The 69948-nt window shown below is 36.9% G+C and overlaps 1 protein-coding gene across 11 annotated transcripts; it reads left to right on the top strand.

Annotated features, from left to right (window-relative positions):
• Positions 1-526: 526 nt before the first annotated feature.
• Positions 527-45104, top strand: UBE2D1 (ubiquitin conjugating enzyme E2 D1). Of its 11 annotated transcripts, XM_064594660.1 has the most exons (10): positions 527-973; positions 28486-29998; positions 30234-30294; positions 30430-30493; positions 30804-30835; positions 30955-31098; positions 33511-33588; positions 34651-34756; positions 37634-37727; positions 38464-45104. In XM_064594660.1, the coding sequence occupies exons 6-10, from the start codon at positions 31030-31032 to the stop codon at positions 38507-38509; spliced, it is 393 nt and encodes a 130-aa protein (XP_064450730.1). In that variant the 5' UTR covers positions 527-973; positions 28486-29998; positions 30234-30294; positions 30430-30493; positions 30804-30835; positions 30955-31029; the 3' UTR covers positions 38510-45104. The 11 variants fall into 11 exon arrangements, 9 of the variants coding, with proteins under 9 accessions (XP_064450730.1, XP_064450727.1, XP_064450726.1 ...); XM_064594657.1 differs by lacking the exons at positions 30234-30294; positions 30955-31098 and having other exon boundaries at positions 28486-28717; positions 29922-29998; XR_010412441.1 differs by lacking the exons at positions 28486-29998; positions 30234-30294; positions 30955-31098 and adding an exon at positions 35427-35484.
• The last annotated feature ends 24844 nt before the right edge of the window (positions 45105-69948 follow it).

Raw genomic sequence — 69948 nt, forward strand, 5'->3', positions numbered from 1 at the left:
AGTGAGGAGTGGGAGTAGATTGTATTGAGTAGGTACTGTGAAAGGAAGGGAAGGAGCCAATAGTGATGGTGAATCTCAAAATTTGGAGTTCCAAGGAGAAGCAGACATGAGGGATTATCAGCGGATAGAGGTGCCTTTTGAAACAGGAACTAAGGAGGTAAGTAGTCATAATGGGTATGTCTGTGCATGTGTGAGAAATTTAGTCAATTTATATGTTTGAGAAGAGCGATCACTCTACAAAAGTAAAAATAACAGGATCTCTGTATTGGAAATTCTATTGGAAATTCCTGTAAGTGCTTTCCGAGCTAATTTGTTATCCCTATTTTACCGATTGGGAACTTCAGTTCATAAGTCGATCAAAATCAAATTGCAGAGACCAACTCATGACTGCGCAGTTCTAAGTCCAGGCTTGGGTTGAAGTCAGCAGTGAGTAACCCGACGTTGCCCGGGGCCAACGGCAGAGGACAGGGCTGGAACTACACTTCCCAGTGTGCCAGGCGGGGCGGGGCGCGGGCGGGGAGGGCGCAGGCTCCTTCCCAGAAGCAAAAGCGGAAACAAAAGAGTCTCGCCGGCGTCCTCGCCCGCACACTCGCGCACACCCGCGCTCCGGCGCACACGGAACAGGCACCGGCGCCCGGAGCGAGCCAGCGAGCCGCGAGCAGCGAGCCGGGGACCCCCGGCTGAGCCAGCAGAGCAGCCAGCGAGTCGAGCCCGCGACGACCCTACGCCCCCGCGCCCCGTAGCTGCCCCCAGCCGGCCGGTGTCCCCGCCGCCCTCCCTGACCCATGGCGCTGAAGAGGATTCAGAAAGTGAGTGCCCGGGCCAGGCCTGGGGCGACGGGGCGCGCTTCGGCTCCCTGCCCACACTGACCCCGGCGATGGTCCCGAAAGACGCGCCGGGAGGGCACGGGATGGGAGGGTGCGCGGGGATCAGGGGGCCGGAGATGCCGGCGGGGCCAGCGGGCACTGGACAGGTGAGGTGGGAGCAGGGGCAGGTCCCGGGTGGCTTGGAGGCGGGGGCCCCCTGCGCGCTCGCGCCGGAGCTGCGCCGGGAGTCCCTGGGTGGAGATCCTTCTCGGGCTCCAGACCTTCCCCAAATCTGTGCTTTACCGTCACGGCTGGATTTTGCCCTACACTGGTCTAGTTTTGGCTCCTGTCATGCTGTGTTTTCTCCACGCCCGTTCTTTTATGTTCTTGCTTCCCCGGGCTCCCGGAGAGGGCAAGGAAGGTGTGGTGGGCCTGCGGTCTTTCTCCTCGGTGCTGTGGGTTTGTTCTTTTTCTCCTCTGTGGTTGGCTCCTGCTTAGATCCCTGAACGGGCTGGAAAAGCCCATTTGGGGCCCAGAAGCCAGGAGAAGCCTCTTGCCTCTTCTATTTTGGTGCCTCTTCTGCTGCCACTTCAGGTCACATAGCTGTAGTGAAAACATAGTTGCTGATACACAACAAGATGACCTCCTGGCTGTGATTCATCGTGAGTCAAGCCAAACAGGTTTTTTCCCCCCTCATGGTAAACTTACATGTAAAGTTCGAGACACAACAGAAACTGCCACAGTATAAGTTGTTTGATGCTTTGACACATGAGAATAGAATGAAGAAGAAATGTATATATTCATTCAACACATATTTATCCATCCCAAATCTGTAAGGAATTGCCTTCTCTTGCATAATACTGTATTTATTGCTACTCTTTCAGATGTGAACATCTTACAGAATTGGGGTTGGGGCATTTTTTTTTTTTTTCTGTTCACTTTTATTTCTTGTTGAGTTATGGGTCTGTTCACTGACAGGTTTTTAAAAGGTTTACAGTTATATGGAGAACACTGAGAATTTATTTTTAAACGGGGAGTGTTTCAGTAAGTTAAGCCAACAACAGACAGCATGTCTGGTAAATAATTTTAGAAGAAATCAATGCTACAGAAAAATTCTATTAACTTTTTAAGGCATGAAGTGATGGAGATATGTACATTGTGTTCTCAGTCATAACTGGTGGCATCTTCTGGTACAGAGGACAGCAACTTTCAGGTCCACCCTCTTTTGTTGTTGCTGTTCAAACACTGAATCCATAGAATACTGTTTTTGTGTGTGTGTGCCATTTGAGGGTCTTCTCTCTATAAAACATAAAGCTAACAATCCGCATTTATTGATTCATGTTTTCTGATTTGAAGGTAATGCAGTTACACATTCAAAATTACTCTAATTTCAAAGCCCTTATCAGCATCTTTGTCATGACTTGTATGCTTATTAATAATATGTAATATTGGCTTACATTTGAATTAAACAATACACCTATTCCAATGGGGCACCTGGATGGCTCAGTCATTAAGCATCTGCCTTCGGCTTGGGTCATGATCCCAGGATCCTGGGACCCTGCTCAGCGGGAAGCTGGCTTCTCCCTCTCCCATTCCCCCTGCTTGTATTCCCTCTCTCGCTGTGTCTCTCTCTCTGTCAAATAAATAAATAAAATCTTAAAAAAACAAAACAAAACAATACACTTATTCCAAGGAAGTTTTAAAATTCTATTTCCTTCTTTCCTACTTGTGAGAATTCTTCACAAGACTTTGCATATACAATAAATTTTAAATAATGTAGAATTTATCCACAGGCAGTAAACATTCAAAGAAAATGGACACTATTTGTAAATACTTTACTGGGCAATTGTCAGTCACCAGGCCGAATATTTATAATATGGAATATACCCAAATCATATTTTTATTAACTATTAGTTATTATTAGTTTATAACAGAATTGTTTGGTTAAAAAAAAATCACATAGAATTGATGTTAGGCCTGTAACAAATTGATATTTTGGAGAATAAATTGGGGATCACATAACATCCCATCTCTGTGTGCCAGTCTTTGGCTTCCCTTTCCTGTTATCAGAAAAGTTGACTTGCACAAATCTTCTTTCCACTAATCACATATCGCATGTTCATATCATTCCCTCATACTTTAAGGGGTGTTATTTTGTTTGATTCTCCGCTTTTCCTACTGTTTACGCCTCCTTGATTAGAAGCCAGTTCCAAGTGGCTCAGTCGTTGGGCGTCTGCCTTTGGCTCGTGTGGTGATCCTGGGGTTCTGGGATCAAGTCCCGCATCGGGCTCCCTGCTCAGCAGGGAGCCTCCTTCTCCCTCTGCCCCTGCTTGTGTCTCCTCTCTCGCTGTGTCTCTCTCTGTCAAATAAATAAAAATCTTAAAAAAAAAAAAAAAGAAAACAAGCCAGTTCCAAGTAAGGTATATGCTTTTTGCCTTATGAACAGTTACAAAGCCTTCTTTGATATCATCAGTATATAAATTCTTACTTGAATCTTGCATGTTCCAACAAAAGAAGATACATATTAACTTTTGGCCTTTCTTTTTAAGTGTATTGGAATAACACTATCAGATACCTTCTAGGTCATTGGGTTGTACTTTTCCTGTACCGAAAGTGGCAGGCCTTAAAGCTGTGCAGAACCTCAGAGAACTGCACTTTGGAGTTGAGTGGAGGGCAGGGGCTGGAGCCAGCGTCTAGGGTAGTGTATCGGAAATATTTGTGGGACATTTTCAGACCGTCCCCACTGCTGTAAATGAAAGATGTGGAATCCCCCAGATGGGCTGGGGTGGAAAGAAGGTTGAGAACCACTGATGTTCTAGTCTGTTATTCAAAGAAGGAATCTGAGGCGTGGAGTGAAGGAGCACTTTGTCCAAGTTAATCTCTGAAGAAGTGACTTGCATATTTGAGAATGTTAAAAAAAAGTTCATTACTTCACATTTTTTCCACTTTATATGAAATGATTAAAGATGGTTAAATTAAAATTGTATATGCAAAGCATGTAGATATCAATGCTTAAAATACATTTTTATACTAGAGTATGCTAAATGATTTCATGCTCTTTAGACATCCAGTGCCAGTTTTGCATTTCAGCTCATAAATTTACACACCCATGCCCTATTTTTTGGTTACAGTGGAAGATGTTATCACAGTCACCTAAATCACTAAAGGGAAAAAGTTTGAACAAAGTCTGAGGAAAGACACAAAATAGGTTTGAAAAAAAAACGATAGTTTTTCAGCTGGGCATCTGTTATTTTCTAGAATTATTTCTAAGTGTTTCTTTTATCAATGCTATTTTTAATACTTGATAAACTTTTTTGGAAATCACTTTAAAATTACGAATGTTATAATACTGAATGTTTTAAAACCAAGAAAAGAAAGATCCTAATTTGGTTATTATTATCATCTTAGTATATTTCTTTCCAGACTTTTTAAATTTGATAAATTGAAGTAATGATCATCATAGTAACATGATATGATGGGCTTTATTGCCTTTTTGGTCTTTTGAAAAGTGAAGCGAAAGAGTTTTGTTTTACAAATATAGCAACACAGATAACTACTCCTCAGTGTACAGTTCTGTCCTCAAAATGGAATATTTGCTTTTTTAATAAGCAATTTAACTTAAAATGTATATATAAACAGATTACAACTTTATAAATGTTTTGTGCTGAATTTTTTGATTTGTACAATTCCACATTAAACTCTACATCCGTCTAGAAAACCTTTAGGATACTTACAAAAACAACCCAGCCCTTTGTGGATAGAGCATCAAAGAGAAGAAGATCTGGTTTTTATTTCTGGCTCTGTGATTTACTAGCTTGTTTCCCTATCCATGCAATGGTACTATGCTAAATACAACCAGCAAATATAATATATAATGGTTACTCTGTGATAGATGCTCTGCTGCGCGTTTGACATAGATTAATTGATTTAGTCCTTAGTGGCCCAAGAGGTAGAAATGATTGTTATCCCCATCTTATAGATGATGAAACTGAGGCACAGAAATGTTGGGTAATGTACCAGAATTACGTATCTAGTAAGTGGCAGTGCTAGGATTTGAAACCAGATAGATGGCTTCAGATTCCATGCTCTTAACCATTTTAGGACATGGCTTTTTCTTATCCAAATGGACTCATATCTGTTGTATTTAAATTGATAGACGCATAGAGTTAAATGAGTTTATGGGTGTAAGTGCTTTGCAAACTGGACTGTTCTATGCACATGTAAAGTGGCATTATAATTAAGACTTTGGCATATTTAATCATGCATCACTCAGTGTATTGATTGTGCTTTGTAAACCTCTGCTCTGAAGTAATGTACACTAGATCACTGAACATGGTAAATGAATAATATAACTTTATTTTTGTTCCATCACTTAAAATTTTTCTCCTCCAAAGGGATTTAGAAAAATTGTAATTTATAAATGTTCTGTCAAAAGTATCATTTCATTGTGAAGTTTTCATTTGAGAAAACTATTTATGAACTGATTTAGCTATTTAGTTCCTCTAGTGGCTTTGAATAGCAGTCGACTGTTCAGATTGCACAAATACGTTAGGAAGACTTGAAGATTGCAAAATTAAATCTAAGATTCCAGATTCTTTCAGAAAAAAGGATATAGGTTCAACAAATTTTTTAAAGGAAGAACATAGTATTTATGCTTCACGGTAGATAAAGTGGTTTGCCTTGAGATGAAAGGAAGAAAGTGTTTTTTTCTAAAAAGCCATCATATGAATTTTTCTGCTTTTAAATCTTTGTAATTAAGCTCAATCTTCTTTTGCCCTGGGTATCATGTATTTTTCCTTCTTCATCACAACAGAGGTGTTAAAAAAAGAACAGTTCTGAGGTTCCTTCTCTGTGGAAATAAATAGCATAGATCTAAATAAGGCTGTTTATGCCTATTTTAGGAAGCCAAACACATTATAAAAACCAACTTAACAGGATGTGGGATTGCCCCCAGTAAAGCAGGGTAGCATCCTTACTTGTTTTAGTTCCCTGAAATACACATTGAAAACATATTTAATGAGTGCCACTAATCAAAATAATAAGCCTGATACTCTCCACTAAACTGAATTAATGGTTGTCTGTAATGTATTAGCTCTCTTCCCTTCCCCAGTTCTTTTTAACAGTGGATGAACTGATACTATGTTTAATTAAAAACAGGTATTGAGATACTTGTCCTCTCTCCTCTTAACCCTATGATGCTGGAATAAAAGATGCTGTAGTATATAATCCAGATTTTTAGGGGATTGGAAGGATCCTCAGACCACCTCAGAACATCTGTCTGAAGGCAAAACAGGTTCTATTTCTAGCCTGTCTTGGTCAAGATGGTCTCTGAAAAGCTGAGGTTTTTCTGCATTTAACTGGTTCTGGGATGAATCTGTGAAGGTTCAATTACACGCATTAGACAGTATTAGAGGCTACTATGTTTCAGGAGTTGTTCTTAGTATCGGGAGGAAGCTACCATTCTAAAGTTTACAGTTTAGTGCTCCCATCCTCTTTCTGGATGTTTCCTCCACTTCTCTCTATTCATATTATTCTGGGTTTTTTTTGTGTGGCTCTTCTCCGGTGTTACCACATTGCTTATTAGATGCCTAGTCTCCTTTCAGATTTATGAAAACCTTTCCAGCAGGGATGAGGTTGCGATATTGCTTCCTTCACCTCAGACTTCCTTAGTAGTATCTGATGATTCTCAGTCCAGGTGACCACCCTTCTTATGTGAGCAGAATTTGGATTTCTTTAGAGGGAACAGACCTGATGGCCTGGGCTCATTGTTCTTCTCTAAACCAGTAAAACTCTGGCCTGTGTTTATGCTTCCCCCAAATTTTGATGTGTTTATTTTCATTTAGTTAAAAATATTTCCTAATTTCCCTTTTGATTCTTCTTCAACCCTTGAGTTATTTAGAAGATTTTATTTATTCTCCCAATATTTTGATTTACAGATAGCTTTCTCTTATTGATTTCTAAGTTAATTCCATTGTGAATGAAGAACTTGTTATTTGACTCCTTTTAAATTTTGGGGACTTGTTTTATGGCCCAAAATATGGTCTGTATTTTTTACTTACATAATAATGGTGCCATTCAGGTGCTCAACGTAGCTTTTCAATGGAAATGTTTAATAATTTCTAGCCTTCAATTTGCCAGTTTCTGGTTGGTGTCCATAAAGCCTAGGTTATTTCTAAGGAATGAATGCCAAACTAAGGCTTACACCTTCCCAGTGTCTTCTTGTACGTGTATGAGTTTCCAGAACAGGGGTGATGAAACAAGTTTAGTGGGTCACAAACAGCATTTTAAAAAAATGGAATATAAAATATTAATGCTTTAGGTGTAGTAAGGGTGATAATTGTTTCATGAAACTTTTAATTATATATTTGTGTCCCTGTGCCTGTGGATGTTACTAGTTGTGATATATATATCATGTTTTTCTTTTGAATTGCTGTAAGGAAAGTTTGAAAATCATAGCATAAGATCCTTAGATAAAATCAATATTATCAAAAATACATGCCACAGGGCGCCTGGGTGGCTCAGATGGTTAAGCGTCTGCCTTCGGCTCAGGTCATGAGCTCAGGGTCCTGGGATCGAGTCCCGCATCGGGTTCCCTGCTCAGTGCAGAGCCTGCTTCTCCCTCTCCCTCTGCCACTCCCTCTGCTTGTGCTCTTCTGTCTATCTCTCTGTCAAATAAATAAAATCTTTAAAAAAAAAAAATACATGCCACACATTCATATGTATACACATACATGTGTGTATGTATATATAGAGAAAGCAAATGAACATATATACACATACAAACACACATACACGTATATACACACACTCACACACAATGTCAAATGTTGTAGTCTCAGAAACAGTTCTGTTTGTTATAATCTTCAATGCTCATTGTTTTCTGCTAAAAGTTGTAGCATTTTATAGTCACTGAAGTACAACCACAATATTCAAGAATAGTGCTGGGTGATACAAAGATGAATTGATTTATTATGCAGAAACTTATTAAGTGCCTTCTATATACCAGTTATTTGGGATAGACGTGTAAGAAGTGATATTTAATAACAGATATTTGGTTGAATCACAGACCTGTACCTCTGAAACAAATAATACATTATATATTAAAAAAAAAAAAAAAAGAAGATAGTAAGAAGGGAAAAATGAAGGGGGGGAAATCGGAGGGGGAGACGAACCATGACAGACTATGGACACTGAGAAACAAACTGAGGGTTCTAGAGGGGAGGGGGTGGGGGGATGGGTTAGCCCAGTGATGGGTATTAAAGAGGGCACGTTCTGCATGGAGCACTGGGTGTTATATGCAAACAATGAATCATGGAACACTACATCAAAAACTAATGATGTAATGTATGGGGATTAACATAACATAATAAAATTAAAAAAAAAATAAAAGTAGAAAAATAAAGCTTGCCAAACCAAGCTTTTTAGGTGCCTCCCCCCCAAAATTTGGTAAATATTGAAAGGTATGTTTATCTTTTAAGTAGGTTTTAAGAAACAGGCTGCTAGCTTTTATCATTTCATTTTGTCTTTCTTTTTCCTGAAGCATCATCTTTCTTGATTAGAAAATGCTCTGTGTTGTATGTTCCGTTATGTGTCAAAATTCTGTTAGGTATTTTGAAAAGTTGTATGTAATTTCCTATCATGTTTTTCTTAACCTCTCAGTGTCTTTGAACACAAACACTCCTCTTCAAAGCTTATGGAGTAGTGTTTATTTCTAACCTTTTATAAAATATAAGCTCTTGGGAAAAGATAAAAAGAACCTTTTTCATTCCCTCACATTTCACACTTTTGTTTTTCTTGAGCACGGCTGAAACTGTGCAAATGGCCTGAATTCGAGTACTGGAGCATTGTTGGCTCCAGTGTTGATTGAGGATAATGGGCTCTAGTTACTACAGCCTTGAGGTGAGTATTGTTTTGGGTGAGGAGAGTGCTGGAGTGGAAGGCAGATGGTATGAGCCTTTGTTCTAGCTTTGGCTTCATGACCTTGGTCAAGAAACTCATAGTTTTTATTTTCTTTATCTAGAATGTTATGCATGGAACTAGATAATTTCTATGGTCCTTTCTGATTTATAATTTTAGGCACACCTAAATAATGTTATTTGCTGTTTGTTTTGTTCAACTAACAGTAAAAACGATCACAGAAACAAATATTGAGTATGGCACAGTGCTCTGCTGCTGTATGAAACTTGAGTTAAAATCCTATTTACTTTGAGAAGTCAGAATTGAAATAAATGTTGGCATCTTAATGTATAAGATTAATGAGTCTTTTAAGATGTCTTTGATTAAAAAGCATATTTGTGATACAAATAAGATATATTTCTGTTTTTGTACCAGTATCATAACAAGCTTTTCTAATTCCATTTAGCTTCCATCTGATTCACAGGTATCTTTATACTTTAAAGATTGTTTTATCCACATATTTAGAAAACTGCCTTATACAGCTACCTTACATGTAGTAGATTTTTTTGGATTCTAGTTAATACGTTTATGGAGCACCTTCTGTATGTAAGGTATATAGAAAATGAAATAAGGAGAAATATGGAAAAGTGACATATAACCAGCATTATCTAAGAAATTTAAAATTATTAAGGGTAAGAAAAGTACCATTAAAGATTAGGTAGACTTAGGAAAGTACCGTAAGAAAAATATAACATACTTGAACAGAAAGAGAGTCAAAAGTAGGAGAGGTCAAATTTATTTAGGGGAGATCAGGAAAAATTCTATGGAGGAGATGGAATTGGATATAGGTTTGGAAGAATGGGTAGCATTTTCAAAGACAGGGTTCATAAAGGAACCTGCAGAAATGAAAGCATCAGAAAGTACTTGTCCTGTTCAGGAAGGAACAGATAATCCTGCTTTTGGGAAGCATTTGGGGAATAGTAGACATAAAAGTTCATACTGTGGAGGGCCTTGAAGACCCATGATGAGAAATGTGTCCTTAATGCAGAAGTTTGGGGAAGCCATTGAAGTTTTTTGAGTAAGGAAGTAACATTCTTTTTTTTTTTTTTTTTTAAGATTTTATTTATTTGACAGTGAGAGAGGGAACACAAGCAAGGGGAGTGTGAGAGGGAGAAGCAGGCTTACCGCTGAGGGAGTCCAATGTGGGGCTCCATCCCAGCACCCTGGGATCATGACCTGAGCCGAAGGCAGACAGGCAGACGCTTAATGGTTGAGCCACCCAGGCACCCCAGGAAGTAACATTCTTAATCATATTCTTAGGTATGCATTCTTGCCCTCACAGAATAAAAGATTGTTTACCATTTGTAATTACAAATCTGATGAATGTCATGAAAAGGGGAGTATAAAGTACTATGGGAATATAGCAGGAACCCTTTGAAGGGTTCAAGGAAAACCTTAAGGAAATGTTTAAGATGAGACATAAAGGTAAAAGTAAAGTAGATAAAACAAATGAGTGTGTGTTGGGGGGATGAGGGAGGTGCTTAGGAGTCTTCTATCTAAAAGGAAACTAGGGACAAGATAGCATTGGGGGACTTTAATAACTGTTACAGAGAATATTGGAGGAAAATGGTTGAAGGTATAAGGCAAGAGAGAAGGAGTCAGATGATGGAAGGCCTGGTAAGCCATTTTAAGGATTTATAAATTTTATGTTAAGGCTAATAAAAAATACTGAAAGCGTTCGACATGGTACTTTGAAAAGATGATTTTGAATACAGTGTCTTGGTAGAGAAATAGGACAAGTCAGTGAAGACATTGCACTTGTTCAAGTGAGATCTAAAGAGGGTCTGAGCTAAGATGGTGGCAGAGGACATTTGGGAAGAGGGTTATGTGAGAAATATTATAGGGTGTTTGTACCACCTGGCCTTTTTGAGTTGGGTCTGACCCACCCATGCCTACTTCTAATTGGCCTTTCAAATCAGCTCTCTAAGGCGCAGTGGTCGAGGCAGTCTCTTCAGACTCCTACTACCCAGTCTGTTCTCAGATACTTTAATAGTGTCTCCCTGGTTTGAAACTTTGGCTTCTGGAAATGTCTCTTTTTGCTCCTCTCAGACGTTTTTGCCCTTTGGACCTCAGTTTTTCTATATCCTGGAATCCTTCCAGTGGGAGGGATTTGGACAGTCTGAACAACTTGGTACTGATTAATGTGAGGAGGTGGGAGGGGTTGGGGTGGATGGGACATGAAGGGAAGAAGGAATCAGACTGTGATTCTAAGGTTTAGAGTTTGAATTACTGGAAAAAGTATATTTTTATCATAATACTTCATAAAGTAGACTGAAATACAGTTGTTACTGGATTGTCTTGGATTGTCTAAGATACATTTTTATTTATGTACTTCCTATTATGGAAATATTATATAAAGGTGACTGGGAGTCTTCTCTTTAAGAGGAAGCCGTGTTTTAAACTAGAGGCAAGATAGTATTTTGGGAAATTGAGTCATTATGGCTGCTGTTGAAATCACTGGGGAAAAGTGGTTGCAGATCTGAGACATTGGGTAGATAACGCCCCTAATCTTGACCTCAGATATTTATTCTGAATTGTGCTCTTTATAGCTCTGATTCAATAAATACTACTTTGATGCAGCAAAATCAGTAGCATCATTGCTTTCTTCATCTTCTTCCTTTTGTGTGGAATTTGGCTGCATTATTATTATTATTATTTTTATTATTATTGCCTTTACTAGAGATACCTGATCCAAGGAGGAGCAGCTAGGACCAGTTTGTTGAAGTGAGTTTTGTTCCTATAACTAAATTAATTGGATAGTGTCAGCATTTTGAAGTCTTCCAGGAAGAATCTACATGGTTAAAAATAAAGCTGTTCTTTAATTCAGAGGCTTAAAGAGGTTCTGTATTTGGAGACCTTTCTGACAATTGTTCGATATCTCTCTATTGAAATAGCTCTAGTCAACTGGATAAGGAGATCAGAGCCTAAACTGTAAGCCCATGAAATGTTTATTTACAGATAAACCAAATATAGCTCATATATCCTTTTAGAGACAATATAAAAAATGCAGTCTGGTAAGAATCACTGTCTGTTTTAGGAGTTTTGAGGTAAAGATGGTTGTGTCCATGAATTACCTGTTGAGCCAGGATTTTTGTTTTTGTGGGTTTTTTAAAAAAATTTTATTTTAAAGATTTTTATTTATTATTTGACAGGGAGAGAGAGAGACACTGAGAAAGGGAACACAAACAGGGGGGAGTGGGAGAGGGAGAAGCAAGGCTTCCCGCCGAGCAGGGAGCCCGATGTGGGGCTTGATTCCAGGACCCCGGGATCACGACCCCAGCCGAAGGCAGACGCACAACGACTGAGCCGCCCAGGCGCCCCGAGCCAGGATTTTTGAAATAATGTTTTCGTGTGCTTTGGATTCAGTAATTTAGATTTTTGACTGTAAATCAGTCCCTATGCACAGGCTATTTAATGTCCTTTACACACATCCAGTGGGATATATATTCTATTACAGAGATTTAGACTTTCTGAATGTTGAAGCTAGAGTACAACAAAGCTTTTTCAGTCTGGTCAGCATAATTTTTTAGAGAATATTTATTGCATAGTGTCATATTAGGTTTGATGGTAAATAAGGCAACTCTGACTTGTTCATTCTCTACTGTTCAGATTGGACTTTTACCCTTCTGGGAGCTGAGAGATTAATTCAGGCTTCTCTTTTCTTACATTCCCTTCTTTGTTTCTTTTTGTTTGTTTACTTTCTTTGAATTAGGCTGCCTCATCTACTTTTAGATTTTAAGTTCCCTAGAGGCAGGGACTGTGTCTAGGTTGGTTTTATGGAGAACACTCAGCATATTGTGGGGTGTTATAAACATACCATCTGTGACAATTTAAAATTCAGTTTCAGACCTCTTAGTACTTTGCTTTGTGTCTATTTGGTTACAGAAATCTGAACTAGAATAGAGGTACTTAGCCATGTAAGGCTATATAAATCCATTAAGTCCACATTTTTGTGGACTTATAATGCTTCTATAGTTCCAGTCAAAATATAGGGACAGTATCTTGTAATCTGCCTTTCATTACTATATCTTATATTTTTATTTTGAAATTTAGATACCCTAATTAGTTTTTTTTTTTTTTTTTTTATTTGAGTGTTAAGCACATTGGAATAGAAAATTGTTTCACTGACACAGACTACTTTTGTCTGGGGCATACTTTACCAGTTTGATGATATTTATTGCCTGATCTGTGTTTAGGTATAGTGTTAGGTTGTTTTAAGCTTACTTTGTCTCGAAGGAGGAGAAGGATATTGGATCAACTATATATTTCAGTTTTAGCTTTTAAAAGTCACTGGAAATGAAATTATACATACACACATAAACACATATACACAGTGTGTTTACTATAATGAGTTCTTTCCATATATGGATTTATACCTAGTCTCATTGTTTGATAGGCATCTGTTACATTATCGGTTTTCTACATATTTTTGTTAGGTATATTCCTGGCAGTAAACTTGCTGGGTCATTGAGTATTCCAGTGTTCACCTTTGGTAGTGAATGTCAAACGTTCCCTCATCCACCAGCAGCATGAGCGTTCCAGTTGCCTCACACCTTTGCGAACCTTGATGCTTTTTTCTGGCTTTTTCATTTTAACCATTCTGTTGGGTTTGTAGTGGTATAGGATTTTGGTTTTAATTGCATTTCCTTGATGTCTAATGAAGCCAAGCCACTTCTCATATGTATATTGGCCATTTGGATAGTTTCTTTCTTTCTTTCTTTCTTTCTTTCTTTCTTTCTTTCTTTCTTTCTTTCTTTCTTTCTTTTCTTTCTTTTTTCGATAGCCTCTTTTATAAAATGCTTATTCAAGTCTGCCTTTTAAAAATTGATCTGTAGATAAAGTTTTTACATATTCTGGATGTGGGTCTTTTGTCAGATATATGTACTGTAAATATTTTCCCCTATTTGATGGCTTGCTTGCCTTTTAACACTTTTAAGTGTGTCTTTCAATGAACATATGTTCTTGATTTTAGCCAAGTCCAAATTTTTCATTTTTTTCTCTTATGGATAGTGCTCTTTTTGTCCTGTTTAAGAAATTTCTGCCTCCTTCAAGTCATGAAGACGTTTTATGTTTTCTTTTAAAAACATTCTTGGGCCACCTGGCTGGCACAGTTAGTGAACCATGGGACTCTTGGTCTCAGGGTTTGGGTTCAAGCCCCATGTTGGGTGTAGAGATTACTTAAAAATAAAATCTTTTAAAAAAATACATAGGAGTGGTATTTTATCTTTCATATTTAAACTTATGATCTATTTAGAATTGATTTTTTAATAAGATTTGAGGTAGGGGAGGCCAAGGTTTATTTTTTTTCCCATATGGATACCCAGATGACCATCTGTTGAGAAAATTTTTCTTTTTCTCCATTAGAATGTCACTGACTTCACTTTTAATTTTTGAATGCTAAGTTTGCCATTGTTTTCTTTCCATTTGCAATGCATTGATAAAGTAAGTTCTCATGGTCCTACTCAGATGTCAAACACCATCACTTTTGCTTCTACATCAAAATTGCTATTTGTTTATCAAAAACAGTGATAATATCCTAAGTTGGGTTTAAAGGATATGTTGTCCATTTCTTTCAAGTGCAACTGTCTGCAGTGAAGCTTTGTAGAGCCCTAAGGAGGTATCACCGCATTGAAGTGTGTGAAAGACGCCCCCTGGATTTGGCTCATGTCCTGTGTGGCAAAATGCAGCGGGCCTGACTGCTACTTGTAATAACTAGCACGTAGAAAAGAAAAAAGAAACAACAACAGCAACAAAACCATTAACTTTTCTGTGCTCCACTTTTTTTTGCAAATAAGGGTTTATATAGTTAAGTACAGTATTGTAGGTGCCAGGTTTAAAGGGGTGGAGTAGGAAGTAATCTCTGAGGCAATATATGTGGTTTTTTAGAATTTACCAGCTCTTACAACCTTATTTATTATTATTTCATATGTTTTTTTTTTTTTTTGAATTTAGAAGGTAGTTTGTGTCAGTCAAGATATTTTATACCAGTTCCTTACTAGATCACACTTCTGTCTTAGGAGAAATTCTCTAGAACTCTTTAGAGCATTCTAAACTTGAATAAATACATTCAGAAGGTGACCCTTAAAGTGTATAGCTACTCTTACATGTATTTTCTTGGAGATACAACTACTTTTAAGTTTCTGAGAATCCAGAGGACCTCTTTCCTATACCTTTTAAACTATATCTTAAGAAGTTATTTTTTTCCACAAACCAGTTCTCCTTGAATTTCATGCGTCAGTATAATCATCAACAAATATGTTGGACCAGTGATTTAGGAGATTATAAGCATCATAATCTGATTCCAGTAAGTTAAGTCTTTAAAACATCGGGAGGATAGAGTTGGGATGAGAGTATAAAAATAGAGTCATGGTGCACCTGGGTGGCTCAGTCGGTTAAGTGTTTGCCTTCAGCTCAGTTCATGATCTTAGGGTCCTGGGATCGAGCCCTGCTTCGGGCTCCCTGCTCAGTGGGGAGTCTGTTTCTCCCTTTACCCTTCACCCTGCTCATGCTCTCTCTCTCAAATAAAATCTTTAAAAAAAATAAAACAGAGTCATGATCCGTATTAGACAGGATATGGAAACATTTAATAAACTTCTGCTATAATTAGTCCACTGGTTAAATTGATCATGGGACAGAAAGACAAAAGTAAAAAATTGTCCGTGCCACCAACTGCAGCCCTGTTTCTGGGCAGCTCTGTTACCAAGGATTGCCAGTGGTTGGAAGACAACTTTACTTTGAGACTGGTCAACTCAGCACTTGGAACTCAGCTCTTGGAAAGGCAACCAAAAGCTATATATCCTGACAGTAGGTCAGCAGCATCCTAAATAAGCTATAAGGGTGGAATATTTAGAGTTTTGAGGTCTTCTAAACCAGAAAAACCAAAACCAAAATTTGTAACAAGAATTTTGTGTGGCTTTGGCTACTTTGGTAGAAATCATACATTCTGTAAATTGAAAATAGTTATGGCAGTAGCATGAGTTTTTAATATTTTAATGATTAATATTCTTTTGAGATTCATTTCTGGGTAAGATTATATATTACTTAAAAGGCCACCCTAGGGGCGCCTGGGTGGTTCAGTCAGTTGAGCATCTGCCTTCGGCTTGGGTTGTGATCCCAGGGTCCTGGGATCAAGCCCCGCATTGGGCCCTGCTCAGCGGGGAGTCTGCTTCTCCCTCTCCCTCAGCTGCTCCCCCCGCTTGCTCTCTCTCTGTCAAATAAATAAAATCTTAAAAAAAAAAAGGCACCCCAGTGTTTTTAAGTAAACTGCATTATTCTCTCTTAACATCTGTTGTTATGATACTCTTTTTATTAAATACAATCTGCATTGATTCTGATTCTGTTGTCAAATCTAATCATATGTATTTATAAAAAGATTGAAATTTGAGGGCGCCTGGGTGGCTCAGTTGGTTAAGCGACTGCCTTTGGCTCAGGTCATGATCCTGGAGTCCCTGGATCGAGTCCCACATCGGGCTCCCTGCTCGGCAGGGAGCCTGCTTCTGCCTCTGACCCTCCCCCCTCTCATGTGCTCTCTCTCTCTCATTCTCTCTGTCTCAAAAAAAAAAAAAAAAAAAAAAGATTGAAATTTGAGATGTCTATTCGCTGCTGATCATGTTATTCCTTAAATTTTATTGGTTAACTCAACTATCACACACCTTATATAAAAGGCATTGTGCTAAGTATTGTGGAGGAATCCATGAATAAAATGCATTAAAGTTCTGGTTTTAAAAAAATATTCTGGTAGAAGAGGAAAGGGAAGGAAGAAATTTAGTATTTATTAAGCATCTTATACATGCCAGGTATTAAGCTAGGTACGTCTGTTTTTTGTTTTTTTTTTTTTTAAGATTTATTTTATTTATTTTTTAGAGAGTGAACAAGTGAGTGGGGGGAGGGGCAAAGGGAGAGGATCTGCCAAGCAGACTCTACACTGAGCATGGATCCCATAGCAGGACTCTATCTCAGACCCTGAGATCATGACCTGAGTCCAACACTTAACTGACTGAGCCACCCAGGTGCCCCGGTACTTTTGTGTTTTCATTCAGTGGTCAGTATAGTTCTTCAGGATTACCAGTGATGTCCCCAGATGAGGTACTTGAGACTCAAAGAGGTTAAGTTGCCCATAGTCACACAGCTAGTAAGGGTTAGTGCAAGGCCAGATTTGATATAAGTCTGACTCCAAAACTCATGTTTTTAAAGTGGCTGTTGAGAAGATGACCACTGTTAAGGAGAATGGGTATAACTTGGGCATAGGGAACTAGAAGGAAGGTTATTTTAGGAGAAAGAAAGTTACTAAGGCCAGAAAACTTAGCCATGTAAAATCCAGGTAATCAGTCGAAACCTGACTGTATGGTTCTCAAACTTTTGGTTCTTAGGACCTCCTTGTATTAAAAATATTGAGAGGGGTGCTTAGGTGGCTCAGTCCATTAGGTATCTGACTCTTGATTTTGGCTTAGGTTGTGGTCTTGGGTTCATGGGGTGGAGCCCTGCTTTGGGAGTGGAGCCTGCTTGGGATTCTCTCTCTCTCCCTCTGCCCTTCCCCCTGCTTGTGTGTTCTTTCTTTCAAAAACAAACAAACAAACTGCTGAGGGCCTCAAAGAGCTTTTTTGTTTGTATGGTTATGTCTATTAATATTCCATATGAGAATCTAAAACAAATTTAGAAATAGTAATTTAGAAATAACAAACCATTACATATTAACATAAATAACATTTTTATTAAAAATAATTTTTCCAAAACAAAAAAGTGGCATTGTTTTATACATGTTCAGATCTCATTATAGTCAGGCTTATAGATAATAGTTGAATTTTCACATTTGCTGAGGAATTCAATCTGTTACAATATCACATGTCCTATAACTGGAAAACTCCACTGTATACTCATGAGATATTGAGAGTGAAAAAGGCAAAAACATCGTAGTTTTATTGTGAAATTAATGTTGACCTCATAGACCTCTTGAAAGTGTTTTAGAAAATGCAAGGGAGTTCTTTGGAATATTACTGGGTGAGTTTGTGAATGGGAACCCAATTGAGTGTGTAGGGTTGGGACTAGATAATGAAAAGCCTTCATTGGTTGAGTTTGATTGATTTTAATAAGCAGTGGGGAGCCACTGAAATTCTCTAAGGGAAGATTGAAATAGAGCTGTGCTTTTAGAAGATTATTCTACAAATAATGCATAGAGTTTTGGGAAGCAATTCAAGTTGTACTATAACTGGTTTTTGAGGTAACTGTAGGAAGCAGTATAACAAGTATTGAGAGTATGTTGTATTTTCTTCTGACTGTAGATGAAGGAAAAGAGAGAGAAAAGAGTCAAAACAATGAGGAAATTTTGAGCCTGGTGACTGGGAGACTAATATTCTATTAACAGGTGTAGGAAACACAGGAAAAGAAGCAAGCTTGAGAAAGAAAGCAGATTAGGTTTTGGAATAAAAAAAAATTTTTACAGTATTATTTATGTTGAAATTAATTTAATCTTATAGAAAAGTTACAAAAAATAATAAAGTTCACCTGTATCCTTCACGTAATTTCCCCAGTATTTACAACTTACATAACCAAAATGAAGAAGGCAACATAATGAACTAAACTACAGACCTAATTCAGATTTTACCAGTTTTTCTACTGTCTTTTTCTTGTTTGAGGATCCAGTCTGGGATCCTACATTGAATTTAATTGGTAGGTCTTCTTAGTATATGTATTCTTTAATCTGTGACATTTCCTCAGTCTTTCCTTGTCTTATAAAAATTATTTAGTGAAAAGAGAAGATGCTTATTATAAGTGTAGTGGAAAGTACCAATGTCATTTCATTTTTAAAAAATGCCTAAGAACCTGAGTAAAAAAATCACTATCTTTTATTTAAAAAGTTACAGAACTATTATTAAAAAGTTGAAACAAAGGCTCAGTTAAGCGGCTGCCTTTGGCTCAGGTCATGATCCAAGGGTCCTGGGATTGAGTCCCGCATTGAGCTCCTTGCTGAGTGGGGAGCCTGCTTCTCCCTCTCCCTCTGCTGCTTCCCCTGCTTGTGCTCTCTCTCTCTCTCCCTCAAATAAATAAAATCTTAAAAAAAAAAGTTGAAACAATATAGAAGACATAAATGAAAAGTGACAACCCATTCCCAGAAATAACTACAGCTACTAGTTTGGTGTGTATTCTTTTATTTATTTTCTATGCATGTATGTGTATATGTTATGGGATCTAATGGGCATACCCTTCTGTAACTTGTATTTTCCACTCAAAAACTGTATTATAAGCACACAGCATCTTTTAATGTAGCATTTACAGATCTAGCTCATTCTTTTTAATGGCTGCACAGTGTTTCATAATGTGGCTGTATCATGAAACCATTCTCTTATTGATGGACTTTTAGGTTATTGGTTTTTTTGTAGTTATACAGAATGCCTCACTGGACATCTTGATATATGTATCTTTGGGTATTTGGACAATTATTACTACGGGATGAAATTACTGGTCAGAGACCATATGCATTTTCCACTTTCACAGTTATTACCAAATTACCCTTCAAAAGGATGTGTCTTAACTTAATCCCTCCAACAGTGAATGACATGTTTATTTTCCACCAAAGTTATAGATGAAGTATTTTAATAGGTCAACAGTGGTTTGGTTTCGGTAATGGTCTTATGGGTGTTTGACTATGCATTGCTCTGTTTTTTTCTTTACAAAGCACTACTTTGCTTTGTTTTGCTTTTGTAACACAAACACACACTCACATATACCTCCTAATTCAAAATAAATGGTTTTAAGTGCTTTGTCTTTGGAATTTTTTACTTTTAATCAGCATGAAGAGGCCTAGGTGAGGAGCTAATGAAACAGTTATTGGGAGGCTACATATAGAGTGCATCCTAGATTTCAAGGGAGTTGGTGGAGTAGGAAGAAGTGTTCAAGGAGTGAAAGCCAGGGTCAGGTTGTAAACTGTACTTTAGAGGGGCTTCCATGAGCAGTGAGAAATGTGGAGTTAAGCTTTGGCTCTTACATATCTTACAGACTTGAGCAGTTTGTATAATTCAGTATTGATTCTTACAGAGGCAGTGGAGAGAAGAGCAAAGGAAGAGATTACTAATCCTAGAATTTCCTTTTGAAATAACATAGGAATCACTAAATTATTTGTAATACTCCATATGTGGCTATGATGATAAAAATAGGTAAATAAGAATGCCAGTTAAAACAGAAACCATGAAGCAGGTTATAAGACTGTTTCTTAGAAACTTGGAGTAAACTAAGTTGGAATTTAATTAGTATAAGTAGTTCTTGGTTTCTTGTGTCTTATCTAAATGTATACTGGCTGGGGGGGCAAGATGGCAGCAGAGTAGGGGACCTCGTTTCATCTGGTCCCTCGAATTTAGCTGGATATCTATCAAACCATTCTGAACACACACGAATTCAACCTGAGATGTAAGAAGATTTATATGGATCTCTACAAGCAGAAAAATGACTACTTTTTGCAAGGTAGGAGGTGTGGAACCTTGAATCTTCAGGGGAAATATCAGAAGATAAACGGAGGGGGGAGGGGACCTCCAAAAGCTGGCCACTGGAAAGTGATATAACACCTGAGCAAGAAATCTGGACCTTTGGAAATCTGCTCTAGTGAGAAACACCCCTTTCTGAGAGACACAGGGGATGAACAGGGCAGAATTCTAGGTGGATCATTGTGGTCTCTGGATTCCAGGAGACTCAGAAAGAATGGGGGAGCCTGAACCGATAGAATGCCCAAGCAGTGGAGCAGGGAGACTGGTTATGGTCAGTGAGCCCAGAAGGGACTCTCAGCTCCGGTCACCATAAACCTTGAGCCGAGCCTGTAGGGAGACCGCTGTCTGCCTGACCACCCTGAAAAGGACTAGAAGGTGCGGGCTGTTTAACATTCTAGGGGAGATATAAAACGGCTTGTGCCCAGGACAGGGCAACAAATCTCAGGGCCGCGTGGCCCATGAAAGGACACTGGTGCAGCACCTAGCATGACCTGGGAGCTGCTCAAGAGGGTGCACATACGAGCCCATGGCTGCTAACAATTGCAAAATCACAAAGCGCAGCGATGCTTGTGGGTACCCATAACTCCACCAGGAAAGGGGCAGTGGGCGGGAGCCGTGGGATTCAGCAGTTTGGCCCAAAAAGAGTTTGCATCCATGACTGGGAAACAGCTCTCAGGGTGACCACCGAAGGGACACTGGGGCAGCACTCAGCGTGACCTGGGAACTGCAGAAGAGGGTACACGTGTGAGACTGTGGCCGCTAGCAGTTGCAAAGTCACAAAGCACAGAGAGGCTAGGGGTTCCCTGTAACTCCCTCGGGAAAGATGTAGCGGGCATGAATAGGGCGAGTCTGTGGAGTTTGGTACACAAAAAAGTGGAGATGGTTTGACCTGGAGGATTTATTGAAGAAAGGGGACTGTGACCTTGTGGCTCTGGGCCAGAGATTTCTGCATGGCCATATTTGCTCTAATCCTCTAAAGAGAAGCAGAAAGCCACCAGGGAACAAAAGCCACACAGCCGATCAGCTCACATTAAGCCCGTCTCCCTAACAAGGGGTGGGACAACTACCCCCAGGCAGAGACTCCTGAGAAGCTGAGGAGCAGGCCCCTCCTCCGGAAGACAGACTGGAAGAACAGGTGAATCATAAGCTTATTTCCCACAGGACTGTCAAACTCCAGTGCTAGGGGAAAATAATATAGGGAGCTCCAGGTGTTCCCTCACGACTCGTTGTATACTTCAGGCTAAAATTTTACGTTTCTTATTCTTCCTGTTCTTTTTTTTTTTTTACCCTGTTCCCATTTCAAATAGATTCTTATTTCCCAACTTGTTTTTAGTCGCTTTTTAACTTTTATTTTTTTCACATCTACGTTTTATAAGATTTATGCCCCATACTAGCCTGTTTTCACTCTATTCAACTTTATCTTGATATATATATATAAGTTCTGATTTCTTTGTAATATACTGTCTTCTAACAAGGAGACCAAAAATCAGTCAGGAACAGGAAGATCACCCTGTTTTGGTCATCCTGAGAGATTATAATCTCTCACCCCGCCCCGCCCCCCCTTTTTTATTGTTTTGGATCATCTTGACTTTGGTCGCATATCTGTGGTAGCTTTCCACCACTTCGGATTTTTTCTTGGGGGCATTCTGTGTGGGTCGTGGTTGATATTTTGGACTCTGTTCATTCATTCAACCATCTCTCAATAGAATTACTAGGAGGAGGAACTCTCAATAAAGAAAAGAACCAGAGACAATGTCCTCTGCCATAGAACTAATGGATATGGATATAAGCAAGATGTCAGAGATAGAATTCAGAATAGCAATCATGAAGTCAATAGCTAGGCTTGAAAAAAGCATTAGTGACACAATAGAATCTCTAAGGGCAAAAGTGAGATCTAATCAGGCTTAACATAAAAATGCTATGAATGAGATGCAGTCTAAACTGTATACTCTAACAGCCATGGTAAATGAGGCAGAATTGTGAATCAGTGATCTAGAAGATAAGCTGATAGGAAGGAAGCTGATAGGGATAGGCAGCTAGTAGCCCATGAAAACAGACTTAGATCAATGATGCCTTGAAACATTGCAATGTCAAAATTATTGGGATCCCGGAGGGAGTGGAGAGAGAGACAGGACAAGAAGGTATAGGAAATCATAGCTGAGAACTTACCTAATCTGGGAAAGGAAACAAACACTTGTGTCCAAGAGGCAGGACCCCTCCCAAAATAAATAAATAGATCAACACCCCAAAGTATAATAGTGAAACTTGCAAATCTTAGAGCCAAGGAAGCTATCCTGAGAGCAGGTAGGGGAAAGAGATTTCTTATGTACAAAGGGAGGAACATCAGAATAACATCAGACCTATCCACAGAAACCTGGCAGGTCAGAACGGGCTGGCAAGACATATTCAGGGTACAAAATGAGAAGAACATGCAGCCAAGACTACTTTATCCAGCAAGGCTGTCATTCAGAATGGATGGAGAGATACGGAGCTTCTAAAACAGACAGAAACTGAAAGAATATGTGACCACCAAGCCAGCCCTGCAAGAAATATTAAGGGGGATACTGTAAATGAAGAAAGACCCCCGAGAGTAATAGAGACTAGAAATTAACAGAGACAATCTATAGAAACAGGGACTTTACAGGCAATACAATGGCACTAAATTGATATCTTTCAATAGTTACTCTCGATGTAAATGGGCTAAATGCTCTCATCAAAAGACACAGGGTTTCAGATAAAAAAGCCAGACCCATTCCTATGCTGTCTACAAGAGACTCCTTTTACCCATTCCTATGCTGTCTACAAGAGACTCCTTTTGAACCTAAAGACACCTCAAGATTGAAGGTGAGGGGATGGAGAACCATTTGTCATGCTAGTGGGCCTGAAAAGAAAGCTGGGGTAGCAATCCTCATATCAGGCAAATTAGATTTTAAACCTCAGACTGTGGTAAGAGATGTAGAGGGACACTATATCTTATTTAAAGGGTCTACCAATGAGAAAAATCTAACAATTGTAAATATCTATGCCCCCAACATGGGAGCAGATTACATAAACCAACTAATAACCAAAATAAAGAAACATGGATAATAATACATTAACAGTCGGAGACCTAAACACTGTACTCACAGCAATAGACAGATCATCAACAAAGAAACAAGGGCTTTGAATGACACACGGGACCAGATGGACTTCGTAGATATATACAGAACACTCCATCCTAAAACAACAGAATACTCATTCTTCTCGAGTGCACATGGAACTTTCTCCAGGATAGATCACATACTGGGTCACAAATAAGGTCTCAACTGATAACATAAGATTTGGGTATCTTATTTTCAGACCACAAGCTTTGAAACGAACTCAACCACAGGAAAAATTTGGAAGGAACTCAAACACTTGGAGGTTAAAGAGCATCCTACTGAAGAATGAATGGGTCGACCAGGAAATAAAAGAAGTACTTAAACAATTCATGCAAGCCAATGAAAATGAAAACACATTGGTTAAAAACCTATGGGATACTGCAAAGGCAGTCCTTAGAGGGAAGTACATAGCAGTCCAAGCTGCCCTCAGAAAATTAGAAAAATCCCAAATGCACAAGCTAGCCTTATACCTAAAGGACCCAGAGAAAGAACATCAAATATAGCCTAAAGCAAGCAGCAGAAGAGAAATAATAAAGATTAGAGCAGGAATCAATGAAATAGAAACTAGAAGAAAGTAGAACAGATCAACGAAACTAGAAGCTGGTTCTTTGAAAGAATTAATAAGATCGATAAACCTCTACCAGACCTATCCAAAAAAAAGAGAAAGGACCCAAATTAATAAAATCATGGTGAAAGGGGAGAAATCACAACTAATGCCAAGGAAATAGAGACAGTTATTAGAACTTATTTCCAGCAGCTATATGCCAAGAAACTAGGCAGTCTGGAAGAAATGGATGTATTCCAGGATACTTATAAACTACCAAGACGGAAACAGGAAGAAATAGACAATCTGAACAGACCAATAACCAGCAAGGAAATTGAAGCAGTCATCAAAAACCTGCCAAAAAACAAGAGTCCAGGGCCAGATGGCTTCCCAGGGGAATTTTAAAGAAGAAATCATCCCTATTTTCCTGAAGGTGTTCCAATAAATAGAAATAGAAGGAAAACTTCCAAACTTGTTCTGTGAGGCCAGCATTACTCTGAGGTCCCAAACCAAAGACCCCATCAAAAAGTAGAATTACAGACCAATATCCCTGATGAACATGGATGCCAAAATACTCAACAAGAGCCTAGCCAGTAGGATCCAACAGTACATTAAAAGGATTATTCACCATGACCAGGTGGGATTTATTCCTGGGATGCAAGGGTGGTTCAACATTCACAAATCAATCAATGAGATACAGCACATTAACAAAAGAAGAGACAAGAACCATATGATCTCAATTGATGCAGGAAAAGCATTTGACAAAATACAGCATCCTTTCCTGATTAAAACTCTTCAAAATGTAGGGATAGAGGGAACATACCTCAATATCATAACAGCCATCTATGAGAAGCCCACAGCAAATATCATTCAGTGGGGAAAAACAGAACTTTTCCCCTAAAGTCAGGAACACGACAGGAATGCCCACTCTCACCACTTCTGTTCAACATAGTACTAGAAGTCCTAGCCTCCACAATCAAACAACAAAAAGAAATAAAAGGCATTCAAATCAGCAAAGAAGTCAAACTCTCTTCGCAGATGACATGATACTTTATGTGGAAAACCAAAAGACTCCCCCTCCCATAATTGCTTAACTCATACAGCAATTCAGCAACATGGCAGAAAACAAAATCACTGCACAGAAACCAGTTGCTTTTCTATACACTAACAATGTGACTGAAGAAAGAGAAATTAAGGAATTGATCCCATTTACAGTAGCACCAAAACCCATAAGATACCGAGGAATAAACCTAACCAAGGAGGTAAAGGATCTATACTCTAGAAACTACAGAACAGTTACGAAAGAAATTGAGGAAGACACAAAGAGCTGGAAAAGCATCCCATGCTCATGGATTGGAAGAATAAACATTGTTAAAATGTCTGTGCTGCGCAGAGCAATCTACACATTCAGTGCAATTCCTATCAAAATACCATCAGCAGTTTTCACAGAGCTGGAACAAACAATCCTAAAATTTGTATGGAAGTAAAAAAGATCCCGAATCGCCAGGGGAATATTGAAAAAGAAAACCAAAACTGGGGGCATCAGAATGCATCAGTTCAAGCTATATTACAAAGCTGTGATCATCAAGCAGCATTATATTGGCACAAAAACAGGCACATAGATCAATGGAACACGATAGAGAGCCCAGAAATGGACCCTCAACTCTATGGTCAACTAATCCTCAACAAAGCAGGAAAGAATGTCCAATGGAAAAAAGACAGCCTCTTCAACAACTGGTGTTGGGAAAATTGGACAGCCACATGCAGAAGAATGAAACTGGACCATTCTCTTACACCACACACAAAGATAAACTCAAAATGGATGAAAGACTTAAATGTGAGACAGGAATCCATCAAAATCCTAGAGGAGAACATAGGCAATAACCTCTTTGATGTTGGCCACAGTGACTTCTTTCCTTTTTTTTTTTTTTTTAATTTATTTATTTGTCAGAGAGAGAGAGAGCACAAGCAGGGAGAGCAGCAGGCAGAGGAGGCAGAGGGAGAAGCAGGCTCCTTGCTAAGCAAGGAGCCTGATGTGGGACTCGATTCCAGGACCCTAGGTTCATGATCTGAGCTGAAGGCAGATGCTTAGCCAACTGAGCCACCCAGGTATCCCCACAGCAACTTCTTTCAAGACACATCTCCAAAAGCATGGGAAACAAAAGCAAAAATGAACTTTTGGGACTTCATCAGGATAAAAAGCTTCTGCACAGAAAAGCAAACAGTCAATAAAACAAAGAGGCAACCCACGGAATGGGAGAAGATATTTGCAAATGACATTACAGATAAAGGGCTGGTATCCAAGATCTATAAAGAATTCTCAAACTCAACCCCCCAAAAACAAATAATCCAGTCAAGAAATGGGCAGAAGACATGAACAGACACTTCTCCAAAGAAGACATCCAAGTGGTCAACAGACACATGAAAAACTGCTCCACATCACTTGCCATCAGGGAAATACAAATCAAAACCACAATGAGATACCTACCACCTTACACCAGTTAGAATGGCCAAAATTAACAAGACAGGGAACAACAAATGTTGGCAAGGATCTGGAGAAAGGGGAACCCTCTTACACTGTTGGTGGGAATGCAAGCTAGTACAGCCACTCTGGAAAACAATATGGAGGTTCCTCAAGATGTTAAAAATAGAGCTACCCAATGACTGAACAATTGCACTACTACATATTTACCCCAAAGATACAGATGTAGTGAAAAGAAGGGGCACCTGCACCCAATGTTCAAAGCAGCAGTGTCCACAATAGCCAAATAGTGGAAGGATCCAAGATGTCCTTCAACGGATGAATGGATAAAGAAGATGTGGTATGTATGTACAATGGAATATTACTCAGCCATCAGAAAGGATGAATACCCACCATTTACATCGGCATTGATGTATTTCGCATGTAGTGAAATAAGTCAAGCAGAGAAGAACATATCATTTGGTTTCACTCATATGTGGAACATAAGGAATAGCACAGAGGACCACAGGGGAAGGGAGGGAAAACTGAATGGAACGAAATCAGAGGGAGACAAACCATGAGAGACTTTGGACTCCGTGAAACAAACTGAGGGTTGCAGAAGGGAGGGGAGTCGGCAATGGGGTAACTGGGTGATCGGTATTAAGCAGGGCATGTGTGGTGATGAACACTGGGTGTTATATGCAATTGATGAATCGTTGAACACTACGTCAAAATCTAATGGTGTACTAAATGTTGGCTAAGCGAACATAATAAAATGCAATTCAAATGAAAAATAAGTATACTGGCTTCTGAGTATGCGAAGAATAAAAGAGTGGGATTTTGGTTTGTTTGGTTGTATTTTTGTTGTTATATATTTTTACCCTTTTAGCACATCTCAGAATTCCTCATTTTTCTTTTTTCAAATTTAAGGTCTGTATTTTTGTGGGTGAGGGAGGGTGTATTTTGATCCTTTTGTTTTCTGTTGGTCAGTCTTTCTGCACTCATGTACCATAGTTTCGGTTACATATTTCCAAATATAGCAGGGTTTGAGAAATGGATAGAATATTAGACATTTAGACCCCTAAAGAGTCTAGGATGTGTAAGTCTCTTCACCTAAGTATTGGTGTCATTATGTTTGATGTACTGTCAGCTGCCTCTTTCCCATAATAAGTGAGCTTTAAATAGACAACTTAAGGACCTGACCTTTGCAGTTCAGTTGTGAGATTTTTCTCTTTCTTGTCCTGAGCTCTAACTGCTCCTAACAGAGGAGGTAGAATCAGGGCACAAAAATATAAGAACAAGATAACCTTGACTTTTCTATATTATTTTAAAGGGGATTTGAAAGCAGTTTAACATTTGAAATTTGAACATGATTCAATGCTATTACAAATAAAGTATAATTTTGGGTTGTCAGTATACACAAATAAATGTGTGTATTTATGAATAGGTATGACTTATTCACATATACAGTATCTCTGTAAAATATATACATGCAAATACCTTCCAGTTTTTTAACTACAGAAACTTATTTTCAGAATAACTAGTTTTCTAGTTAAAATAAGGGCAAAGTAGTCCCATTTACCCACTTACACTAATGTTTAGAAAACTCGACATGATTAATATTTTCGGAAGCAATCTCCTAAAAGCCCAGTTTAGAAAACTATTAAATAAAGCACAGTCATCTCAAATGGGTCTGTGACTTGGGAACTCCTCCCCCAACCATTTAAACTTGTTAAATAATTGCATTCTGCTACTAGAGAATTGGATGGTTATTATCCATTCCATATTAACATTTACTTGAATGCTTACTATATGCCAGAGATTGCTGTACATTTCACATGTATCATTTCTCTTGTTTGTTACAGAAACTATGGATAAAATAGTAGTGCCACTTTACATTAAACTAAGGTTTGGAGAGGTAAAAAAAAAAAAAGTTTTGCCCAAGATCATGTGGCAAATGAGTAATGGCACCTGAATTTGAAGTTCAAAGTCTGCTTTTTAATTTAACCATTATCACTAAGTCGAGGACTGAAATCTTCCTCTTTATTGTTTAACTGTACCTGGACCAAAGAAGCTGCTAACTCTGTTAGTTAATTCTTATCAGGAAGAAGAGTACAGCACCAGCTGTGAAGATAACAGCAACAAAAACAAATGAAAGGACCAAGATATACTGGAGAAGACTTGGAAGAAGGAGACCAGAGTTTGCACTTGACTCCGTTTTTAGCTTATATATCACTTTCTTAGGAAAGCCTTTCCCTACCACATCCTATTCCTTATTCGTCTGTGTTAGAACACTGAACTCATTGTTGTAATTACCATATTGCAATGATTCGAAGGTGCACATATTTTTCATTTTAACATTTCTAAAGTTTGGATGCATCTTATAATTGATATCTTAAAATTAGTTGGTAGCATTTCTCAATTATTAGTACAAAAATAAGGATGTGATTTATGGTTGATGGCATCTTAGATTTGATGAAATACAATATTTACATGTGTTCCCATGAAAAGGTTTATGTCATTCCAACAGTTTTAAATACCAGGTATACACAGTATTTTCCAATTTCTAGTCTAGTCCTCTTTTAAGCTCCAGACTTGCATGTTGAACTAAATTTTCCTTTGATACCCCAGGGATCACCAATTCAATATGTCTACTTTCCGAAAAAACTTGTCTTTTAGCATTCCCCCAATCTCAGTAAATGGAATCTACGTTCGTACATTCATGAAGCTAAAAAGCTACCAGTTTGACTGCCAGGGTGTGAATCCCACTTCCACCCTATACTAGTTATATAAGCACATGGAGATGTGTGTTGCCTTTATTCTTCATCTGTAAAATGGGGAGCATAATAACACCTATCTCTGAGAGATTTTAGGAGATTAAAACAAGGAGTAAATGTTAGCTGCCACTAATCTTCATGATACATATCTGTGACCTCTCTCCTTAACTCTGTACATGTAATTCATCTTCAGATCCTGTGAGAGGTGGGCCCTTCAAAATATTTCTGTCCACTTGTATCTCATTGCTGCTTCTCCACTCCAAGCCCTCATTTTTCTCACCTATAGTAACTAATAGCTTCTACTCTTTCTCATCTCTAATCTATTCAATACAAAGATCAGTCAACCATCTTTTAAATCAGATCATACAGCTTCTTAAAACCCACAATTCTTAATATGGTGTGTATTGTTCTCAGTTGTCTGCCTAGCCTCTGCTTGCTTTTTCAGCCTCATCTTAGGCCGCTCTACCTCACAGTGTCACTCATTTCTCCCAAATGAACTCCCACTCATCCTTTACTTTTCGTCTTAGCTGCCACTGCCTCAAAGACATGTTCTGATCTTCCAAACTAAAGTAGGTACTTCAGCCCTAATGTGTGATCTTTTGTATTGAATTTATACCTTTCATATTTGGGGTGAAGATAAGGAAGTTGAGTGATTTCCCCAAGGCTTGCAATGCTAATTATGGTAGAACTAGAATACCAGCCCAGGACTGGCCAACTCTAAACTCTTATTTCCATGGTCCTTCCTTTGCTTCCTTGAGAGCAGAAGATAGCATATGAATCAATGTGCCAGGCTTCCACATGCGGCCTGACTTCTCTCCTCTCTTTCCATTTAACCTTCAGGTAGGTTGTTCTTTCAATATCCATTTCTTTGTGAGCCATCTCTCCTAAATTAGATTGTAAACCTTTGAAGTTGTTCTTCATCTATTTTTATGATATAGTATAACATTTTTATAGTAGTTCTTATATATACCTAGCACATATAAATTACCTTGCACACAGTAGATACTGATTAAATATTTTTGTCTTAGGGATATTAGAGAAAAATAATATTTTAATCCATTTAATTTTTTTCAAGGTTTGGAGATATCTCATGAAGGAATTTAGTACCTGCCATACTCGTCTACCAATCAGTAACAGTACATTTTCTGTTTTTATATTTTGAATAGAACTACCTAAAATTATTTTAAAGTAAACAGTTTTTGTCTTCAGAGATTATTATGATTGTTTCACTAGAAAAACAATTAACCTTAAGTATTTTTGCTTTGCTTCAGGAATTAAGTGATCTACAACGCGACCCACCTGCTCATTGTTCAGCTGGACCCGTGGGAGATGACTGTAAGCTTTGCTTTCCTGCTAGGATTTTGCTACCATTAATAATATAGGTTTGGGGGCACCTGGGTGGCTCAGTCGTTAAGTGTCTGCCTTCGGCTCAGGTCATGATCCCAGGGTTCTGGGATCGAGTCCCACATCGGGCTCCCTGCTCGGCGGGAAGCCTGCTTCTCTCTCTCCCACTCCCCCTGCTTGTGTTCCCTCTCTCACTGTGTCTCTCTGTCAAATAAATAAATAAAATCTTTAAAAAAAAAAAAAATAATAATATAGGTTTGAACATTTGTTAATGACTCCAAAACTCCTTTGTTTGTTTCAGTGTTCCACTGGCAAGCAACTATTATGGGACCTGTAAGTATGATTCATATATGTGAAATTAATTCCCTCAGCCATACTTCATTTTTGCCATTTCACCTTTGATGAGATGTGTGCGGCTAAGGTTGAGTTTCCTTGTACTCTGAATCACTCAGGAAGCAAAATACAATTAAAGGATTTTTGATGATTTTCTGGAGCACTGGTGGCAAATACTTGTTAGGATCACTGTGATGTTTTCCTTTGCCAATTCCTTGATCATTACACATAGTCATGGATCACCCACAATTTGCAACCAGGCTGTAAGTTATACATTTGCTTTATCTGCTTTTAAACACAAAAGTCATTTGTTCAGAACTAAGCATAATTATTCTCACATCAACAATTTTAGTGGAAAAAAACAATTTTAGTAGGTTAGAAATGAGTCTAATTAACTCAGTAATGGAATACCTGCAAGTTAACAAGCACCAGTTTGCAAAAACTGTCTTCTCCGTTCCTATGTGTGAGAGAGAACTGGTGAGATAATTGCAACAAATCTATATTTGCCAACTCGTGAATTTGTTGTTTTTAGTTTTGTTGTATTGTACTGAACTCAAAATTACCTGCTATTTTATGACTGGCTTTACTTAACACTTACTACCCTTGTTAAGATTATTTCTTTCTATACCTAAGGCAGTTATGACTTGAAACAGACTTTTCTTTCTGTGCACAAAATCTGATTGCATAAGAATGGGCATTGACTACTTTCTGGGTGAGAATATATATACTAGTAACCTGCTTCCATGAACATCATTCTCTCCTCCCTCCCCTGAAAGAATTTTATGTAGTAAGACATAGAGGTTTTAATCATATTGCCTTGTGTTTCACTTTTAAGAACAACAATTACTGAATTTTCAGAGCAGGAGTCCTGGGCAAATGTCTCAAATTACTAAACTGTTATATTAAGTTAGTTTTTTTAAGGGTAAAATGCAATATATTTATTTAAATAACAACTTTAAGAATGTAGTTATTTGTTTTTCATTGCTTACTAAGAACCTTCAGAATACTATTACTTAAAGGCCCACCCTTACCATTTGATTTATAACCCTTCACAGATATTTCTTAGGTGAATCACAGTAGCAAATGGTTACAATTATGTTACTCATACCTCCTTTATTTTAGTAATGCAAACATGTCACTCTATAATATCATTTGAATTTACTTATATTTTCTACATTCCTTATGAGTTTTGATGAACTAGAATTAAACTATATATAGTAAGAGTAATTATACAGTACAGTCCTCTAATGTATATGCAGAAACTTGAGGAAGTAATGATAGTCTTGCTATTATTACCAAAGTGGTAATATAACATGATAAATTTAATTAAATATTAAGGAGGGGCACCTGGTGGCTCAGTCAGTTAAGTGTCTAACTTTGGCTTAGGTCATGATCTCAGGGTCCTGGGATTGAGCCCTATGTCCGGCTCCCCGCTCAAGTGGGGAGTCTGCTTGTCCCTCTGCCCCTCCCCCTGTTCATGCTCTCTTTCTCAAATACATAAATAAATAAATTATATATATATACATATATATAGGAATATATATGTGTGTATATATATAAAGGAATGAAAATAGAATTTTAGGTATTTTGCTACCTTTTTTCTTTATCATTTTTTCTTGCTTGTAACATTAAATATATTTTCTAACTGCCGTAAAGAAACATGGCCAAATTTCAGGGCGCCTGGGTGGTTCAGTCATTAAGCAACTGCTTTCAGCTCAGGTCATGATCCCAGGATGCTAGGATTGAGCCCCGCATGGGGCTCCCTTCTCAGCGGGAAGCCTGCTTCTCCCTCTCCCACTCTCCCTGCATGTGTTCCCTTTCTCACTGTGTCTCTGTCAGATAAATAAAATCTTAAAAAAAAAAATAGAAACCTGGCCAAATTTAAATTCCTTTTGTAAAGTTTGTTCCTAATTTGGTTCAATGAATATTGAATTTATCTAGTTTTATTTTGAACTTTTTTGCATTTTCCACATTATATTATAAACTGTTTTTAAGTGAAGATTGGAGGTCTGAATTGTGTGTCACATAGCCTTTCCTTTTTATAACTTGGTCTTTTTAGTTCATCTCTATTCTTGCCCCATAAGGACCATCAGGGCGCCTGGGTGGCTCAGTCGGTTAAGCGTGGGACTCCTGATTTCAGCTCAGGTCCTGATCTCAGGGTCATAGGATCAAGCCCCATGTCAGTTTCCCCGCTCAGTGGGGAGTCTGCTCAGGATTCTCTTTCCCCCTCTGCCCTTACCCCTGCTTGTACTCTCTCTTAAAATAAATAAATCTTAAAAAAAAAAAAAGACCATCAGATCTTAAGTTTTATAAATAAGGTAAATAGATACTAGCCCGAACCCTTTTCCCCATACTGATTACTGCTGCAGAAAATTCTTCTTTTCTCAAAGCAATCTTGTGTGTATACCAGTCTATAAAACTCTAGACTCATAAAAAGATCTGTTTGTGTAAGTCACACCACTGTGTGTGTCCTATTTTTGTGTTTAACTTTGATGTCGTCATGATTGTTGGAGACTCTTCCTTCATACCTGCAAAGGGAAACCTGTTTTCAAGGTAAATGATTTGAACTTAGGACAGAATGATGGCATTTTTTTTTTTTTCAAATCTATTTGGGGGAAAATCATCTTAGGTTATTAAATACAGTAATCACTGATGTAAAATATTTGTAATTTCAGCCTGATAGCGCCTATCAAGGTGGAGTCTTCTTTCTCACTGTACATTTTCCGACAGACTATCCTTTTAAGCCACCAAAGGTATTTTCATTTTTATGATTGATGTGACTCTTCGTCAGGGATTTTACTCTCTACCCCAAGATATGTACATGACATCAAAGACTGTGGGTAGATTAGCATCTTCAAACTATTCTGTAAAATCACTGAATTTAAAATATGCTTTCTTACTCAAATATTGGACTGTATCTGTAACACAAAAGGCAGTATCTGTTATACTATATATTAGCTTCCTTACCTTTTTCCCCTCTCCTCATTAGATATATGTAGTTTGGGAAATTTTTTATGGTCAAGAATCAGACTTTTCTATTCAGGGGATTGATTATCTTTGAAAGTTGACCCTATTTCTCAGTTCTTAAGTTGTTATTCAACAAAAATTTATTGAGCACCTCCAGTGTTCTGTTACATTGGGGAATACAAAAATAAATATGACCCAGTCCCTTTATTAAGTGTGGTAGGAAAAATAAAAATGTGTTCTTATACATTAAATTTAGACTGGATCTGAAGAGGAAATAAATGATGGTGACATCAATGAGGGAAAAGTTTATTAACAAATTCTGCCACTCAGAATAATTATTTTAGATTTTTAAAAACACCTGATTAACATATATATGAAACAATATAACAACAACTCTTGTGGAAGATTAGAATTCTTGGCAGATTCCTTAGGATAGGTAACAGGCTGAGGCACCTCAACTTTCCTCTGGAACAGGGTTGGCACCCTGTTTTTAGATCCAGTGTCACTTGCAGGTATCAATGATAATAAAATTAAGAAAAGGATTATTTTGAGGGATCATGAAAGCCATAATTAATTCGGGTACTACTCAGCCAGTCATACCAGCAATTACAGATTTATTAATTCTAAAATACTTCTCAGCTCCTACTGAGGGGCAAGGGGAAACTGACTTTATTTGCTTTCACACTCCCAGTAGCTAAAAGTATGTGTGCACAAAGTAGATGCTCAATTTGTTGTTGAATGCATTTCTCTTCTAAGGTCATATAAAATTGAGGACATTTTACTCTAGAGCAAATTGGTTCTGTTTTGTTCATAGTTCATGGGTTGTCATATTTTCGTTTTGTTTTTAGATTGCTTTCACAACAAAAATTTACCATCCAAACATAAACAGTAATGGAAGTATTTGTCTTGATATCCTGAGGTCACAATGGTCACCAGCTCTGACTGTATCAAAAGGTAATTTCATTTATCAGATTTATAACTGTTGATAACAGTGAGACAAGAAAAATATAGCAGAAGTATCTAGGGACCAAAGTTTAAAAAAAAAAAACCATTCTACTGTGTTTTCTCCTGCTTTGATTTTGCTTGCTTTCATAGCTCTTCTGTTGCTCTTTTGCTTTTATCAGTTAGCTTGGCGCAGTTCACGGGCAAATCTTAATGATAAAATGAGACAAACTTTAAATACGTTAGAGCTAGAAATTTGGATGAGCCTGTTGACATTTTACCCCTTTAGTTTGGGCTTTAAAAGAGAAACAGAGTAAAAATAAGATTTTAGGACCAGTTGTCACATTTATTAAATGGGATTGTTGATGTAATGAGTAAAGCTTTACATCTCTTACTTCATCTAAGAAGAAATGCCAGATTAGGCTGATAAATGATTTAAAATGAAAGACACATTTCACACTTCGGAATTATACAGTACATTTAGCATGTTAGTCTAAACTTTGAATAACCGATAGCATTATTATGACTGATAACATAATCCATGTGGATTCTCAGCTTTAACAGTTACATACCTTTTTCTTGCTAAATTATCAGATGTGACATAGACCTTCTGAAGCCTTTTTGTTACTAGCCAATACTATTTGCTGTGCCAGCCCTCTTAATTCATGTCGTGTTTCTCTAGCAGAAGAGAACCTGACCATTGGAAAATACTGTTTGAGTTCGAAGCTTCTGCCCCTGAAGTAATTTGGTGGTTTGCCCTTTTTATAAAATTTAAGAAAATTATTTCTCTTGAAGGATTCAGGGGATGAATGAATCTATGCTCATTAAAAAGAATCTTTTTAATAAATGCTACCTGAATGTTTAACTTATTTTTAAAAGTGATTAGATTTATAGGAAGCAGGGTCCACAGTGATAATTATTTCAAATATTAGATAAATAGTAGCCCTTCCTGTCAGCTAGTTATTATGAATGGCAGTTTTCTGACCTAAAATGTTTGTATAAAACATTCATGTCGATTCTAGTGTCTTTTAAAAAATCACGTAGTGTTACTGTTATGCACTAGATGCAAGAAAGTTTTTGTGTCACAAGGTTATTCAAATTAATATACTCTTTCCTGGAATGGTACCACAAAATGAAAGAAATGGCAGACTACCAGATGTTGAGCACTAATTTTCTAACATTGGTAGCTTTTTATAAATATTAGTATTCTTGTCTTCCGGAAACTGCCCTTGAAGAATTTCATGTAGCCTCAGTGTCCTCATATGTGAAATGGGGATTATAAGAGTATTACCACATAAGGTCACTATGCATCTGGCACATAGAAGGCACTCAAACGAATGTTAACTCATTATTACCTTTCTCTTTATCTTAAAACATCTGATTTGTGTACATGATAGTGAAATCAGAGCACATGGCTCTTGGCAGCAGGAGTGGGAAATGAGGAACTTCCCTCTTGCTTATTTTATAAGGTAGCTTATACTTTGCTTATTTGTACATTTTTCACTTTTTTATATTTCAAAAGTCTTATTTTGCTTTTTATCATGAGTTTAGTCTAGAAACTCTGGAGATGTGAGCCCAGATAATCTGCCCTATTGGTTTAATATAAAAGGCTTACAATTTCAGTAGGCAGGTGGAAAATAAGGAAGATGAATAAAATACTAATTTTTCTCAATAGCCCTTAGCAACCCCCTTTCTGTGTCATTTAAGAAATTAACCGTGCTTTATAAATTCACTTGTGGATTTGTAAGAGTAGGAAAAGATAAAGGAACATAGTAGAGGAAAGTGAAGATGAAATGTTCTTCCAAAGATTCCTCATACCTCCTCAGAAGTGGTGGCATGCTTTTGTCTGTCATAACAGACAAATCAGGAACCAGAGTCCTTGTTCCTTACTTTTTGATACTTAGATTGTTTTTAAAGCTGTAGCTATTTGAATTAGTATTTTGATGTGGCAAGAAAGAACTACTTTTTCAATTTTCACTTATATTTTAAAACATACAGGTTATGTATTGATAACTGTTCACATTATTTTTAAGTGAGTGTGATACAAATAATGGACATGGAATAAAAGATTCTTTGAAAAAAATCTGACAAATCGTTCTTCTTTGTAGGCAAACTGTAGCACTAAAGCCAAAGTAAAAAATGTGCATAAACAGGAGTCCAAAATGGTTTGGACTGTTAACTGCAATTTGTTTGCTTTATTTTGAATTGATTAGAACATAGATTTTCTGCATTAAAATAAAATAAAAAATGGACAGTTCCCTCATTAAAGTACAAAAGTATCTTTAAGAAATATCTAGGGACGCCTGGGTGGCTCAGTCAGTTAGGCGTCTGTCTTTGGCTCAGGTTATGATCCCAGGGTCCTGAGATCGAGTCCCCGTCATTGGGCTCCTTGCTCAGCAGGGAGCCTGCCACTCCCCCTGCTTGTGCACTCTCTCTCTCTGATAAATAAATGAAATCTTAAAAAAAAAAAAAAGAAATATCTAAAGTTAGGATGCTGTTCTAAAAATATTTTGATTAGGTACCATATTTGGTATATGTGTGTGTTACCTAAAATTATTTTTATAGAGAAATCTTCAGATTAAATGTTGTTAATAGTTACTTTATAAATGCACATTTTTTAAATAAGTAGAAATTCAAATTAAATGTACAACTTCAAAAATTATAGTAATTTTGTGTTCTACACATTGTATGCTAATTTTATAATTTTTAATTTAAAAATTAGAAGTATTTGCTCCTAAGCAGTTAGTCTAAAAAGTAATTTAACATGCTCATTTTATTTTGTTTTCTTTATAAGTTCATTGTCTATATTCAGTAAAATCATTTTCATATATGTAATTGTTATAAAGCAGAAAGATCATTATCTGATGTGATGTTCTCTTTTCAATCTAGTTTTATTGTCCATATGTTCTCTACTTTGTGATCCTAATCCAGATGACCCCTTAGTACCAGATATTGCACAAATCTATAAATCAGACAAAGAAAAGTAAGTGTTTACTTATATTAGTTTCTGTGTGGGTGTTCTGCCAAAACATACATATTATCAAAATATTTAAGTACATTTAATTGTGTTTATTATACTTATACTAAGTTTGCTTATCTTTCCACTGGAAGAAATCTTTCTTTTTAAACTTTATTAGTCTTTTTTACAAAAGATATTATTCCTTCCCACATAGTGTTTAGTCCTTTACTATTTAATAGTACATGTTCTGCATTTGCATAATATATCTGTTTTTTGATAGGAAAGAACTAGATATATAGTTCTAAGTAGTAAATTTAAAATAAAAGAATTTGATAATTGGAAGCCTTGAATATTGTATTCCTTATCTTCTCCCAGGAAGAGAACTTTTCCCTAACCCCCTCCAAACTGACCTAATTTTCAAGCTGCTTCATCTTGCTGGTACCATTGATTTATTTGTAGGTTACAGATAACGCCCATTCAGGGCACTTTTATAGATTTCTGTTAGAAATTGATTTCCTATTTTGTTGTTTGTAATTTAGGCATGTTTTTATATTGGTTATAGAGAAATCCATCAGTTAAAACATCACTTGTTTTCTGTTTTATTTAATATATGAGCCTAAGTCACATTGACCCAATAATTGGCATATGAATGATTATTGCAGTTAAGTATAAAAAGGTAGAGTATACAGTTTTATATAAATAGGTCTTCTAAAAGATTAAATTTGTATGTTTTTACTATATCCCTTTTGTATGCCTACAGATACAACAGACATGCAAGAGAATGGACTCAGAAATATGCAATGTAAAATAAAAAAATATTTCATATATACCAGAGTACTGTAAAATCTAGGTTTTTTTCAACATTAGCAGTAAATTGAGCACTGTTTACTGTTTCATTGTACCATGAAATCCTTTGATTTTTACCCATTTTACATGTATTTCTGAAGCAAGACAAAACAAACTTCCAAAAATACCCTTAAGACTGTGATGAGAGCATTTGTCATTTTGTATGCATTGAGAAAGACATTTATTATGGTTTTTAAGATACTTGGACATCTGTATCTTCAGCTTACAAGATCTGCAATGCATCTGAAAAGTAACCAAATTATTTTTTGCTGAAACTAGATGTTTTTACATGAGAAATACTGTATGTGTTGTCTAAGATGTCACCATTTTTATAAATCTGTATTCAGATTTCATTCTTTGTTAGCTCACTTTATAATTTGTATTTTTTTACTGTATAGACTAAATATATTCTATTTACATGTATGTCAACTCATTACCTTTTTCCTGTGAACAGTATTGAAAAAATGCAACAGCTGGTAATTAAGTGAATTAACTGTCTCCCTTGTCTTAGGGTATTCGGTAGATTGATTGCAGATTTCTTAAACCTGAAAGGATCTTTACACTGTAATTCTCAGTATCCTGATTATGGAGAAACACTTGTTTTGATTTTGTTATACTTGACTTAACTTTATTGCAATGTGAATTAATTGCACTGCTAAGTAGGAAGATGTGTAACTTTTATTTGTTGCTATTCACATTTGAGTTTTTTTTCTGTATAGGCAATATTATATTGACACCTTTTACAGATATTAATGTAGCTTTTTCCATATAAATAAAATGCTTTTTCTACTATTTGTCTTGATTACTTAAAGAAATAAATTATTATAAGTAAGGATCAAAACTATAAAATTTCGCATGAAAATTAATTCCAAATTGTGAGAATGAGTTGTATTTGGCATTCACTGCCATTAATTATATAAATTTTATTGCTTTAGGTTTGTATCTGTTTACTGTATTATCAGTCTAGAGAATGATACACATTGGACCCTTGTTATAGAAGAGAATTTAGAGTAAGTTGAGGTTTGTCTTGGATCACATTTTAAGTGGATCATTTACTAAAGTACTGTGATGAGTATAAGGCAGTGTCACCCACACTGAAGAAAGTATTGACCTGAAAAATAGTTTAACTATTAAAATGCCCCTCTAGGTGGAATGGACATTGTATTTCTTAACATTTTAAAATCTAGAATTTTCAAAATAGTAGTTTAGTGCCATCACAGTTTGAAAGAGGGCATCCATTTTTTTACTACAGATGTTATAAAGAAAATTCGAAAATGATGCTTTCCTCTGTTTTTATAAATTTCCAGTTAAAACTGATTTAAATAAGCAGGTTATCTTTGCAGATTTTAAAGAAAGCTAGAAAGTTCTAACTTGGAAAAAAAAATACATTTCTAATTATTTAGCATGCTTACCAAACTTGAGTGAGTGTCATTTTTAAGAAGAGTTGTAGCTCTTTGGATTATTGCAGTAGCTGTATATAAGTGTGCAAGAATCTGTGATGGATGTAGTCGTTAGTAAAGCATTTAAATCACTTCAGTATTTTACCATGGATCATTACCATTAAAGCACAAAATAACCCGTTGTTAGAAAATGTGTTTTTATAAGTGAATGTAAAAATAAATAAATGAATTGTGAAATGGATGTTTAAGAAAATATAGGTTTAAAAAGTAACTATATTAAGTAACGTCTTGAAACAAACATATCATGAAAAACACTGCTTTACTAGGTATATGATTATAAGCTACATTCACCCAGAATTTACACTCAACTTCATTAAAGTATTTAGTCTATTTTGATAGTAAAGGATTTTGTTTCTTGAATATCTTTCACTTTTTTTAAAACTTTGATTTGTGTGGCATTTATTTTTGGAAGTGTCCTTTTTTTTTTTCTTTATTAAAGGTTTTGAAATTCGCCTAATTCTTGTTTGCCTTTGCTTACATCTCAATTGTACAACCAGACTCCAGAGGAGTGAGCGCAGTTTCTCATAATTAAATAAAAACCTTAAGAGCTCAACAGTGGCATAATGATTAACCAAGTCACCATTTTAGTTATGTCGTGTTTTGCTAAATTCTGACAAGGATATATCAGTTACCTTGTACAACTGTAAGTCCGAAGTCAGGGGCCTTCCTCCATAAGTAACCATTAATTTAGGGACCCCTGGAATGAGGAAAATGGGTAGTCTTTTGGAGATTTAGGATCATACCTCTTGAAGTCCTGGATGTTTCAAGACCGTTACAAACCATATTCAAGTTGAATTCTGGACACTAGTAACTGTCACATACAGTTAAGTCAGAGATACAAGTTGTAAAGGCAACCTCACCCTCATCTCCCATATTTGCATATGATTCTTGAAGTACAGGCTTTACACCTGCCTATGTAAACCATATATAATTATTCATTTTTGCTTTAAGTCATCCCCCTTGCCCCCTTGTCCTTAAACTGTTTAGGGAAAATTTAAAATTTATTTTGTAGATCAACTACTTATCAATTGCAAAGGATCATAAGGTATCAAATGAGAAACACAAACACAGAGCACAAGGGCAACCTTAAGAGTTAATATTCAAGAGTAACTTTTAAAAAAACTTGATAAAAATACCACATGTAGTTTTTCATTTCTTTTATCACTTTATTTCAGTGATCAGTTTATCTCTGTACACGATTCAGCCATTGATGTTTTGCAGGATCCTGCTCTCACAGTTCTGTATTTTTAAGATGGAAAAATTGGGGAAATTAATTTTCCTCTCAGATTAAAAGAGATTCTTGGTTGTGAAACTATTAATATCATGTTTATTTGTTGGTAGTCAATTTGAATTGGACTCAAAGTCCAGTTCAGTCAATGATGTTCTGAGTTCTGCTGTAGAATCATTAGTCCTGTTACTAGGACCAGCCATGGAAAATGTGATCAATGCTTTAGCCATGGCCATATAAATAGAGCTTCAGTATATTCAAATTGTTGGATTTGGTCTGTTATACAAGAGTATTGTTTATCTTTTTAGTTTAAATCTTTTTTTTTTTTTTTTAAAGATTTTATTTATTTGACAGAGAGAGACACAGCGAGAGAGAGAACACAAGCAGGGGGAGTGGGAGAGGGAGAAGCAGGCTTCCCACGGATCAGGGAGCCCGATGCGGGGCTCGATCCCAGGACCCTGGGATCATGACCTGAGCCGAAGGCAGACGCTTAATGACTGAGCCACCCGGGCACCCCTTTAGTTTAAATCTTTTAAGTGATTATCAGTGTAATAAAATAATAACAAACCTGATAGAAGTTCAGTTTTATCACTCATCAACTGTGTACTAGGACTTTCAAAAATTTTTTCCTTAAAACGGGTTTAAATACAATTCATTAGCCCTAAAGTGTAATGCACGTCATTTGTGAAAGTTCTCATTTCTTTAATAGTGCTTCTCTTACTGTTCTAATAGTTGTACAGATAAGAGAAGATTCATCTAATTAACATTTCAGACACCAGTTTTCAGTCTTATTTTTTGACCCAGGGTTTTCTGGGTGCTGTATAGCAGTTAGCAAACTAGGCTGTGGTAAAGCATTTGTGGTTATAATTCTTGCTGGTTGTTTGATATAATTACAGTATTTTATTTTCTGTATACTGAGAAATTTATATACTGAATAGAAGGAGTGTCTTATTCACTATTTGGCTTTTTATCATTTTATTTGATGTGTAAAACATCTTCCTGTATTAGCAAGCAATGCCTATCGCAGTGCTATGCTAATCACCTTATTAAATAGCCTGTGGTATCATTTAGTGTCTAGATTTGTTCAGGAATCAAGTAAATGATTCAACAGTTTTTACTGAAAATAGGTTTATTTTCCTTTTTCTGAAAAAGTATCAAGTGTAGTATCTGTTCTTATCAGTTTAATTTCACTTGTAAAACTTGCTATGTATGGATAATTAGTCATTTCTACTTTTTTTTTTTCCTGTACTGGGTGATGTTGGCAAACTCTTCTTAAACAGTTGATATGCTTTCACCAGGAGTTTTTTCAGTAATAGTGATAATTAAAAATTTGCAGACAGCTGATGTTTTTGGTTGTAGAAATAATCTGTAATGTAAAAGTATGTTCATGACAATAGCATTATATCACTTATTTGTATTATAATACATTTAAACTGCTGCTGCCATTGTCCTGTTACATATAAGAAGGTGGTTTTAAATTGTAAATGATTTGAACTAATAGAAAGAGGGAATATTCACCTAAAAATATTAGCATTTGGAGGCATTTTTGTATAATAAGATACATTTCTTTAAAAGCTTATTTTAGCACTCTATTAGGTTCTACTGTAGAGGAAGGGATGTGCCTTTCTTAGCTCAGGAGGAAGCTGCTTTTATTATGCTGGCAAATGTATAAGATCTGAGCTACGCTTTCCCCATATAATTTGTTTGTGTGAAGATCTCTTTAGTTCAAATGATCACTATGGGTTGTGTATGAAATACAGTATTGTAAACTCTTAAGATACATATTGTGGGGACCAGTTGTGACACCGCTTGTGTTGGCACTTCTGACCCACTCATTTTTTTAAGATTTTATTTTAGAAAGAACGTGAATGGGGGGAGGGGCAGAGGGACAGGGAGAGAACCTCAAGCAGACTTTGTGCTGAGCATGGAGCCCAATGCGGGGTTCCATCCCATGACCCTGAGATCATGACCTGAGCCAAAAACAAGAGTCAGACATTCAACCCACTGAGCCACCCAGGTGCCCCCCCAATCCACTCATTTTAACAGCCTACAACCACCCATACATTCAGTGTGTGAAGACGATTCATAAGACTAAGCATTTGGTCATACTCATAGCTAAGATTTATTATAGTGACACAGCAAAGATACACAGCTGGATCAGAAAGGAAAAGACTAGAGGAATTAGTCTAGAGTCTAGAGGAACCCATGTTCAGGCTTCCTATGCTGTTCTTGAAGGAGCTACACAGAGTGTACTCCAACAGTGAAATGCATTAACATGGGCACAGTATTTCTGCCCAGGGAAGCCTGTTTAAAAAGCCCAGGGTTTTTATTGGGTGCTAAATCATGTAGGCACCCTTTGCCCACCAAAATTCCAATTTCCCAGAAGAAGAGCAGGTGTTTACCGTAAATCACGTGGTTTTTAAAGCAGTCTGGTCAGGCTAGCACAACCAGTACAATCTTATCAAATAAAGAAAATTTCAAAAGCTAAGTTTCTAGATGCCAGCTGAGGGCCAACCTTGTAAACAAGCCCTTCTAAAGATTAGACCTACACCATTTGTTGAGAAGACTATTCTTTCCCTTGGAATGGTCATGGTATCCTTGAAAATCAGCTGAACATAGAGGCTTATTGCTGGACTCATTGACCTACATGCCTATGTTAATTCCATAATATATTGATCCCTGTAGCTTTGTTGTAACTTCTGAAATCAGGAAGTATGGGTCTTCCAGATTCATTATTTTGTGATAGTGTTTTGACTCTCCATGTCCCTTGTGATTCCATATGCATCTTAGGATCAGCTTTTCCATTTTTTCTGCTGAAATTTTAATTGGGATTGTATTGAACCCATAGAGCAATTTTGGTAAAGACATCTTTTGTTCTGGTTATCTATTGCTGAACGACAAATCACCCCAAACTAAATAGTGTAAAAGAAAAACCTTTTTTTATTACGCTCCTAGATTCTGTTGGATACAGAATTGGGATGGGGCACAGTAGGGATGTTTATCTATTCCATGATACTTAGAGGCTTCAGCTGGGAGTGAGGGGTCTGGGAGCTTAAATCATTAGCAGGCTTCTTCACTCAGATGTGCCACTTATTAAAAATCTATGTGACTTGAGCTTCTCGCAACATGGTAGCTCAGTTCTAAGAGGGAGCATCTGGGGGCAAGTGTTCTAAGAGAAAAGGAGAAAGCTCCATGACCTTTTATGATTTCACCTTAAGTTACATAGTGTCACTTTGGTAGTTTACTGGTTGAAGCAGTCATAAGCCCTTTCAAAGGGAAGAGGACATAGACTCCCACCTTTCCATGAGAAAATTTGGGGTCACCACCAAATTCATCTTACGAATTCATTCATGAATTCCTCCATTTCATGTATATATATATATATATATATGTATATGTATACATGAATTCCTCCATTTCATATATATATATATATACACACACATGAATCAGAAAGGAATATATATATATATTCAGTATATTCAGTATGTATATATATATAGTCAGTAGGTATATACTGATTGTTTTGTAGTGTTCTGTGTAGAGGTCTTGCATATTTTTCATTGTTTTATTCCTAGGTATCTAATTTTTAAAATGTATTAGAAAGTTTTTTTCATCTCATTTTCTGTTCTTACTGTGTAGAAATCAATTTATAATATTTGCTTTGTATCCTGCAGCCTTACTAAATTGACTTTTTAATGGTTTGTAGAATTTTAAGGTTTTCTACAATTATAATTATGTAACCTGTGAATAATGATAACTTCCTCATTTCCAATATATATCCCTATTATTTCCTTTTCTTTCCTTGTTGCATTAGCTATGACCTCCAGTATTATGTTGAATAAAAAATAGTGATAGCAAGTGTCCTTTCTTGTTTCTGAAGGAATGCTTTCATTTTTCAATATTAAGTATGGTGTTTATTACTAAGTTCCCTTCTATTCCTAATTGAGCATTTTTATCACTGTTGAGTTACATGTTAAATTTCATTGAATACTTTTTCTACATCAATCAAGATTATTATTGTGTTTTAATCCTTTTTTTTCTATTAATGTAGCATGAATTATATTAACTGATATTCAGATGTTAAATTATCTCTACATTTCTGGACTGAACCCCCTTTGAGATGCACTATCCTCTTTCACAATCACTAACTTCTCAGGGAGAGCTAAGATGGTGGCATAGGAGAAGGATGCTAGGCTTGACTCATCCTCAAACACAACTAGATAACTATCAAATCATTCTGAATACCCAAGAAATTGACCTGAGGACTGACAGAACAAACTGCACAACTAGAGGAAAAGAAGAGGCCACATGGAGGAAGGTAGGAAGTGCAGAGATGTGGTTTGGAGTAGAAATGGATCGAAGGGTTCTGCAGAGGGGAGGGAGCCCTGGTCAAGGAGAAAGGTGAGAGAGAGAGTGGAGTGCACAGGGATATGCACACAGAGAACACTTCTCCAAAGCCATTGGCTGGGGGAAAGACAGGGGCTGATTTTTGTGAGTTTTTGCAACCAGCTGGGCTCAAAGACTGAAGTTTCAGATGTCAGCAGGCGTGGCTGAGATAGAGCCCTGAGGGCGCTGCCCTGTTTCTGAAGAGAAGGCATGCAAGCAACTCCAGGGCAGATGGCATGATCTGAGGCTTGCCTAAGGTGCACAGGGAATATTCACTCTTTTTGGAGTGCATCTATGAGGTGGCGTTCACAGAAATGTTTCTTCTGGGACAAAAGAGCCAGCAGGCACCATATCCCTCTCCTGCCCCTCAGCATAGGTGCAGAGACACCTGCTGAGGGTTGCTAACCCAGACACTGGCTGTTCAGCCTGCTTTGCTCCAAATACCATGACCCTGCACTCTGGTGCCACTGCCCTCAATTGGTCAAACCTGCATCAGTCCCAGTGCAGCGAGACCCTCCCCCAGAAGACTAGCACAGATTCGCCTGCCACACCAGGTGCCTAAAGCCTGGAGTTTTCAAAGCAGGCTTGGCTGGAATAGAGCCCAAAGTGCACTGTGCTAATCTAGGCAGACAAGCAACCAATAGACAACGTGAAAACAGTGATTGAGAAATACTTGGGACACACAAGGGGAAATTATTCGCTCTTCCCTGAGACCAGCAAGCACAAGGTCCCTCCTCTGAGACAAAGGAGCTGGCTGCTGCCATTTCCCTCCCCTGCTCCTCAGCATAAACCAACTTCAGTAAACAGCATAGCACCAACACTGGTTGCCTAACCTTATACCAAGTCCCATCCCCCTCTGCTCTCCTGACACTGCTTTTCTCAGGCAAGTGTGTCTAAGGAGCAGTGCACTGGACCTCTTCTCCAAAAGACTAGCACAAACCCTTGCACGAACCTCATCTACAAACCATAGAGTTCTGCGAGGTTTCAGTTCTAGTGGAAGTAGCATCAGGTCTCATTTAATAAGCAGACCAGAGCACACCCAGTTAAAACTTACCACACTCTAGCCAAGAACCAAAAACTGCCCACCCCAGGCAAGGAGAACCTCTGCAGATGACTGACCTGATGGGTAGAGCAGCCAAAACACAACTGAGCGCACACAGCAGATACCAGAGACACTCCCTGATGCACCAAGCTCTGGTTACTCTATGACCTTTTCTTCATAAAGCCATTACATTCAGGAAAAGGAAACATAACAAGCTTTTCTAACAGACAGAAGAAGACAGAGATCTATACAAAATGCTGAAATGGAGGAATTCATCCCAAAAGAAAGAACAAGAAAAGGTCTTGGCCAGAGATCTAATCAAAACAGATATAAGTAATATGCCTGATGGAAAATTTAAAGCAACAATCATAAGGATACTTGCTGGGCTTGAGAAAAGCATGGAAGACATCAGAGATAAAAGAGTTAAAAACAACTAAGCAGAAATAAAAAATGCAATAACTGAGATTTGAAATAGACTGGATGTAATGACCACAAGCATGGAAGAAGCAGAGAGGAATGAATAAGTGATATAGAAGATAGAATTATGGGAAATAATGAAGCTGAACAAAAGAGAGAAAGAAGAATGATGGATCATGAGAATAGACAAAGGGAACTCTGACTCCATCAAATGTAATAACATCAGTATCATAGGAGTCCTAGAAGAAAAAAAGAAAAGAAAAGGAGGCAGAAGGTTTATTGAAGGAAATAATAGCGGAAAACATCACTAAACTGGGGAAGGAAACAGACATCCAAATCCAGGAGGCATAGAGAACTCCCAACAAAATCAACAAAAGCAGGCTGACACCAAGACATATTGTACTTAAATTTGCAAAATATAGTGATAAAGAAAAAATCCTAAAAGCAGCAAAACAAAAGAAGTCCCTAACTTGCAAGGGAAGACCATAAGGCTAGTTGCAGATTTATTCACAGAAACTAGGCAAGCCAGGGGCACCTGTGTGGCTCAGTCGTTAAGCATCTGCCTTCAGCTCAGGTCATGATCCCAGGATCCTGGGATCAAGCCCCGCGTCAGGCTCCCCACTCAGCAGGAAGCCTGCTTCGTCCTCTCCTACTCCCCCTGCTTCTCCCTCTCCTACTCCCTCTCTTGCTGTCTCTCTGTCAAATAAAATAAATAAAATCTTAAAAAAAAAAAAAAGAAGAAACTAGGCAAGCCAAAAGGGAGTGGCATTATAGATAGATGATGGTTGATAGATAGATAGAATATTTATATATTGAATATATAAATATATTCAATGTGTTGAATGGGGGGAAATCTGCAGCCAAGAATACTCTATCCAGCAAGGCTATCATGCAGAATACAAACAAAGATAAAGAGTTTCCCAGACATGGGGTGCCTGGGTGACTCAGTTAAGTGTCTGCCTTCAGCTCAGGTCATGACCCCAGGGTCCTGGGACTGAGCCCTGTCGGGCTCCCTGCTCAGTGAGGACCTGCTTCTCCCTCTCCCTCTGTCCCTGCCCCCAGCTCATGCTCTCTCTCTCACTCTCTCTCAATTAAATAAATAAAATCTTTAAAAAAAGGACAAAAACTAAAGGCATTCATGACCAATAAATGAGTCCTGCAAGAAATATTAAAGGGGACCACTGGGAAGGAAAGACCAAAAGTGACAAACTTTATTTTTCTGGAGAAAATCTTCAGAAACAATGACAAAACAAGTAATAAAATGGCACTAAATACAAATCTATCAATAATTACTCTAAATGTAAATGGACTAGCTGCTCAAATCAAAACACACAGGATTGGATTAAAAACAAGACGCATCTATATGCTGCCTACAAGAGACTCATTTTAGACCTAAAGACATCTGAAGATTGAAAGTGAGGGGATGGAGAACCATCTATCATGCTAATGGACATCAAAAGAAAGCCAGAGTAGACATACTTATATCAGACAAACTAGATTTTAAACCAAAGACTGTAACAAGAGATGAAGAAAGACATGATATCATAATAAAGGGAACTATCCATCAAGAAGAGCAAACAATTGTAAATATTTAGGCTCCCAATTTGGGAATACCCAAACATGTAAAAGAATTAACAAACATAAAGGAACTCGCTGATAATAATACAATAATAGTAGGGGACTTTAACACCCCACTTACAACAATGGACAGATCATCTAAGCAGAAAATCAATAAGGAAACAATGGCTTTGAATGACATACTGGACCGGATGGACTTAACAGATAAATTGAGAACATTTCATCTTAATGCAACAGAATATACATTCTTTTCAAGTGCACATGGGACATTCTGCAGAAGAGATCACATACCAGATCACAAATCAGGCCTCAATAAGTACCAAAAGATTGGGATCATACCATGCATATTTCCTGACCACAATGATATGAAACTTGAAGTCAACCACAAGAAAAAATTTGGAAAGACCACAAATACATGGAGGTTAAACAACATGCTACTAAAGATTGGTTAACCAGGAACTCAAAGAAGAAATTAAAAAAATACATGGACACCAATGAAAATGAAACCACGATCGTCCAAAATCTTTGGGATGCAGCAAAAGCAGTCCTAAGAGGGAAGTATATAGCAATACAGGCCTACCCCAAGAAGCAAGAAAAATCTCAAGTAAACAACCTAACCTTATGCCTAAAAGAGATAGAAAAAGAACAATAAATGAAGCCAAAAGCCAGCAGAAGAAGGGAAATAATAAAGATTAGAGCAGAAATAAATGATATAGAAACTAAAAAAACAGTAGAATAGATCAATGAAACCAGGAGCTGATTCTTTGAAAAAATTAATAAAATTGATAAACCCTTAGCCATACTTATCAAAAAGAAAAGAGAAAGGACCCAAATAAATAAAATCACAAATGAGAGGGAGAAAAAACAGCCAACACCACAGAAATACAATGATAAGAGAATACTATGAAAAATTATATGCCAACAAATTGGACAATCTGGAAGAAATGGATAAATTTCTAGAAGCATATAAGCTACCAAACTGAAACAGGAAGAACTAGAGAACTTGAACAGACTGATAACCAGCAAAGAAATTGAATCAATAATCAAAAGTCTCCCAACAGCGCCTGGGTGGCTCAGTTGGTTAAGCATCGGAATCTTGATTTTGGCTCAGGTCATGATCTTGGGGTCATGGGATTGAGCCCTGTCTTGGGCTCTGTGCTCAGCAGGGAGTCTGCTTCTCTCCCTCTGCCCCACCCCCCACTCACTCTCCTTCTCTCTAAAAATGAACACATAAAATTTAAAAAAAAATCTCCCAACAACCAAAAGTCCAAGTCCAGAGGACTTCACAGGGTAATTTTATCAAACATATAAAGAAGAATTAATACCTATTCTTCTCAAACTATTCCAAAAAATAGAAATTGAAAGAAAACTTCCAAACTCTTTCTATGAGGCCAGCATTACCCTGATTCCAAAATGAGACAAAGACTCCACTAAAAAAAGAACTACAGTCCAATATCCCTGAGGAACATGGACGCAGAAATTCTCAACAAAATACTAGCAAATCAAATCCAATAGTACATTAAAAGAATCATTCACAACAACCAAGTGGGATTCATTCCTGAGCTGCAAGGGTGGTTCAATATTCACAAATCAATCAACATGATGCACCACATTAATAAAAGAAAAATAAGAACTATATGATCCTCTCAATGGATGCAGAAAAAGCATCTGACATCTATACATCAATAATGAAGCAGCAGAAAGAGAAATCAAGGACTCCATCCCATTTACAATTACACCAAAAACCATAAGACACCTAGGAATAAACCTAACTAAAGGGTGAAAACATCTGTACTCTAAAAACTACAAAACACTGATGAAAGAAGTTGAAGATGACACAAAGAAATGAAAAAACAGTCCATGGCCATGGATTAGAAGAACAAATATTGTTGAAATGTCTTTACTACCCAAAGCAATCTCCACATTCAGTGCAATCCCTGTCAAAATACTAATAGTGTTTTTTGCAGAGCTAGAACAAAAAATCCTAAAATTTGTATGGAACCACAAAAGACCCTGAATAGCCAAAGCAATATTGAAAAAGAAAAGCAAAGCTGGAGGCATCATAATTCGGACTTCAATTTACATTACAAGGCCATAACAATCAAGATAGTCTGATACTGGCACATAAACAAAGATATAGATCGGTGGAACAGAATAGAAAACCCAAAAATGAACCCATAAGTATATGTTCAACTCATCTTTGACAAAGCAGGAAAGAATATCCAATGGAAAAAAGACAGTCTCTTCAGCAAATGGTGCTGGGAAAACTGGAGAACAACATGCAGAACAATGAAACTGGACCACTTTCTTACACCATACACAAAAAAGAAATTCAAAATGGATGAAAGACCTAAATGTAGACAGGAAACCATCAAAATCCTAGAGGAAAACACAGACAGTAAGCTTGTTGAGATTGGCCATAGCAACTTCTTACTAGATATGTCTTCTGAGGTAAGGGAAACAAAAGCAAAAATGAACTATTGGAACTTCATCAAGATAAAAAGCTTCTGCACAGCGAAGGAAAGAATCAAAACTATAAGGCAACCTTCAGAATGGGAGAAGATATTTGCAAATGACATATCTGATAAAGGGTTAGTATCCAAAACCTATAAGGAACTTATCAAACTCAACACCCAAAAAACCTATAATCTATTTAAGAAATAGGCAGAAATGAATAGACATTTTTCCAAAGAAGACATACAAATGGTCAACTGGTATATGAAAAGATGTTCAACATCACTTATCATCAGGGAAATACAAATCAAAACTACAATGAGATATCACCTCATACCAGTCAGAACTGCTAAAACTAGTAACAGAAAACAACAGGTGTTGGCGAGGATGTGGAGAAAGGGGAACCCTCTAACACCGTTGGTGAGAATGCAAACTGGTGCAGCCACTCTGGAAAACAGTATGGAGGTTCCTCAAAAAGTTAAAAATAGAACTACCTACAGTCCAGCAATTGTACTATCAGGTATTTATCCAAAAGACACAAAAATACTGATTCGAAGGGATACATGCACTCCAATATTTATAGCAGCATTATCAACAATAGTCAAATTACGGAAAGAGCCCAAACGTTTATTGACTGATGAATGGATAAAGAAGAGGTGGTGTGTATATACACAATGGAATATTACTCAGCTATAAAAAAGAATGAAATCTTGCCATTTGCAATGACATAGTGGAGGTAAAGTGTATAATGCTGAGTGAAATAAGTCAGAGAAAGGCAAATACCATATGATTTCACTCATATGTGAAATTTAAGAAACAAAAGAAACAAACATATGGGGGGAAAAAGAGAGTTTGGTAAACCAGGAAACAGACTTTTAACTAGAGAGAACCTGAGGGTCCTGGAGGAGAGGTGGGCAGTGGGGTGGGTTAAATGGGTAATAGGTTAAAGAGGGCACTTGTAGTGATAAGCACTGGGTGTTGTATGTAAGTGATGAATCACTAAATTCTACACCTGAAACTAATATTACACTGTTAACTAATTGGAATTTAAATAAAGCTTGAAGAAAAAAATCACTGACCTTTATTTACTAATATTTTGTTGAAGACTTTTGCATCTATGTTTATGGCCGTAATTTACTCTTTGAATATATTTGTCAAATTTGATATCTTAAATTATGCTAGCCTCCAAAACAGATTTGGGCAGTATTCCCTCTTTTTTTCTCTGGAAGGATTCATGTAAGATTTGTGCTGTATCTTCCTTAAATATTTTGAAGAATATTTAGAAGCCATCTGTGCATAGAGTTTTGTTTGTGGGAAGATTTTAATAACAAATTCTTTATCTTTAACATTTAATAGACACATTTTCTATTTGTTACTCTCAGTTTTGTTGAGTTGTGGTTTTCAAGGAATTTGTGCATTTTATCCAAATTGTCAATCTAGGGGCGCCTGAGTGGCTCAGTCAGTTAAGCGGCTGCCTTCGGCTCAGGTCATGATCCCAGGGTCCTGGGATTGAGCCGTGCATTGGGCTCCCTGCTCAATGGAGCAGGGAGCCTGCTTCTCCCTCTCCGTCTCCCAGCTTGTGCTCTCACTCTCTCTGTCAAATAAATAAATAAATAAAATCTTAAAAAATAAATAAGTAAAACATTTTAAAAATTAAAAAAAATTAAAAACAAATAGTCAATCTAGTTGGCATGGAGTTGTTCATGGTATCCTCTATTTTTCAAGATTTTATTTATTTGAAAGCAAGAGAGAGAGAGAGAGAGTGGGGGGGGGCAGAGGGAGAAGAACATGCAGACTTCCTGCTGAGCAGGGAGCCCAATGGAGGGCTCACTCCCAGGATCCTGGGATCAAGACCTGAGCCAAAGGCAAACACTTAACCGACTGAGCCATCTCGGTGCCCCCATGGTGTCCTCTTTCATAGTCTTATCTCTTACATTTTATATTTTTTTCTTTTCCTGATGATTCATGATAGAGGATTACCAGTTTTTTGATCTTCCAAGGAATTCACATTTGATTTTAAAATGTTTCTCTTATACATTTGTTCTCCATTTCATTTATATTTACTATTTTCTTTTTCTTCCTTTAGTTTCATTTTTAAGTTGTTTTAGCCTCTTGAGATTGAAACAGATTTTAGTCTTTCTTCTTTTGTAGTATATGTACTTAAGACTATACATATCCTACTAAGCCCCACTTAAGCTCTGTCCTACCAATTTTGAAATTAAAAATATTTTCAAAGTCCTGTTTTTATTTTTCCATTTACTCTTTAGTTATAGAAATGTATTATTTAATTTCTCAACAGTTGGATTTTTTTTAGTTATGTTTTTGTAATTGATTTATAGCTTAATTTCTCCATGGTCCCAAAACATAATCTGAATGATTTTAATTCCTGGAAGTTTGTTGAAGCTTGCTTTATGACCCAGCATATAGTAAATTTTGATAAAGATTCCATTTACATTTGAAAAGAATATGCATTTGTTGTTTTTAGGTACAGTGTTTATAATATGTGCTAATTAGATCAAGTTTATTAATTGTATTCACAGTGTGTATTTGCTTGGTCTCATAGACATTAAGGGTAATATGTTAAAGTTTCCCCTTTATGATTGTGAAATTGTCTATTTATTGGTTTATTTTTGTTTTAAAGATTTTGAAATCAAATTATTGGATATATATATATATATATACACAATATACACACACAAAATTGTGATGTCTTACTAGCAGAGTAATAATGCTTTTGACTTCAAGTCTACTTTATCTAATATTAATATAGCTTTCCTTTTGACTAATATTTATAGTGTATATGGTTTTCTGTTTTTTAACTTTGGACTTTCTGTATCTTTTAAAAAATGTGTGTCTCCTGTATTTAATATATTGTTGGGTTTCATTTGATTTGGTTTTTATCCAATATGACAAATTTAGTCTTTTAATTGGAGTATTTAGTTCTTTGCACTTAATGGAATTACTGATGTAGTTGGATTTCTATGTTCCTGGGGTTTTTTTAAGCATGTTTTCTTTTTCTCCTCTTTTCTTGCCTTCTTTTGGACTAATCAATTTTGTAATAGTCCTATTTTTCGCTCTGATAACTTTCTAGACAGTCTTTTACTCTTTCAAGTTTGTGATTCCCCTGAATTAAGAGATCAATCTACAGTTTAATATATATATTATTATTTTTACCATTTTCCTAGTAATGTAAGAACCTTACACTACTTGGACTCTGTTACCCATTTCCCATCTTTTGCATTATTATTCTCATGTATTTTAATTCTTTATATAAGTGAAATTCCACAAGACATTCATATTCTTATTTTACATGTCACTACCAGTCTACTTACCTCCATAGTTACTTTTTCCAGTGCTCTTCATTGCTTCTTGCATTTTCATGTTTCCATCTGAGATCATTTACCTTCTGACTAAAGAATTCCTTTTAGTATTTCCTTTTTTTAAAGATATATTCATTTATTTGAGAGAGAGAGAGACAGAGAGAGTACAAGCGGGGGGAGGGAGAGAGGGAGAAGGAGAGAGAGAATCTCAAGCAGACTCCCCACTGAGCACAGAGCCTGATGAAGGGCTCGATCCCACCACCCTGAGATCATGACCTGAGCCAAATCAAGATTCGGATGCTCAACCAATTGAGCCACCCAGACATCCCTAGTATTTTTTTAAATGCAAATATGCTTGTGACAAATACTCCTTTTTTCCTGAAATGTTTTTATATTGCCATCATTTTTATAGGATATTTTCACTGGGAATAGAATTCTAGCTTACTATTTTCTTCCAGCCCTGTAAAGACATTCCATTGTCTTTGGATTCCACAATTCTGTTGATAAAGCAAGTGTTAGTTTTATTGTTGCTGCTTTAAAATAATATGTCTCTTTTCTATGACTGCTTTTAAGATGATTCTTTTATTTTTATTTTTAGCAGGTTTGCTAGTGTCACGAAGTGTAGCTTTGTCTTTATCTTGCTTGAGGTTCACAGAGCTTCTTGAATCTGTAGGTTGATGCATTTCATCAGTTTTGAAAAATCTCAACTATTCATCAATTATTGCCTCTGCCTCATTTTATTTCTCCCCTTTAGGACTCCAGTATGAAGTATATTAGAATTTTTTACTATAACCCACATGTTTCCCAGCATGTCTTCTGTTTTTTTTTTTCTTTTCTTTTCTTTTTCCTTTGTGCTTTAGTTTGGAAATTTTGTATTCATCTTTTTTTCAGTTCACTAATCCTATGTTCTGAGTATGCAATCTGTTCTTAAACCCATCTACTCAATTTCAAATATTGTAGCTAATTTCAGATTGTATTTTTCAGTTCTAAAACTATCTTTTTTTTACATATTTCAATTTCCTATTGAATCCCTAAATTATTTTCTCCATGTTTTTCCCTATTTTTAAATCCTTAATCACAGTTATTTTAAAGTCTCTCTGTTAATTTCAATTAACTGCATCACCTGTAGTTGTGCTTTTATCAAAAGCCAGATATTGTGTATAAAAACTGTTAGAGACTCTAGATGATGTTATATTCCATAAAAAAGGACTCACCCTTTCCTCTGCTGGACAAATAGCATGTGAAGATGATCACATTAATGCAATCAAGGTCTGCACTTAGTTGAGGCTGGTTTGCCGTTTTATCCGATTCAGTATGTCTGACTTACCCTTATTTAGAGTGTACAATGCTCTAGGACTGTCTTTGTTTCCTCAGAGCAGAGACTGCAGGAAATTCCACTCTGCTTTTCAATATTTTTGATTCCCAATTTCAGCCTTTTGCTTCTTAGAACTGCAGGATTTGGCAGATGTTTTTAGAGGGAAATAACCATATTTTTGAAGACTTCCCAATCTGCTGGAAACTACCAAAAGTACTATTGGTTTTTCTGTCATAAGCAGTTACCCTCTGTCAGAGATCTAACCTGAATTGTCAGCCTTTCACCACAACCAAATTAACAAGTACTCCATGGTGAAAAGGGACTGTAGATAGTTTTTTTTTGTTTGTTTTTTTAACTCCCCTTTCCTCTGTCTCTCCACACTACAAGATTGCAAAGAATTGCACTATGGTTTGAAAAGTTTAGTTTTTTAGCTTCCCGACCAGCACCTTTTGAGTATCCGGTTCTGTCTCTACAGCACTGTGCAACCACAGAAATTTCTACTAGTTTCTCTGTCCTTCAGTAGTGGCCTGCCCAGTGGCCTGTGTTAAGCCCAAATTCTCACCCTCTAGTCTGTACTACAGAAGAATGGTTGCAAATACTCAGGAGCTTACCTTTGAGAGTTTCATGGTTTCTGCAGCGATCTCATACCTTTTCAATTATAATTTTTTAAAAGATTTAATTTTATGTAATCTCTACACACATTGTGGGGCTTGAACTCACAACCCTGAGATCTAGAGTCACACATTCTCCAGACTGAGCCAGCTAGACAGCTGATCAATTAAAATTTTTATATTTCAACCAGTTCTTCTCATTCTCAGTAGATCAAGTATCTGGAAACAGAAATCCCTATCACTTCTCTTTTTTTAATGTTCTACTACTACAACGTCCTATCTCTCTCTGTCCTCAGACTGCCTTCAAATTCATCATCCACAGAGATGTCAAAGTATTCTATCTAACCCAAATCTGTTCTTGTGGGTTATTAACTTTAAAATGTTTCAGTAGGGGCGCCTGAGTGGCTCAGTCGTTAAGCGTCTGCCTTCGGCTCAGGTCATGATTCCAGGTCCTGGGATCGAGCCCCGCATCGGGCTCCCTGCTCGGCAGGAAGCCTGCTTCTCCCTCTCCCACTCCCCCTGCTTGTATTCCCTCTCTTGCTGTGTCTCTCTCTGTCAAATAAATAAATAAAATCTTAAAAAAAAAAAAATGTTTCAATAGCTCCCCACAGCCTCAGTAGTGGTTTTGCTGAAGGGCCTGAGAAAGAAAGAAGGGAGAGGTTAATGGGTTAGCCTTTGGATCCTACACTTCTACTTCAAACAGTGAAGCTGATTTATATATCAGGGTCCTGTGGGTTCTCACATTTGTTCCCTTTGTTTAAATCATTAACCAGCAGAATAAAGTACTAAGTCCTTGAGACTCTTGTGATCTGACCTGTGCTGCACTTCCAGACTTATCTTCCACTGCCTGCCTCCCACCAAACTTCCTGCAGTTCCAATGGCTCCCAACCTCTCCCACTTCCAGTATACAGCAGTGCTTTTCATTCTCAAACTTTGGTCATATTGTTCATTCTGCTAAAATGCCCTCTTCTCCAATCCATTAAATGTCTAATTCTCTGTTACTTCTTCCTTCCTTATCTGTTGAGTAAATGAGTAATCCTCATTGGTGCTGCCATGACACTTAGTGTGCATCTTTCCCCACCAGCTTAATTGAGATACAATTAACCTATAACATTGTGTAAGTTTAACTTGTACAACATGTTGATTTGATACACTTACATATTATAAAATGATTACCACAGTAGGGTTAGTTAACACCTCCATAACCTTACATAATTACCATCTTTTTTTGTAGTGAGAACATTCAAGATTTACTCTCTTAACTTCCCAGTATATAGTACAATATTATTAACTATAATAGCCATGCTGTACATTAGATCCCCAGAACTTATTCATTTTATAAATGGAAGTTTGTAACCTTTAGTCAACCTCATCCCATTTCCCAATCACATCTCACCCCCACTACACACACACACACACACACACATATCTCTTCTGGTACCATCATTTTATTTTGCTCAATGAGTCTGGCTTTCTTAGATTCCACATATAAGTGATATACAGTGTTTACCTTTCTCTGATTTATCTCACTTAGCATAATGTCCTCAAGGTCCATCCATCTTGTTGCAAATTGCAGGATTTCCTTCTTTCTCGTGACTGCATAATATTCCACTGTGTATATAGCCACCACATCTTCTTTACCCATTCATCCATTGATAGACACTTAGGCTGTTTCCATATCTTTGCTATTATGAATGATGCTGCAATGAATATGGGAGTGCAGATATTTCTTAGATATCTTGTTTTCATTTCCTTTGGATGGATACCAAAAGTAGGATTGCCTGGATCATAATAGTTCTATTTTTAATTTAGGAGGAACATCCATATTGTTTTCCATAGTGGCCACACCAGTTTACATTCCAATGAACAATGGACAAGAGTTTCCTTGTCTCTCCATGCTTGCCAAAATTTGTTACCTCTTTGTTTTCTGATGATAGCTATTCTAATAGTGGTGAGGTGAAATCTCATTATGATTTTGATTTACATTTCTCTGATGATTAGTGACGTTGAGCATCTTTTCATATACCAGTTGGCCATTTGTATGTCTTCTTTGGGAAAATGTCTATTCAGTTCCTCTGCCCATTTTTAAAGTGGGTTGTTTGTTTTTGCTATTAATTTGTATGATTTCCTTATATATTTTAGATAGTAACTCCTTATCCAATTTATGATTTGCAAATACGTCTTCCTCTTCTATAGATTTCTTTTCTATTTTGTTAATTGTTAATTGTTTCTTTTCATGAGCAGAAGCTTTTTAGTTTAATGTGGTCCACTTAATTATTTTTCCTTTCATTGCTTGTGCTTTTGATGTCATACCCAGTATGGTACCAGTACCATACTGTTTTGATTAATATAGCTTTGTAGTATAGTTTGAAATCAGAAAGTGTGATGCCTCCAGCTTTGTTCTTTCTTAGGATTGCTTTGACTATTCAGGGTCCTTTGTGATTCCATAGGAATCTTAGGATTTAAAAAAAATCTGTGAAAAATGTATTGGAATTTTGATAGGGATTGCATTCAATATATGGTTGGTTTTGGGTAGTATGAACATTTTAACAATATTAATTCTTCCAATCTATGAATACAGGATATCTTTCCATTTATTTTTGTATTTTTTCATCCAAGTTCTATGGTTTTCAGTTTACAGATTTTCACTGCCTTTGTTAAATGTATTCCTGAGTATTTTAGTGGTTTTGATGCTATCATGAATGAGATTATTTTGTTTTTCAGATATTTTGTTGTTAGTGTATAGAAATGCAACTGATTTCTATATGTTGATTTTGCAGCCTGCAACTTTAATTTGTCGACCAGTTTAATAGTTTTTGGTTGGTCTTTAGGATTTTCTATATATAAAATCATATAATTTGCCAAGATAATTTTACTTCTTCCTTTCCAATTTGGATGCCTTTTATTTCTTTTTCTTGCCTAATTGCTCTGGCTAGGACTCTAGTACTGTGTTGAATAGGAGTAGTGATAGTGGGCACACTTGTTCCTCATATTAGAGGAAAAGCTTTCAACCTTTCACCATTGACTATGATGTTAGCTGAGGGCTTGTCATATATGGCATTTATTACGTTGAGGCATATTCCTTCTTTGATCAATTTGTTGATAGCTTTTATCCTGAAAAGATGTTGTGTTTCGCCAAATGTTTTTTCTGCATCAATTGAGATGATCATATGATTTTCATCTTTTATTCAATTAATATGGTGTAAGACATTTATTGACTTGGATATGTTGAACTATCCTTTCATCCCAGGAATAATTCCCACTTGACTGTGGTATATGATCCTTTTAACGTGCTCTTGAATTCAGTTTGCTAATATTTTGTTTAGGATCTTTGCATCTATGCTCATTAGGGATATTGGCTTGTAGTTTTCTTTTCTTGTAGTTTCCTTATTTGGCTTTGGTACAGGGTAATGTTGGCCTCATAAAATGGGTTTTCAGTTGTTCCGTCGTCTTCAACTTTTGGAAGAGTTTCAGAAGGATTAGAAGAGTTAAAGATGGATTGCTATCAATTCTTCAAATGTTTGGAAGAATTCACCAAGGAAACCTGGGCTTTTCTTTGGTGGGGGACTTTTGATTACTGAATCAATCTCCTTATTATTGGTATGTTTCAATTTTCTATTTCTTTATTATTCAGTCTTGGCAGGTTGTACGCTTCTAGGAATTTGTTTCTTCTAGGTTATCCAATTTATTGGTGCATAATTGTTCATAGTAGTCTCATGATCCTTTGTAATTCTGTGGTTGCAGTTACAATGTTTCCTCTTTCATATCTGATTTTATTTATTTGAGTCTTTTTATCTTAGTCTAGCTAGAAGTTCGTCGATTTTGTTTATCTTTTCAAAAACTCAGCTCTGAGTTTCATTGATATTTTCTATTTCTTTTCTGGTCTCTATAATTTCTGGTCTGATCTTTGTTTTTCTTTCCTTCCTTTCCTTCCTTAGTTTGTTTCTCTTTTTGTAGTTCCTTGAGGTGTAAAGCTAGGTTGTTTATTTGAGATCTTTCTGTTTTCTTTGTATAGGTGTTTATCCCTATAAACTTCCTTCCTAGAGCTACTCTTGCTGTTTCCAACAGGTTTTAGTATGTTTTGTTTCCATTTTTAATTGCTTCAAGATTTTTTAAATTTCCCTTTTGTTTTCTTCTTTGACCCATTGGTTGTTCAGGACTGGGTTGTTTAATTTCTACAAATTTGTGAATTTTGCAGCTTTCCTCCTGCTATTGATCTCTAGTTTCCTAACATTGTGGTCTGATACTTACTTGGTATGATTTCAGTTTCCCTAAAGTTGCTAATATTTGTTTTGTGATGTATCATATAATCTGTCCTGGAGAATGTCCTGAGTGCTCTTAAGAAGATTGTGTATTTGGGGCGCCTGGGTGGCTCAGTCATTAGGTGTCTGCCTTCGGCTTGGGTCATGATCCCAGGGTCCTGGGATCGAGCCCCACATTAGGCTCTCTGCTCAGTGGGGAGCCTGCTTCTCCCTCTCCCACTCCCCTGCTTGTGTTCCCTCTCTCGCTGTCTCTCTCTCTGTCAAATAAATAAATAAAATCTTAAAAAAAAAAAAAAAGAAGATTGTGTATTCTAGTGTGGTTGGATGGAATGTTCTATATATGTCTGTTAGATCTATTTGGTCATAAAATATAGTTCAAATCCAATGTTTCCTTATGGATTTTCTGCCTGGCAATCTATCTATTTTTGAAAGTGGTGTATTGAAGTCCCCTACTATTACTGTATTATTGTCTGTTTCTCCCTTCAGATCTACATTTGCTTAATATATTTAGGTCCTCAGTGTAGGGTGCATATATATTTAAGATTATTATGTCTTCTTGATGAATTGACTCATTTATCATTATATAATGACTTTCTTTGTCTCTCGTTATAGTTTTTGGCTTGAAGTTTATTCTGTCTGATATAGGTATGGCTACCACTGCTCTCTAGGCTTCTACTTGCATGCACTATTTTTCCCTTCCTTCACTTTAAGCCTATGCATCCTTAGGCTAAAGTGAGTGTTTTGTAGGCAGCATATAGTTGAGTCTATTTTTTTTTTTAATCCATCCAGCCACTTTATGCCTTTCTTTTGGAGAATTCAATCCATTTATATTTAGAGTAGTTATTTATAGGTAAGGACTTATTCATGCCATCTTATTAATTTCTAGCTGTTTTGTAGTTCCCTCTTTCCTTTCTTTTGTTGCCTTCCTGTGAACTGATGATTTTCTTAGCAGTATGCCTTGATTTCCTTCTCTTTATTTTTTGTAATCAATTGTAAGTTTTTGCTTGTGGTTACCATGAGGCTCACATGAGACATCTTATAGATAAAACATTCTATTTTATGCTGGTAACAACTTAACTTTGACTGCATACAAAAATTCTGCCTTTTTACTCTCCTACCTTTTATGTTTTTTATATCATCATTACCTCTTTTTATATTGGTATTCATTTAAAAATTATTATAGCTATAGTTATTTTTAATATTCTTATCCTTTAACCTTTATACTGGAGTTAAGTGGTTAACACATCTCCATATTATGGTATTAGGTATTCTGAATTTCACTATATATTTACCTTTACCAGTGTATTGTATATTTTTAGGTTAATTGGTGTCTTATTATTTCTGCTTGAAGAACTCATTTCAGTATTTCTTATAAGACAGTTCTATTGAAACGCTAAGTGAAATAAGTCAGTCAGAGAAAGGCAAGTACCATATAATTTCACTCATATGTAGAATTTAAATTTCTACAAAAAACAAATGAGCAAAGGGGAAAAAAGAGAGGCAAACCAAGAAACAGACTGCTAACTATAGGGAACAAACTGATGGTTACCAGAGGGGAAGTGGGTGGGGGAATGGGTAAAATAGGTGATGGGGATTAAGGAGTACACTTGTGATGAGCACTGGGTGTTGTATGGGTGTTGAATCACTATATTGTATCCCTGAAACTAATATTACACTGTATGCTAACTAACTGGAATTTTAAAAAAACTTAAAAAAAAAAAAAGACTGTTCTATTGGTGATAAACTTCCTCAGTTTTTGTTTGTCTGGGAAGTCTATTTCTCCATTTCTGAAGGACAGCTTTGCCAGACAGAGTGTTGTTGGTTGGTGCTTTTTTTCTTTCAGCACTTTGAATATATCACCTCTTTCTCCTAGCCTGCAAGATTTCTGCTAGAAATATGCTAATAGCTTTATGGGGGGGTCCCTTGTAAGTTACATGCTTCTTTTCTTTTTGTGCTATTAAGATTCTCTATTTGCCCTTAATCTTTGACAGTTTTATTTAATGTGTCTGGGAGACAATCTTTTTAAGTTGAGTTTGGTGATCTATGAGCTTCATGAACTTGGATATCCAAATCTCTCTCCAGATTTAGAAAATTCTCAGCAATTATTTCTTTAAGCTTTCTTCCCCCTTCTCCTTCTTGTCTCCTTTTGGAACTTCAATAATTTTCAAATTGTTTCTTCATATGCTATCCCATAGATTATGTAGGCTTTCTTCATTCTTTTTAATTCTTGTTGTTCTCTGGCTAAATAACATCAAAGTTCTTGTCTTCTGACTCACAGGTTCTTTCTTTTGCTTGTTCCATCGTGATATTGATGCTCTCTAAGGCATTTTGCATTTTGTTCTTTGAATTCCTCAGCTCCATAATTTGTTTTATCCTTTTATGATTTGTCTCTGTTAAACTTCTTGGGTTTTTGGGTTTTTTTTTCATGTATCGTTTCCCTGATTTTGCTGAATTGTCTTCCTGTGTGTTTTGGTTTTGGTTTTGGTTTGGTTTTAGGGGTTTCTCTGTGGCTCGTTCAGTTTCCTTAAAACAGCTATTTTGAATTCTTTACCAGGTAAATTGCAGATCTCTACGTTTTGGGCATCAGTTGCTGGAAGATTATTGTGATCCTTTCCTGGTGTCATTTTCCTTGCTTTTTTATGTTCTTCGAAGTTTTGCATTGTGGTCTTCATATCTGGCAGAGTCACCTCCTCTAATCTTTACTAGCTGCCTTCAGGAGAGAAATAACTTCCATCAGCCCTGCTAGGGATTCTGAGGCTTTCTTAGATCCTCTGTACAGCTGTTCCATACTTCTTGCTCCCTCTTGTGGCAGAATTCTTAAGCTTATATGCCTTCTCTTGATCCTGTAATGCACCAGGTTGAATGCTGACAGCTTCCTTTTTGTTTTTCCAAAGGTGGTATTAAACCTCAAATTTGTGGTCTCTCTCTGGCCTGCAGATTCCAGCTGGCTCTCTGTAAATGCTCACTAGCCGTATGCCAAAGATTGCTTTCACTGCTGTCATCAGAAAGTGCACACAGGAAGTTGGATATGGGGTATGGATTTGTGTGTGTTGTGTGTTTGTGTTGCACCGAGGACTGGGGGTGCCCATGGGCCAGGTGGAAGGATCTGGGGGTAAGGTGTCCCCTGCAGCTAGTGGGCTGGTTTCCTGATGGAGTCCACAACACAGTTAGTAAGATGCACATCCCTTTAATACCCTCTGAGAATCCTATCTGGTGCTCTCTCAGCCTCTTCCATTCTCCAGTCCTTACGTTTATGATTCAGTACTCTCTGGATAGGCTGAGAGAAAAATGAGCTCCTTTCGTAGTGTTCTACACTTTTCTCTCACTTTCCCTTGTTAACAGGAGAAATCATAGGCTCAGATTTCTCTTGGCCTTAAGCTGTGCTGTCTTAGGGGAGAGGTGATGACTCTGTTCCTCTTCCTTTTCCAATGTGTCAAAACTCATTTTTTTTTTTTACTTCAATATTGTCCTGGAAATTTTCTAGAAACCTGAACTTCTATAATGGCTCTTTTGGCCTTGATGATCTAAGACAGTGTTTTGCAGGAGCTCCTAGCCTGTGGTTGAGAGGGGCTGGAGTGGCTCACAGGCCACTATAGTGTCCATAGCTGAGACCAAAGTATATGCCTATTACCCATTATACAGGTGGTAGAACTCCTCCAGGTTCCTTGGTAAATAGTGCTAGATCCCACATCTCCCACCTAGGCACTTTTGTTCATGGATGGATGTCAAATTATTGTTGGTGGGGGGGGCACAGATGAGGGATGTCTTATTCAGCCATAATGCTGACATCACTCCACCCCCAGTGTGTATCTTTTTAATTGCACTTACCACGCTATATTATCAGTATAATTAACTGTGGGATCCTTGGCATTTCCCATTTTTGACTCCTTGGCACTTAACACAGTATCTGGCACACAGGAACTCAAATATTTATTGAATACATGAATGAACTAGTTATCAGAAGATACTTGGAATTTTAAATGGCATGTTTAATTGGGGAAGGCATTAATTAAGATAAGTGAAGCCTAACAAGGATAATAAATAGAAGTAAGTAGAAATAAGAAATAAAAAACAGCATTGGTAGGTCTGTGTGCAATTAATGAAAGAAAAGGTTACATGGAGAAGGCAGATATATGGATGCGAAACCTTGATTTGATAGCCTGTAAGAAGTCAGTATAAGTTTTTAACCAGCAACTGATGTAATAAAAGCATTTGTTTAGGGATATTTATTTAGTACAGTATAAAATTTGAATAGGAATAGTCTGTCATACTAGAATTCTCAAAGTCATTCTTGGTTTCCATCAGCTAAACTGGTCAATGCTGGTGGTACTGAGAAATGACTTTGGATTGTGAGCTGTAGCAGTATGCTAGTTCAGAATCTCGGTTTCTTTCCTGGATTTTAGCAATACCCTCCTCACTCATCTCCTTTACTATTTCCTCACTCCCATCATTTGCTGTGCTCCTACCAAAGAGATTTTTCTAAAAACAAGTTTAACCTGCCTAAAAAATTGTCTTTTGCTAACAAACTCCTTAGCATATTACACACAGCCCTTCACAACCTAATGCTGCCCAACATTTTTGGATTTGTGTCATATCACTCATCTCCATATATGTATTTAAAGTACACCATGCTCTCATGTTTATCTGTGACTTGCACATACTGTTTCCTTTTTCTGAAATGCACCTCCACCCTTCCCCACTTGAAAAAAACAGTTCAAATGTCACCTGTTTTATGAAGCCATCCCCTCCTCCCCAGGCAGATTTAAACAGATGGATCATGCCTTAGTCATCTTTGTATTTTTAGAAGTTATTGCAGTATCTAGCATAGTACTGGCTTCTACTAGGAACTGAAATTCAAAAAAAATATAAAAGATGAATATTACTGTTACATTTTGGGAAAAAATGTAAAACAGGTTTACATAAAGTAAAAAGTACCATCTACACATTCCTGCAATACTCAGGTATAATCACCATTAAACCCAATTTTGTGTGTATTATTTTACACACTTTTTATGCATTCACACATGTGTGTAAAACTACACGTGTGTTGTTTTAAAGATTCAGGCTTAATGTTTTTGAATGACTGAATGAATGAGCAAATAAAGGAACTTAAGATGTTATTTTAACAGTACTATTAGTTAAGGAAGTCAAGAAAGAGTCCTTATAGGGATAGAAAAGAAACAATAGAATGTGAGTATTGAAAAAAACCCCTGCAATTTCATGACTTGTTTGCCTATGTTGTCCTTTCATACAATCAACTATAATTTCAAAGCTGTAAACTATATGGATTCATAGGTGGAAATTTATAACAAGATGCAACAATAAAGATAATCCTTCCTATATATCTCTTTCTGAATACCCATTTTCATACCAGTACAATAAGAAGAATTCCACCTTGTAGGATTTTGAAACAATTAGAGATAATGTATTAAAATGTTTGGCACATACCAGTGGGGAGAGGGGTGGGGTATGGGTTAAATAAGTGATGGGGATTAAGGAGTGCCTTTGTGATGAGAACTGGGTATTGTAGGGAAGTGTTGAATCATTATATTGTACACCTAAAACTAATATAACACTATATGTTAACTAACTGGAATTAAAATAAAAATTAAAAAAGATGTAAATAGCCAAGAAATAAAATGTTTGGCACATAATTGAGCAATAAATTATAATTTGAATTGATCACATGTTTTACAATAACGCAAGGGCAAATACTGTAAAGTTATCCTGTTTATTAACATTATTCCCTCAACATAATCATTCTGGATTTCTTCCACTCTTTAAGTCAGCTTTCAGGAATATCTGGCAATATGAATTTGAGTTTTATAATTTGCATAAAATTATAGCTATCCTTTTTGCTTGTCCTACCTCCTGCTGACTCATAGAATCAGCTTTAAAATAGAAAGGCTATATTTATTTTGCGTAATGTTGCTACAGCAATGGCTAAAAATAACTTTGATGTGCTCTTAATAATTAAGGCTGCATCTTGACTTTGTTCTAATCGGGAAATAATTCATAAACCAATTTGGATAACTGGGAACTGTTAACATGCAACAGATCTAATTTCTCTCTCCCTTCCATCCTTTGTATATTATTTTAAGGCAAACTCAAGTGTGGTCATAATAGACCCTTAGTAAATGAAAATGTTTTGGAGGAAAATATTATATACATAGTTTTCTATGTGTATAATTAAAATATTGATTTATAGGAAAGATACACTAGGAGAAATTCAGATTATAATTCCCCCCACTTGCTACAATAAATTGTTATACTTTTGTAATTTTCATGTGTTGTTACTTCATTTTCCTAATCAGAGTGTAACCTGTTTGGGACAGAAACAATGTCTTAATCCTTTTTGTGCCACTTCCAATACCCATTAGAGTGCTATTTAGTTTTTAATGAGTAAATTGTCTTTAAATGTGGTGTTGACAGTGTAATCTTATTTCTAGAAATACATTTTACTTATGAGTTTAGAATGCATCTATTCCTTGTGCTAAACCTATTAGGTGATTGCTCTTATTTTAGTGAATTATTTATCCATTATAATTACAAAAGCAAGACTGCTTTCTGGGATATTTTTTCTTTGAGTGATATCAATGTATGTAACTCGTTATTTAGTAGGGAATTATCTTGGTTCTGGCTGCTGCTGCTATTTATTGATGCTACATTCAATTTTACCAGTGTACAAGTATCAATAAACCATTATCATTACTTTCATATGTATTTTCCAAAATTTTACATGGTTCCCATCTCCACACATTAACTGTCCCTTTTATTGGCAAATGATACTTCTAATAGGTGTTGTAATTTTCTTTTTTTTTTTTTTTAAGGTTTTTTAATTTATTCATTCAAGACACAGAGATAGAGATAGAGAGAGAGAATATGAGCAGGGGGAGAAGCAGAGGGAGGGGAAGAAGCAGGCCCCCCGCTGAGCAGGGAGCCTGATGCGGGGCTCGATGTGGGGCTTAATCCCAGGATCCTGGGATCATGACCTGAGCCAAAGGCAGACACTTAACCATCTGGGCCACCCAGGCACCCCAGGTGTTGCAATTTTCCATGGGACCAAATTTGTATATAAATAATTTGTGCAGATATGAACCCTTTCACATTTTCTGTCTTTCTCTTCCTCCCTCCCTCCCTCTACCCATCTGTCATGCTCTATATACTATGCTAGGTACTATAGGGGATAGAAAGAAGTGTTAAGATTTGGTCTTGTCTTCAAGAGCTTACCATCTATTGAGGAAAAAAAAATGTGTGCACATAAAAAAAAGATTAAACACCAGAGCAGTCTATGATATGTCACAAGTAAATAATACAAGCTCACACATTATAGAGAAATCCAAGAATGATATTTTGGGCTGGAATGATATGGTTTGTTGAATGAATCTGAGGGATAGTCTGATATGATGGGGAAAGCATTATGACAATGAATTGGAAGACTAGGTTTTCACCTCCACAACTTAACTAATTAGTGTAACCTTTTGTGTCTTGTGCTTTCTGAACTTTTCTCATCTGCAAATTGGGAACTATGATCATGTTACCTTCTGTGTCTGCTTCTTTAATTTATGAATAACAATCAAATAAGTTATATAAAAATGTTCTGAAAATATTAAAGTATGACTCCAACCTAAGGGTGTGCTGTTTTAATTTTTCATCACCTACCATAGTTTTATGCTCAAACATCACTAATTTAAGAGACATTAAAAGTTCAGTAGGAAGAGAGGAGCAATGCTGATACATTATATATATATGCATGTATGTATGTATTGATGTGGGAAACAAAGGCAAAAGAAAAATTATTAAATTTCCTTACTACCTACAGCCCATTGACAAGTCCTTGAAACTGGCAGAGTGACATTCCTCTAGGGACTCAACCGCCTTGACGTTAATACTTTGCTAAGGGCAAAAGGCAATCCTAGCCTGACACCACCGCCCCCCCTCCCCGCCCCCAGGATCCTGTAAGTCTTCTTTAACATATAGAAATTCCTTTACCTCTAAACCCCCCAAGATACGTGTTGGCAATCATCCCCCAAGCATATGGCCCACCGATATACATCTGAAGGATCTCATGACTAAGGTTTTATTAGATGGTAATAAATGACCTTTTCCCAACAATAGCTAGCCCCCTCAAGGTCCTGGAAACCTTGCTTCCAACATTCCTTAGAGATTTACACTATCCCTAACCCCCTCCCAATTTGTATATAATGGGCCACTCCCCATGATCCCAGTGCAGCTCTTTCTGCCCATGGGTCCTGTTCCCGTGCTTTAATAAAATCATCTTTTTGCAGCAAACACATCTTAAGAATTTCTTGGCTGTTGGCTTTGAACCCTAACGTCTTGCCTACATTATGTACGTAATTTAATAGGGTCAGGAAATGACAAAGTAATGGCAGGTCTGTGATGCAAATCTGCCACTGGGGAAAACTCATACTATGCTTGTAATTATTTAGAAGCTAATAATAATTGTTACAAATAATATAATTACAGCCATTATTTGTTGAGTCTTTACTATGTCCCAGGGACTCTGTTAAGAACTTCTTGTACATTTTCTAATTTAATCTTCACAACAATCTTAAGAATCAACTGTTATTATTCCCATTTTTCACAGAAGGGAAAACTCTGGGTCAGAGAAATTGTCATTTGGCAGGGTCACACAGCTAGTTAAGTAACAAGAGCAGGATTCCAACCCAGATGTGTCTAACTTCTGAGTTTGTATTCTTATCTGGTAATTTCCATAACTTCGGTATATCACAAAAAATGCAACTCAGAGCCAAATGAAGTGGTTTGATGTATTTATTAAATCAGAAAAAGAACTAGGTATTTAAATATAAATTATTTTTAAGCAAAGGTGAAGTGAGAAACTATAGAGGAATCAGAAAAGCCAGTTTGTGGAGGACTTCTATGCCATGTATAAGAATTTAAACTTGATTCTGTAGGTAATCAGGAGCCATTGAAGGTTTGAAATATAGAAACCTGATCATTGCCTACCTGGCATTGTTGCAGGATTTCTTTTCCTTTATTCCCCGTGGTTCTTGGTCACACTGCTTCTAAGAATGAAGAGGTAGACCAGAGGAAGAGTGGTAGGCAGCAAACTAGTTTATTGAGCGAATGCAGTTTATTGAGCTATTGAGTGATAGTACAGAGCTCCCAAAGAAGGAGGGGACCTGAGAGGGTTGCCACTGGAGTTTCTAAGACTGGGGGTTTTTATAGGCTTAATGGCAGCTGTTTAATCTGATTAACCCTCCATGTGCCTGTCACCCAATCCAGTTTTTATCATCTACCTATCACATGGGGAAGGGTGGAGGGCTCCTTCCAGGGTGGTG

This window comes from Mirounga angustirostris, unplaced genomic scaffold, assembly GCF_029215605.1.
Source record: "Mirounga angustirostris isolate CCGP_5_RB_7025 unplaced genomic scaffold, mMirAng1.0.hap1 SCAF_6, whole genome shotgun sequence".
Taxonomy (NCBI): Eukaryota; Metazoa; Chordata; class Mammalia; order Carnivora; family Phocidae; genus Mirounga; species Mirounga angustirostris.

Coding starts and splice junctions, on each gene's coding strand:
- UBE2D1 (XM_045877874.3), top strand. CDS start 878: ATGGTCCCGAAAGACGCGCCGGGAGGGCACGGGATGGGAGGGTGCGCG. Junction 33,589..34,650: donor ATCCTTTTAAGCCACCAAAG/GTATTTTCATTT, acceptor TTTTGTTTTTAG/ATTGCTTTCACAACAAAAAT. Junction 37,728..38,463: donor TATAAATCAGACAAAGAAAA/GTAAGTGTTTAC, acceptor GTATGCCTACAG/ATACAACAGACATGCAAGAG.